At 53.8% G+C, this 52,223-nt stretch overlaps 2 protein-coding genes and 1 pseudogene across 2 annotated transcripts; 1 reads left to right on the top strand and 2 right to left on the bottom strand.

Moving 5' to 3' along the window:
- The first annotated feature begins 3,426 nt into the window (after window positions 1–3,426).
- CSNK1G2 (casein kinase 1 gamma 2) lies at window positions 3,427–26,556 on the top strand. Its single transcript, XM_008150672.3, has 12 exons — window positions 3,427–3,681; window positions 18,279–18,713; window positions 24,240–24,280; window positions 24,395–24,464; window positions 24,557–24,705; window positions 24,838–25,072; window positions 25,158–25,243; window positions 25,316–25,400; window positions 25,532–25,680; window positions 25,954–26,037; window positions 26,126–26,232; window positions 26,357–26,556. The coding sequence occupies exons 2-12, from the start codon at window positions 18,530–18,532 to the stop codon at window positions 26,409–26,411; spliced, it is 1,245 nt and encodes a 414-aa protein (XP_008148894.1). The 5' UTR covers window positions 3,427–3,681; window positions 18,279–18,529; the 3' UTR covers window positions 26,412–26,556.
- Window positions 26,557–31,873: 5,317 nt separating this feature from the next.
- On the bottom strand, window positions 31,874–32,701 carry LOC114234827 (uracil phosphoribosyltransferase homolog; annotated as a pseudogene).
- Window positions 32,702–34,246: 1,545 nt separating this feature from the next.
- Window positions 34,247–52,007, bottom strand: BTBD2 (BTB domain containing 2). Its single transcript, XM_054717540.1, has 9 exons — window positions 51,617–52,007; window positions 42,246–42,365; window positions 40,962–41,118; window positions 39,920–40,025; window positions 39,437–39,634; window positions 37,228–37,420; window positions 36,892–36,979; window positions 36,319–36,465; window positions 34,247–35,290 (listed from the first exon to the last, which is right to left on the bottom strand). Exons 1-9 carry the CDS (start codon window positions 51,988–51,990, stop codon window positions 35,129–35,131), a joined length of 1,545 nt encoding a protein of 514 aa, XP_054573515.1. The 5' UTR covers window positions 51,991–52,007; the 3' UTR covers window positions 34,247–35,128.
- Between the last annotated feature and the right edge of the window lie 216 nt (window positions 52,008–52,223).

The following is a 52,223-nucleotide window of genomic DNA, read 5'->3' as shown; positions in this document are numbered from 1 at the left end:
ACATTCAGGTGACTCAGCCATTCTGGTTTGCCAAGACTTTTGGGTTTAGTACTGACAGTCCCAGGAGACCCAGACACACTGGGGTGCTTGGTTACCCTACACTGTATGACAATAGGGTAAGCAAATGCCCAAGAAGCCACCTGTGGCCAAAGGCCACTATCTGGTCCCACTTCACAAGTCAGTTCCCTCCTCTTGCTCAGGAGTACCAGAGGAGGTTCGGATTGGTTTACTCTGGGTCAAAGACGGCTGGGCTGTCATGTGGTACACACCAGGTTGCTAGGGGCTGTTTTCAAGAGGATGGGGAGACCCTGGAGGTGGATAGTTCATGCCAGGAGCTTCTGTACCCTCCAGACCTCAGTTTCTTTTTTTAATCCTCACCCGAGGATATTTTTCCATTAGTTTTTAGAGAGAGTAGAAGAGATAGGGAAAGACAGAGAGAAATATCGATGTGAGAGAAACATTGATTGGTTGCACCCTGACCAGGGCCCAGGCCGGGGAGGATCCTGCAACTGAGGTACGTGCCTTTGACCAGAATCGAACCCGGGATCCTTCAGTCCACAGGCCGACACTCTATCCACTGAGCCAAACAGGCTAGTGCCAGATCTGTTTCTTTAAGGCTGCTCCTCACTGCCTCTCCCATATGTCTTCTGGCCCAGTTTCCCCTCCATTGCTCACAACTTCCAGAAAGAGAACTTTGACTTCTCTAAATCAGTCGTGTGCATATGGCACCATGCCCCACTTTTGGTTTAACACCCTTTTTGGCTGCAGGCCCTGGGACTGGGGTGGGGGGTCCTAGGTGCCCCCTCAGAACAGTGGGAGCTGGCACTACCCAATGGTGGAAGGCAGCAGCATTGGTGTTTTAAAGCTGGGAAGGTCAGTGGACAAGTTTCTTCCTCTCTCTAAACCTGTTTTCACATCTTGAAAAGGGCAATGCGCACGTCCAAGTGTGTCTGCACTATGTGGGGAGAGCCCTGCCTGCAGGGGACACTAATTCAATTCAACAAAAGTGAACCAGAGCACCTGCTGTGCCTGAGCTGGTGCTGGACACCAGGACGCAGCCCTGAGCCTGTCCTGGGGTCTCTCCAAGAAGTGGGACACAGATGAACCTGCCTCTTGTAAGGGTAAAAGATAGAACAGGGCGCTTCCTGCTGGCTTCTCTGTGAAAACCACAGCAGTTTAGGATTTACTGGCCAAGGTATTGTTTGATTTTCTGAGGGGTGATGGGGAGACCAGCTCATCCTCGGTACAATATTTTATCGAGAACCCCAAAGGGGCTGTTTCACACCCCAGCTTCCCCAGTGGTGTCCCCATGATGAAAGCCAAAAGGACACAGGAACATGTGGATCATATTTGAAGTGGGTTAAAAATAAGGAAGCTGGAAAGGCGGTTTGCTTTTTCAAAGATCCCAAGTGATTAGAGAGACATTTGTTCAAATAAGTGATTAGAGAGAAATATGTTCATTAAGGCCTTATGCTGGCTGTTCTTTATTAATTCATGGATTCCTATACCCAAGGAATCGTTAGTCCTAACATGCAGATGAAGATGAAGAGGACCAGAAAGGGTCACTGACCTACCCATAGTCACACAGACTCTGGCTGGCAAAATCCCTAAATTGGCCTCACTTTCTGCATTCTTTCAGCTGCCCAAACCACCCTGCCTTTTACAGGGGCAAGGCTGGAGCTCTGGTTTAAGGCTGAAATACCTTTGGAGAGGAATACCATGGTGCCACCTGTCCCCCGTGGGAGTTGAGCACCTAAAAGCAGATTTTCCTGAATGTCAAGAGTAGGAGAGAAGAGATGGAACAGGAAGTCTGAGGAAATAAAACCCCAAGTTCTCCAGAATCTGGGAGGACTATGGAGTTTCCTTTGTTCCCCATATAAAGAGTGCCTAGTGTATGTACAGGCACAGCAGTGAACAAAGCAGCCCCAGTCTTTGCCTTGGAGGAGGGTAATTTTATTTACCTACTTATTTATTTATCTAAATACTCACCAAAGGATACACTTTTCATTGATTCTAGAGAGAGAGAGTAAGAGGGAGAGAGAGAAACACTAATAGGTCACTTCATGTACATGCCCCAACTGGATATCAAACCCACAACCCGGGGCACATGCCCTGACTGGAAATCGTACCTGGACCACTCACTGCACAGGATGACGCTCCAACCACCAACCCACACACAAACCAGGGCGAGGAGATTGACTTTAGACAAACACACTCCTTTATGATAAGACTCAGATTGGAGAGGGTCAGGATGCAGTGAGAAAGAACCGTGGGGGGAGGTGGCTTGGGCTTCCTGGAGATGGTAACATTAAATGTGGAACTATAGGAAGAGGATTGGGGCAGAATAAGCCTTAAAGCCTGCCTCTGCAAGGACCTGACTTGGCCCCAAACCACTGCCATTCTACCATCCCATCCCAGTTTAATTCTCCTCCTCCACTTTTTCTTTGCAACCTATCTAACTAGTCACTGCCCAACGCCACCTTATAACACATCCTCTAAAAAACTATCGTGTCCATCTATGTACTGTCCTGTCCCCTCTTCTCCCCAGGACTGAGGTCTCCCCAGCAAGCAACGCTGAGAGTCCAGCTCACCATTCTATTCCCAGAGCCGATGGAAGGCACTTAATAAATATTGGAATTAATGTGTCTCCTCAAACTTTAAAATGCCCCCAGGAGGCACGCGGGGCATACAGGTGGGCAGGCATCGGTTCTCCAGGCCCTTACCGCAGGGCCTTACCGCAGATACTTGGCCAGTCACCCCCTCCCCAGGCCTCCTCTCGGTCGGGCGGTGGGCATTATAGAGTGCCAGCTGTGTGCAAGGCCTGTGCTCGGCAGGGCGGCCCAGTAGCACCTCAGGCCGGCTGCCTCGGGTGACCCACGGCGGACACGGTCCGTGCTGAGCTCTCCTTTTCTCCTCGCTGACGTCACCACTTATTATGACACTGGGAAGCCGACCGCACCGCTTGCCCAAAGTCCTGGAGTCCTTTAGCCTGCCTGGCCCCACCCAGGCCGTCTCCCGCTGCCTACCCCAGAAGTCAGCCAGAACCAGCGCTGACCACACCCCCGGCGCCGCCCGGCCGTGACATCAGGTGGCGAGACCGTGACGTTACGGAAGCGCGGCGGGGCAGCCAGCCACGCCTTGCCATGGCAACGGCGGGGTGAGCCGGGGCGGGCGGCGAGAGAACCGTCCCCCAAAGGTGGACGCGGCACGGCTCCCTCCCAGCTCGCGCGGGTCTCTGCAGCCGTGCGCCTTCGTTAATCCGCGGGCAGCGGCCTACCAACTCCGGAGCGGCCGCAAAGCGCGGCGGCCGTAGTTCGGCGCTACCTGCTGCCGCAAAACGGCGGGCGCGTCGCTCGTCCCCACCCCGCGCTGTGACGTCGACGCGCGCCCAGCAGTGGCGGCGGCTGCGCAGTGGGCGCCGCGCCCTGCCCGCGACGCTGGTGGCGTAAGTGAGGTCCGCGGCGACGCTGCGAGCCGGGCGAGCCGGGCGCCCGCGCGGCGGGGACGGCCCGCGCCCAACATGCGGAGGCCAGCAGTGTGGGAGCGGTGGCTCGAGCGGGCGCCGGAGCCGGAACGAGAGCGGGGCCCGTAGCGGGGGACCGCGTCGCGTTGCCGAGGGAGTCCGGGCCACCCAGCTCGGCCGGTCGGCCACTGGGCCACGGCCACGGCGGAGGCCGAGAGGTAACGACGCGCGCGCCCTCGCCGGCTGCCGCGGCCACGCGCCCGGCCTTGCGGCCCCACCCCCGCGGTCCTGGACCCGCCGCCCCTACACTCAGCGGACCCCTGCACCCCGTCCACCCCCGCACCTCAGAGCTCGCTATCCCTACAATCCACCCTCTGGACCCCCGCACCCCAGATTCTTGTGCCCGCACAATCCGCGAACCCCACACTCTGAACCCTGTAACCCCATACCGCCACAGATCCCACAACCCGGACCCCGTGCTCCAACATTTCCCTGACCCCCCCCACTGACTCCACTGCACCTACAGCCCTCTGACTCTCATACTTACCCCTTTCTGCATTCCAGACCGTGTCCCCACCCCCAGTGACCCCCAGACTTAGGCCCTGTCACCTTTACACTTACTGATCCCCAGATTCCAGGCCCATCTCACAGTGATCCCTTACTCCACACCCCCACTGTCCACCTAGCGTCCCCCACACCCCCCCCTCACTCTCCCCCCTCCGTGCTCAAGCTCACTGCCTACCCCCCTTGACACCCACTCCTCCAGCTCTCTCCCCTGGAGTCCCGCTTCTCTCATCATCCCTCCCTACAGTGGCATACATATTTCCATTCCCCTTTGTGGTCCTGAAGGTCTTAGGGGGACAGCCGGGAGGGCGGCTTTGAATAGGGAATGGGTGTGCAGCAAAGAGGGGCCTCATCTGGGGTGACCTGTTGCGGGGTGCTGCTCAGGTACTCCTGGTTTTCAGCCTGGCTTCGTCCTCCGCCTTTTGCCCTTACCACTGGCTTTGTTTTCTGGAAACACTTCAGATCCCAGAGGGGTGGTGGGAGGTCTGTGTGCCTAGCCTTCTCCACAGGCCACACTGATCCCACCCCTGATCCCTTCCCTGCCTGGGACAGCCCTTCCCCTGCCCCAGCTTACTTTCGGGGGTTAGGGGCTGGGGGCCCAAGAGAAAGCCTTGCGGTGGTGTCCTGGGCAGGGATTGTTTGCAGAAAATGGCCCTGGAGAGTTTCCCGCGAGTAGGTGGAATCCGGCATTTTTTCCCCAGTCCCTTCCACAGGGGCACCCGGGTTGGCTGCACATTCATCCAGTGGTACTCCATCTGGTGGGGCTCCAGCTCTCTGTCTCTGCCAAGAGGGGGGTTGGTGTAGGGAACTTCACGGACAGGCTCCGTTGGCATTTGCAGGCCCGGGGTTCACGGGTGTGAGATGAGTGGGGAAGCACAAAGGCTCCCATCCAGGGGTAAACCACCTGCCAGGAGCTGCTCTGATCAGGGAAGGGGTGGCCGCTGCAGGGGATGGATCACCTCTGTGAAGAACAGATTGTGAGTGAGCCAAACCCACAGGTTTGAAAAGGGGAAGTTTGTTGTGGTTGCCAGTAGTTAGTTTCTGTTTTTTACTGTGTCTCCACCAAATTGTGCTCTGAGATGGGAACTGCTCTGGACTCTTTAGGCTGATGGGCAGGGGCTGGGTGCAGTGTCCCCAGGTACTCACACAGGCCTCCCTGGAGTCTCCAGGACCCCATTGTTTGTCCCCCACCCCCCACGCCTCTACCCTGTGGATTCTGTGGCCTTGTCTCTCAGGAGTGGAATGGGAGGGCTGCTTGGGTCACAGGGGATGGGCCCAATCCCAAGTTAGAGAGCCAGTTGTGTCTGCTGCATGTGGAGGTGTTAGTGTGTGCAGGAGTGGGGAGGCTAGAATGTGCAGAGTGGGGAGGCATACATATTTCCATTCCTCTTTGTGGTCCTGAAGGTCTTAGGGGGACAGCCGGGAGGGGGGCTTTGAATAGGGAATGGGTGTGCAGCAAGGAGGGGCCTCCTCTCTCGGGACTGGGAGATGACTGGGTTCTCCACCACAGCAGCAGGCGACAGCAGGCACAGGGCTGGTTTTTCCGTGCTCCATTGGCAGTCAGCCCTTCACTTGTAAAGTGGCTTCTTGTCTGGTTCCAGTCCCTCTAATTTCTCTGAAGCAGATGGTGACGGGCATCTCATTACCTGGCTCTGGGCGTCCCTGCGCTGTGACAACAACCCTGTGCAGACTGACTTCTTTGAACTGCTGGTCTGGTTCCATCTGACTCTCCTTCTGATTATACAGTAATTACCACAGGGTGGCAAGAGGAAGCAGGTGAGGTTTTTAAAAACTGAAAAACCTTCCTCTGTGCTCATCCCAGCTTGGGGAGCTAGCATGCCAGCCAGTAATTTGGGAAGCAAGGCATCTGAGAGGAGTCCCAGACAGCTGTGGAGTCCGTTGTATTGTGGGGACTTACTAGTGGGTTTGAGCAAGGTCCCTGCGAGGCTGAACTTAGGGACCGTGGCATCTCCCTGGGATACCACTTGCCCCATGGTTAATTTTGCCATCATTTCTGGGCCCCCACAAGCTGCCCTAGGCCACCTTAGGAGCTGCAGGGTTCCTCGTTGTCTTGGTTGTGGTGGGGTTGGGTCCCTGTCTTGGCATATCTTTTCTGGGCCCTGAAAACCCAGAGGTGAGTAGGCAGGACAAGGAGCTGGGCTAGGTAGGGGCAGGAGAGATGGGGCTGCCACCCTTTATGCCTCGGTGACATTCGGTCGGTTGGCCACCTTTGTTTTAACCCTGAAGGGGAAGGCAGGTCCTTGTGAAGGAGCCCAGCATGTGGTTCTGGTTCTGGTGATGAAGCAGTAACGGGGGCTTCATCCTCTGTCTGTGGCCACTGTCATGCCCAGTGGAGGCCTTGCAGTCATGAGCTCTGACTGCCTGGTGGGGACTGTCCCTGTGGTGTCTCTCCATGCTGGCACAGCTCTGGATGCCTGAGCTGAGACCTGATTGGTCTAGAAGACCCCTACTTTGGGCAGCTCCGCATCTGTCCCCTCCCATTTCGAGAGCTTTGTGGAGTCTTGCTGGGCCACTTCCTGAGTCCCCACTGCACTCAATGGGGACAATGAGGAAGTCGAGGCCTGAGTAGCCTGCTGGAGTCAGGAGGACCTGGCTTTGATGAGGCTCCTTGGTAAATAGGGTGCTACAGTTCTGGGACCCGGCCCAAGTTGGGCCTTCTCCCTGTCTCCTCTCACCCAGCCTCTCTCTAGATCTTGTCTTGGGTCCTCTCCCTTAGAACGCCTTAGGGCAGTGTGAGGTCCCTCTTAGCCTCCCCCCATTCAAGACAGCCTACTTGGGATGGGTCCTTTCTTACCCAGGAGTTTAGTGGCATCCACAGTTGGAGGCCATGTCATGGTAAAAGCAGTCGTATTTGCTGTCAGTTCTTGTCAGCCTGTGTCCAAAGACAAATGGAGTAGCGCACCAGACACGGGATGCAGTCTGCTTCTAGGTTATATCTCAAACTCCACAGAAGCATGTTGACATGGAGGAGGGAGGACTGAGGCTGGCAGATCTCGTGCAGGCTTGAGAAGGCTCCCATTAAGGGCAGGGCAAGCACTGCTCACTTGGGGTACAGCCACCCCAGTTGACAAGGACCAGAGGATGCAGGGCTCACTGTGCTTGGCCCTGCAGGGCAGGGAAGGGACTTCCGTCCTTTTGTCAGCTCCACCTCTGGAAGCAAGAGTCTGGCATAATGTTTTCAGAAGATTGGAAGAGCTGTCCGAGGACTTGCTATTGCAGGGCAGCATGGCTGTAGGGCCCCAGCCTCCACAGGGACCTTGTGTTGGAGGTAATTCTGAGATGGCGAGTGTGACTTGTTTCTCTGCTTGCTGTGGTCCCGCCAAGGGCAAGCTGGCAGGCACATGATGAGGCTCTGCTGGGCTAGACAGTGGGCATCCAGTGGCTGCCCTGAGGAGTAGGCCTTACCTCCTGGCAGAGAGAGAGGCCTGTGGGTGTGGTCCTAGACCTCATTCCTCAGGTCAGCCAGTATCTCTCAAGTTTTCCCAAGTTCACCTGGGCACCTTGGGGACTAGGAATCCCACACAGAAGATTATGGGCTGGGGGCTCACAGAGAGACTAGCAAAGACCCCTGGGGTTGATGGCTTCTAGAAAGGTTCCTGGACAGGTTTTTACAGAGCCTTTTCCCTGTGGTGTACGAGGGCACCCTGGGTCTCAGGGACCTCCTAGGGACAGGGCTTTTCTCAAAGCAGCCCCAGTTGTGACAACCATAGCTGTCCCAAGATCTCAGGCCCTGGGCCCAGAAAAGACATCCCGCTGTTGGGCCCAGGAATTGGAAGTCTAAGGAAGGAGGTGGAGAGGGGACTGAGGGAGGCAGAGCATCCGGCTGCCCTCAGGAGTAAGCCTTACCTCCAGGCAGAGAGAGAGGCCTCTGGGCTCCTCTGCACCCTCCTGGTCTTGTCCCCACCTCCAGGCTGTCCAGGGTGAAGTTATACCCGCCCTGCTTTCTCTGGCTTCTTATACAGGCTGGGCACTGCATCCCACGTCCCATACGACATCTGCTAGATGGGAGACAACTGGGGAGCTGATTAGAGGGCGGCCCTCCCTAGTCTAGGAGAGCAAAGAGCACAATGGACAGGGCAGCTGCTCTGCTGTCCATCTCCAAAGCTGGGAGTCCAGCCCCACTGGCCCTAAATGTACTTTGTGGCTTGTGCCCCTTGCTTGGCAGGCTGCAGGGGGACTCCAGGTGTCTCCCAGCCTTGGGCCTCAGCTTCCCCATCTCATATGGTCACGATGGTACCTGGCTCGTGGGCAGTGACAGTTGCTTGGGAGGGACAGGTTACTCAAGACCTTCAGCAATGCTGGTAGCTTGGGGTGTGAACTGTGTGTATAGTTGTATGCCACTAGCCTCGTTAAAAAGCAAAAACCAATGGGTGAAACTTATTTTAATTAACCCAATCAATTTATTCATTTTTGATAATCCTCATCTGAGGATATATATTTTTTAATATATTTTTATTGATTTCAGATGGGAAGGGAGAGGGAGAGAGAGAGAAACATCAATGGTGAGAAAGAATCATTGATCGGCTGCCTCCTGCACACCCCATATTGGGGATGGAGCCTGAAACCAGGCATGTGCCCTTGACTGAATTGAACCCGGAACCCTTCAGTCCACAGGCCAACGCTCTATCCACTGAGCCTAACCAGCTAGCGCCTGAGGATATTTTTCCCACTGATTTTTAGAGAGAGTGGAAGGGAGAGGGGCAGGAGGAGAGAGTGAGAAACATCAAAGTGAGAGAGACACATCGATTGGTTGCTTTCTGCACAAACCCTGACCAGGTCCAGGGATCCAGTCTTCAACCCAGGTATTTGCCCTTGACCGGAGTCAAACTCGCCACCCTTTTGTGTTCCAGGAGTTGCTCTAACCACTTAGCAACGCAGGCCAGGGCTTACTTCAGTATATTTAAACATGTAATGGGTGAGAGACAGCTTATTCTTTCTTCTTTGATTATGTATTTTACACTGAGGTTTATCACTATTTGGACAGTAAATATTCATTGGAATGCTTGGTTTTAAGAAATACACAGATTTGGCCCTGGCCATTGTTAATATAAAAAGCATTCAGACCTGTAAAGAATTTTGTGAGTTTATTTGAGCCAAACTGTTGACGGATGCCGGGAAGCAGAACCTCAACGAATTGAGATAATGCTCCGGAGAATGGGGAGTTCATACCTTGTTTTTATAAACTTACCATCAAAAGGAAAATACATAAGTAGGTTACATGAAATTCATTTGTGATAGATTAGGGAGGTGGGAGAAGGCAAAGTGAAATGATGGACATATGCTTTTTTTACATAGATGGATACAGGATAGTTTAACATAATTAACAGTTGATGATTAACTTGATAACAATAACAATGAGGGAATGTCCTGGTGCCATTTGTTGTGCCCTGAGGGGTCCAGGAAAAAAAGAGAAGTTACAAGTTACCCAGACATCTCACAGATATGTTATCTTAGAGGCAAAAAGACAAATGGGCTCAGGAAAGATCTAAGTTGATCTTTGTCAGGGAAAATATCGGCCTAGGACATGACTACCCACTATAACCTGTTTGTAGTTAAATGTTTAATTTTCAGACCATCTTTTATGGTTATTTTAGGTCTTTGAGTTTGCACAACAGCCATGCAGGCCTTCCCTGAACTAGTCAGGTTAGCATGTGGCCCCTTTCGTCCACACCATGGTGGCTCAGTTGGTTGGAGCATTGTCCCATACATGAAAAGGTAGCAGGTTTGATTTCTGGTCAGGGCACATACCCAGGTTGCAGGTTCCATCCCCGGTTGGGGTGCATGTGGGAGACATCTGATCAATGTTTCTCTCTCCCTCTCTCTATTCCTTTCTCTAAAAAATCGACAGTTTAAAAAACAAACAAACAGATTTGAGTAGAAAATGGCACCTGCCGGGAAGTCTGTCAGCCCTGCCATGGGTTCTACACTCCCCGCATAAGCTTGAGCCCGAGGATGCTGGGAGCAAAACAGCTTTGTAGAGGTGTGGCCACATGCAGTAGTGTAGGTGCCCAGCCAAATTTAGTTTCAGACAAACAACCCAAAATTGCTTGGTATAAGTATATTTCAAATACTGCATGGGATACACTTACATTAAAAGCTATTCGTTGCTTATTAGGCTTTAGTGGTAACAGGGAGCCTGCATGTTTATGTCTGGGTGGCTGTGCTGGGTGTGCTGGGCCCGGGTTTTGATTTGGTGTGGGAGGCTGGCCAGCCAGGTGGGAGGTAAAACCCTTATGACTGAATGGTGACTCCTAGCCCAACTGCTGGGTGTTCGCTGGGTATAGGTCCTCAGGCCCCATCTGGCTCCTGCCACTAGCATCTTGAGGGGGAACTAGAAATCTGGGTTTTTAAGTAGCACCTCAGGTGACTCTGATGCAGCCTTCTTGGTATTGGTGGCTGTTCCACCCCCGGGCTGATCTTGGGGAACCAAAGTCAAGGTGCTGCCTGTTCAACAGTGTGAGAAAGCTGCATCCTTGCATCTGTGGCCAGAGACAGGACTAGGCAGCTCTGGGGTCTCCAGGTTTTTTTCTGGTCACTAGTGTGACTGGGCCATCAATGTGAGGAGGGTGTGTCCTAGGGGGTTGGCTTTCTGAGCCTCCAGGTGAGCAGGAGCCTCGTGTGTTTACAGATGTGTGTAAGCCCCAGGTGAGTAGGAGCTGTGTAGTATTTTGACCAGGTTTAAAGCACTTGGGTATACTGTGTGAGCTCATGCCCCCTGGACCTGGGGGCCAAACCTGTCCTGGGTGGTTATGGGAACTCTCTGCATACCCTCAGACCTCACCCAGGGCCTCTGGGAAGGCTGAGGCTGGCAGGTTGGTGTCAAGTACCCACGCAATCACGGCTCAGCCCCCCTTCTCTCCACACAATCACGACTCAGTCCTCCTCTCTTGCCAGTTTCTATGCTTGTTACTTTCTATGGGTACACACCTCTGATTCCTTTGTGACAGAAACTTGTTCAACATGGACCTAAGGGCAGGAGGTGTGGCTCTGGCAGTCACCCTGCGTGCCCACTGAACTTTGATCTATATAGGGACAGGCCCTATTCTTCAGGCTGCCAGCCAGAGTCACATTCACTATGACTTATTATTATTTTTTAATTGATTTCAGAGAGAGAGAGAGAGAGAGAGAGAGAGAAAGAGAAAGAGAAACATCAGTGTGAAACATCGATTGGTTGCCTCCCACACTCGCCGGAACCTGGGATCAAACCTACAATCTGGGTATGTGCCCTAACTGGGAATCGAACCCACTACCTTTTGGTGCACAGGACAATGCTCCAACTAACTGAGTCACACCGGCCCGGGCTCACTATGACTTTTAAACAGCTTTATTGAGATACCATTTACTCCCCTTTTTTATTTGAGATACAATTCACAGACCATGATTCACTGACATGGACACCTCAGTGGTTTTTAGTACAATGTTGTACCATCAGTACTTCTGTTTAATTCCAGAATTCCATCACCCCAAAAGACACCCTGTCCCCCGTTAGTACTCACCATCCCATCCCCCAGCCCTTTGGCAACCATGAATCCACTTTGTGTCTCTGGATTTGCTTGTCCTGGACAGTTCACATAAATGCAATCACATGCTGTGTGGCCTTTTTAAAAAATACATTTTCGTTGATTTCAGAGAGAAAGGGAAAGGGAGAGAAAGATAGAAACATCAATGAGAGAGAATCATTGATCGCCGCTTCCAACACGCCCCCTACTGGGGATCGAGCCCACAACCCAGGCATGTGCCCTTGACTGGAATTGAACGTGGGACTTTTCAGTCCACAGGCCGACACTCTTATTAACTGAGCCAAACTGGCTAGGGCCGTGTGGCCTTTTGTATCTGGCATCTCTCACTGAGTATCATGTGTTCAAGGTCCATTCAAATCATAGCAAGTGTCAGTGCTTCACTTCCTTTCATGGCTGAATATATTCCAGTGGATGAAGCACACTGTTTATCTGTTCATCAGGTGATGGATGTTCGAGCTGTATCTTTTGACCTTTGTGAATCATGCTGTGTGGACATTATGCACAGATTTGTGTAGATGTGTCTTCAGTTCTCTTTGGTGTGCACTGAATAGCTGGGTTTCTGGGTCATAGTTGTCTCCATGTTGAACTGTTTGAGGAACTGCAGACTATTTCTCACAGTGGCTGCACCATTTTACGCCCCGCCCACCATGGATGAGGGTCCACTTCTCCATATCCCTCAAACACCTCCCCTCCCCACCTCACACCTCCCCTCCCCACCTCATATTTCTCACAGTGGCTTCTCTTCAGCCATTTCTGTCCTGGACTCTGACCCTTTAGCATGGCATCTCTGCCTTCTCAAAGTCTGGGAACGCTGACCAGTTTCCAGAACCCTGCCTGTCCTCTGCCCTGCACTTTCCAGAAAACCAGAAGTTAAGAGCAGGTGCCAGTGCCCCAGTCACTGTGGTGGCGCTGGCTAGGTCCTGCACTTTGAGACTTTCACAGACAGATAAACAGACAGCATGCCAGCCTTTGGCCTTTGGTCATAGTGAGTTTTGCAGTTGGGCACCCTTGATCACTCTCCCAAGGAGGTGTGTCTTTAAGTGACCCAAAGGTGTCTGGTTTGAAGGGTGTCTTACCCCAAGAGAGCTGGCTGGCCCTGTCTCCCTCCTGCATGGTCAGGTCCCTTGAGCGGGACTGGCCCTGGAGGTGATGCTGAGCCCACTCCAATAAAATCAGGGAGCTCTGGGCAGTGTCACTTTCCATGTGTTCTGACCAGTTTGCAGGTGTCTTGGGGGGCACCTTTATTTCCTCCAGCATAGGTCCCACCAGAACTTCTGGCAATGAGGATCTCCAACCCTGCATGTTCCTAAGCTTTGCACCTGCTAGGTGGGAGGCGAGAGCATCCTCCCCATCCACTTGTTCCTACCAAGGCTGATTTTAGGAAATGCAAAAGCCTTGTTTTCATTGTGCTCACTGGGAGGGAGTTAAGTAGAACTTGGGGAAGGCAGTGAGGTGGGTCCTGCCCTGGAGCCCCAGCCCCAGGAACCATCTCCTGGATGGTGCACTGTTTGCCACTTTTCTTTCTGTGCAGGGATTGTTTCCTATCCTGCAGAGGGTGGGGACAGGGCTACACCTACATGGCTGTCACTAGTGCTGCTTTGGCCGTTCCTCTGGGTTATGTGACCTGGATAGAGAACCTCATTTACCTAAATGTCAGTGTTTTCTTTTAAGTCAGAGTCCCCATTTCCCATGGTGTCCCCACTACTGAATGTTCCTTTTCTAACCACAACAGGCTGAGAAGTGAGAGCCTTTCTGTTAATCTGCATGTCGTACTAGAAAGACAGAGCGATGTGAGGCCATCTATACCTCCTCTGCAGCTTTGTCTACTTTCTCTTGGATCTTTTGGTCTATTTTATATCATTTGTTCACCAGTCTCTGAGTTCCTGCATACTGCCCACACAAAAGGCTGCTGTGTCCTGGAGGAGCTTATGGTTTGGGGGCAAGTACACAGTGACTGCGTAAGTGCTGCCCCATGGCAGAGGGGTTCAGCGGTGGGGTGGCTTCAGTGGTGACATTTGCGTAGGGACAATGAGTGGGCACCACACTTGAGCTTGAGGGAGGGACAGGAAGAAGCTGCTGGAGAAGATGGAAGTTTGAAATTTTTGTTGTTGTTAATCCTCACCCTAGCATATGTTTTTATTGATTTTTAGAGAGAAAAAAACATGTGAGAAATATCAATTGGTTGCCTCCCATAGGCACCCTGACTAAGTATTAAACCCGAAACCTAGTATGTGCCCTGACTGGGAATGGAACCTGTTACCTTTTGGTGTATGGGACGACGCTCCAATAAATGGAGCCCCCGGCCAGGGCCAAGGTTTGGGTTTTTAAAAATAAACTTTATTTTAGAACAATTTTAGATTTACAGAATTACTGTGAAACTGATGCCGATTGCTGAGTCCCCCCATCTTCTGTCAGTGTGGTACCTTCGTCACAGGTGATGAGCCAGGACTGAGATGTCATTAATAACTAAAGTCCATATTTACTCAGATTTCCTCAGTTTCCCCGATGGCCTCTCTGCCCCAGGACTTCATCAGGATCCCACAGGACAATCAGTTGTCACATCCCTTAGGCCCCTCTAATTGAGATGGTTTCCCTCTTCCACTGTGGATGCCCTGGACCGTCGTGTCCTGCAGGACATCCCCAGTCTGGGTTTTCTGGTGTATTTTTTTTTTTTTTTTTCATTGCACTGAAGGGTGTGCCCTGCTTATCTGTCACCTTAGGGTCTCTGCTGTCCCCATGGCTCCCCACTGCTGATGCTGACTCTTATCTCCCTGCCAGGGTGCTGGTCAGGTGTCTTCACTGAGAAGTTCTTTGAGGCCAGAAGTCCGAAATCAAGATGTCGCAGGGCTGCGCTCCCTCCTAAGGCTGTGGGGGAGGGGTGTCCTTCTGCCTCTCCCAGCTTCCAGTGGCTGCCAGAGTTTCTTGGCTTGTGGCGCATCTCTGCCTCCATTGTCACGTAGCCTTCCTTTCCTGAGTGTCTCTGTCTCCTTTTCAGAAGGACACCAGTCACGGGTTAGGACCCACCCTAATTTGTAAGTAAGGTCACATGCCCAGATACCCGGGGTTAGGACCTATTTTGTTGGGGACACATCTCAGCTCACATCAAGAACTGATACAGTGCTGGAACCATAGTTACCCTGGGTAGCAGAAGTGCCCAGGATGGGCCTGGCCTGACCAGGACGAGGGGCCCACAGGTACCGTCAAATGAGATGGGACACCCCTCTCCCCTTGACGGACAGTTAGCTTAGAATGAGGTGTGAATGAGGGCTTAATCACGTGTCTGTGGGGAGAGGCCAGTGCTGTGAGAAGCGCACACTGAGATGATGGAATGTGCCACACATGCTCTGTCCAGGCCCATGTGTACCAGCCCCAGGCAGCAACACCAGTGTCTGTCTTCAAGCCTCATATCCCTTGTTGCTTCCAAGGCTACACTCACAACAGGGTCCACTGTGCACTGTGCCAGGTGGCCTGTGAGGGGCCACCCCCCAGCTTCCTTCCTCTCCCCCAGCCCTCATTTTCCTTTCAGCTTTTTAGGTGGAAATTTTCAGATGTACCCAAATGTGGAGAGGGTACAGTACTACCCCCGCACCCTCCCCAAGACCCCTGACCCAATCCAAGTACCAACATTTGCCCAACAAACTCAGTCCCCTTCCGTGTTCTCTGCAGCACCCTAGCAGGTTCTCTGGAGCCAGTACCTGCAGTCAGTACTAGTTCCAGAGCTGCCACACACCAAGGCCACTCTGTCTGGAAGGCGTGTTTTTATGACCCAGACTGTTGCTTGACTTTGGTTGCTGTGGTCTGAGTTTGGAGTTTGTAGCAGCAACCTTGCCTTTTTGTAATCTTAATTTTGAAAACGTTTCAAGTCTGTTGAAAGCATGCAAGAAAAGTACCCGATACCCTCTGCTCCTCATGGGCTCACTGCCACCTGTGGATGTGTGAGAGCATCCTGCCACCTCGTGACCATCCCCTGTGCTCTCTGGCCCTCTCCCAAGAGCATCGATGTGTCTAGTCCACCTCTCCATGATGGGTGCCGTGATAGCTGTCCCTTCTCACAGGGGGACAGCTCCTTCCTCCATCGGGTCCTGGTCAGGACCTCAGGCAGGAACCCTGCACGCCCTCTGGGGCAGCACTGACTGTGCTCATCCCCCAGATCACTGATCAGGCCACCTGCTTGGCACACTCAGTCCCGTGTCCATCTGCTTGCTGATGGCACTTCTCCCAGGTTCAGCTGTCTCTTCTCCCTTCGTCTGTATCTTGGTGCTTTAAGACCCATTTCTGCTGAATCTTTTTTGACACTGGCCTTATCTCCAGGCGCTGTGTGGTTGGTTCCTGTGCAATCATTGTGGGGCACTTCCTTCCTCTCTGCCATGACACGATGTTGCAGGTGCCCTGGGACTTCTCAGCTACAGCCTCAGGTTGGGCAGGTCTCCCAGGTCCCTCTGGAGTTTTGATGCTTAGATGCCAGGACATGGCTCCTGGGGTGCCGTGTTCCTGGGCCCAGGTGAGTCCTGGGGAGGAGGCCCTGCCTCTACATGTCACTGAGTCCCCGGGTAGAGGTAGGTTCCTGATGTGGGGGAACACGGGGACATACGTGTCCAGAGTTGCCGAGAAGGGGCTGTAGCCAGGATCATCTGAGTCTTGGTGCTTCCAAGGCTACACTCACAACAGGGTCCACTGGCACTGTGGGAGGGAGTCTGCCTGTACCTCCCTTAGACTTGCTCTGGCTCTGGTCTGGGGCTGTGCCAATGATGTCAGCCAGGGACTGTGACATCACTAACTAGAGATGGTCAGAGAAGAGGCCCCTGCAGGGGACCCAGCCCCTGGCCCTGACAAGATGGAGGACCCCAAAAAGAACAGGGCAGGTAACTCACGTGAGGTGCGCATTGGTGGAGAAGCAGGGCCCTGATGTGGAGCATGAATCTATGAGACACACTCAGTGTGAACACAGGCGGGACAGCAGCTTCCAGGAGCTGCCTGGGGATTATGTCAGCGTGGAATTGAATTTGGTCATGCGGGTCCACACGGAGCTCACACCCCTGGAGGGCCTGCCCTCTGTTGGGGAAGCTGAGGGTTGAAATTGGGGGCCATTCTAGTGTGGTTGAAGATGAAGGAGGAATGAGAGGTCCCTTCCTCCAGGATAATTGCTTTTAACTCCTGGGTCTGGACTGAGGTCAGACACTCCATTCTCCTGAGGCTTTAGGTCACCTGCTTTGTCCAGGTGTGTGCTGGGCTGGGCATTCAGCTCTGGTCCTAGCCCTGACTCAGACTTTATTCCCTCAGGCAGGTGCTTGACTCACTTTGCTATCACCCTGCAGGTCCCATCTGGCTCAGAGCATCCGGGAGAGGACCCAGAATGCCCCCATGTGGCTGGTGGGTGGTGGGGCGGCAGCTCTTGTTTGTGGGATGAACAGGGGCTGGTGTCCTTGGGGAAGGGTCAGGCCCCTCACCTGCCTTCCTGTGCCCATTGTCCCCTGCAGGTAGTGTCTGTGTATCTTCCCTGTGTAAGAGGGCTGCGTGGGGCCCAGACACACTGCAGTAGGGGTCACTGGGGTAATGTTGGGGGCTCAGGGAGGGCAGCATGTGCACTGTACTCTGTAGTCCTGACTGGCTGCTGTCTCCCCATAGCTGGCTGGGGCCAGGTGGGTTTGGTACATACACAGAGCCTCCATGCTTGTGGGGCTGTGACCCTTCTCCATGTTGGTTGTGCCCAGGTCCAAGGGTCACATGCAGGCTAGGCACCTCCTTGTGCCTGGTTATGTGTGTGGTCCCTCTTGAGAGGACTGCTAAGCATGGGAGGGCGTGGACACGTGTGAGATATGCACATGTGTGAGCATGGGGAGGGGTGTGCATGCATATGGGTATGTAAGCACAGGAGGGAATGTGCACACGTGTGTGAGAGCACGGGAAGGTGTGTGTGTTCACTGCACCTCTTGAGTCCCTGCTGTCTTGTAGTCCCACCTCTCTGAACACGTGGCTGGGATTCCTCTCTATGAGGTGCCTACTCCTTCTGGCTCTGAGGCTTGGGCCAGCTGTTCCCAGAACCAAAGCCAAGGGCCGACAGAGGGCTCTGTCCTTGGCCTGGTTCTCAGGGGCCCCCACTCTTGTTCCCTTTCATCATCGCCAGGGCCCTGTTCTGGCCTCAGGGTGAGGGAGCCCCGGGTCATGGGTTGAGATCCCCTGGGGTCCTTGCCCCCAAGGCCTCATGGTATCACCATGTCCAAGACACTACTACTCGCATCAGTAGCTGGCCAGATCCTCAGTCAGTGGCGAGGAGGCGGCTCTGCGGTCTCTCCTCTTCCTTCTTCAGAGGAACGACTCCTTGGCTTGGGAGGAAGGGCTGTGGGCACAGTGGCCCTTGCTCCTTTCTTCATCCAAGTTGGGGCTCCCTGCCTGGTTCTGGGGCCTCTGTCACTTGATTAGACTTCACCCTTCCCAGTGCAATTGTCTTTGAGCTGTGTTGTGGGCCAGCACTCAACAATGCGCATCTTATACTACCTTGATACATGGAAATCACAGTGGCCTCTGCCCCTCAGAAAGTCACAGGTCCCGCTTGTGCCTTCAGAGGTCTTTCCAGAATGCCATCCTCCTATGCCAGCCCTGTTAGTTAATGCCACCGTGCCAGGCTGTGCTCTGGACCCTGGGCTGTATTTGTGGGGCAGGGGGGTAGGTGTGTCTCAATCTTTTAACCTGTGTCTCTGTTTTTCCCCCAGCTGGGAGCCACAGGATTTGAGGTGGCGGGACCTGTCAGCAGAATGTGTCCTCCCCCTGCGTGCAACTTTGAGGCCACCGAGATGAGTTCCACGGCCTGGCCCTTGCGAGTACCCACATCTCATTAGCCAGGAGTCCGCCAGGTGCCATGGTGTGCTAGCCCCAAAGAGCCGCCCGTGACCTCAGGTCTCCATAGACCCGGGATTTGTACAGCAGCAGAGTCACCGTGGAGAGGCCAGGGTACCACAAACTTATGGATTTTGACAAGAAAGGAGGGAAAGGGGAGTCAGAGGAGGGCCGGAGAATGTCCAAGTCCGGTGGCCGGACCAGCCACAGCGTCCGGAACACGGGGACCAGTTCGGGGGTCCTGATGGTGGGCCCCAACTTCCGGGTCGGGAAGAAGATAGGCTGTGGCAACTTCGGGGAGCTCCGGCTAGGTGAGCCCCGCTCATTTGCATTCAGGGTATAGGGTGGGGGGAAGGCTGCCCAATGAGGTCGCAGTCACTTGCAGATGGCCTTCCTGATTATTGTGATCAGGACACAGGTAAGTGTGTATGTTGTTCTGTTCCCCGAGGAGGAGGTTGGGAAGAGGGGTAGACTCCCGACCTCTCCCCTTTGTGTCTGAGGAACAGCTCTGTTGGGGGATCCAAGTCCACATATGGGAGAGCTGCCATAGAAGCCTCCAGTGTCTAAGCTGGTGCACTGTTTAGCATTTGGTTGTCAGGAGCTGTGGGCAGCCCCAGGTTTAGGGTTTCTGAGTCCATGTACTATTAGGGGCTGGTGCCCACCTCTGTCTCTGGTGGGAGGGGCATGCAGGACGGCACTGGGTTGTCACATCAGTAACTAAGACGGTGGTGGGTGAGGGAGAGACAAACACCTTCCCAGAGCAGGGGGCCCCACATGCTCAGCCCAGCCTGCACAGAGGGACCTGAGCAGCATGGTGGCCAACTCTTCAGCTTCCCCTGACGGAGCTGCCCTGCTGCCCTATTAGGGTGTACATGGGTGTGTGCACATACATGTCCGTGGGCTCAATCTTGATCTGAAGCCTGTGGGGCTGGGGAGGGCTATACAGCTTTGTGGACTCAGACACCATCATGGGTCCTGTTCATTGGTGTTTGGAGCAGCAGCCTAAACAGTCCAGGTCTGCACAGAAAGATGAGTGGGCATATTTAGGGGTCCAGGGGGTGTAGCAGCTTTTGGCTTGAAACTTTTTTTAAATTGAATATATGTTCTTTTCTGCCTGGCTTCTTTTGCTCAGTGCGTTTTTGAGAATATCCATGTTGTCATGTGTGTCTGTAGCTAGTCGCTCTTTGTTATTCTGTCCATTTGTATGATTGTTCCCCATTGTGTTCATCCATTCTCCTGCTCAGGGATATTTGGCTGTGCCCAGATTTTGGCTATTATGAATAAAACTGTCCTGAGCATTCTTCTCCAAATCTTGTGTATGAGTGTTTTTGTTAAAGCACTGGGTCATGGGGGTCGTATGTCTTAAGAGAAACTGCCAGATCGATTTCCACAGTGGTTGTATATCTCCTTCAGGTAGCATATGGGAGTCTGGTTATCTCACATCCTCACCAGCACTTGGGGTTGTCAGGCTTTTTTCCTTGTTAGTGGGTGTGAAGTGCTGTCTCTGGGATTTATTTGCATTTTCTTGATAACTAACGTTGAGCATTGTTCTCAGATATAATGTGTCTTTTCTCTGTTTTGAAGATATTCTTTGGTTTCAGATTTTGATTATGCATCGTTTAGGTGTGGTTTTCTTTGTGTTTATCCTGCTTGGGATTCATTGGGCTTTTTGGATATGTATATTGACACTTTTAAATTACATTCGGAAAAATTTAGGCCATTATTTCTTTGTGTTTTTGCTGCCTCAGTTTACTGTCTTCTTCTCAGACTCCAATGTCATGTTAAGCGTGTTTGATGCTGTCCCATAGTTCCTTAAGTTCTTTTCCATGTTCTTCCCATCATTTTTTCTCTTTGCTTCAGTCTAGATAGTTTTTATTGCCCTGCTGTAAGTTCACCCTTCTTTTTCTCTGCAGTGTCCAATCTATTATTGGGGCCATCTAGTGAATATTTTATTTCATACACAGTATTTTTCACTTCCATTTGACTCCCCTCCTGTTCTCTTGAGATTTCCCATCTGCTTGTTTATTTTGCCCATTTTTTCTTTAAATCCTTAAACATACTTGTAACTGTTATAAATGCCTACGTATGTGGTGCATTTCACTTTGTTTTTCCTTTTTACAGTCCTGTTTTTCTCGTGTCTGGTAATTTTTTCTTGTATGTTGGATATTGTGGATGCCACGTGTCACAGACTTAAGTCTGGATTGAGGTTCGTCTTAAGACTTATCTTGACTCCATCAGAGACTGATTTTGGTTTTGTTAGGATGGGCTGAGAGAGCAGACATTACTCAAGGGCTGGAGTTGCCCCTCTCCCCACATGTGGGCTTTCTTAGCCTAAGGTCGGGGAAGTTCAGGGAGGCGTCTCTGGCATCTTCCCATCTTGTGTGGCCTCTGGAATCTTCTTTCTGTTCATAGCCCCGCCCCGTTGGAGTTGTTCTCTGCTAGGCCTTGCAGACTCTCGCCTTCTGCATGCATCGGTAAAACTGATAACATGAGCATTGGTGAGCACTCTCAGAGCCCAGAGCACCTGAACTCCCCCAGAAGTCTATAAATCCACAGACTTCAGATGCCGATGTGTGTGCACAAACACATGTGCGTGCTCACTTTAAGCTCAGGCTGGACTCCAAGGACTTTGGCTCTCCTAGAACTCATATGCAGTCAAAACATGAAGTTTCAACCGGACAGAATAAAATGACCTTTTACCATAAAGGATTGGTTAGACTTCGTGAATGTTTAAAATGTCTTTCACAAAATGTTGTTATGAGCTGGAACAGACAAACCACAGACTGGGAAGAAATATTTTCAGAGCACCATTTGACAAAGCGCTGATGGTGTTCAGGATACGTGAAAGGACGACAACTTGATAATAAAAGGACAGACATTCCAATTAAAAATGGGCAAGAGACTTGAACAGACACTTTGCATAAGCAGACAAATGGCTGGGAAGCACAGAAGGCACCCACATGTGCAGTACAAGCCAGCAAACCTACTAGAGAAGTGACTAGCCTGCCCACAGAAAGGCCCACAGGCAACGTTCACTACAGCTCTGCTTATAACAGAAAACTGGAAACAACCCAGGTGTCCCCCATGCTGACTGGGTGGGTCCCCTTGATGGGGTAAGGCTTCATTCAGCTGTCACCAGGAACCACGGATATGCCTCAGCACAGGAATTGAGCACATCATGCCATGTGAAAGGAACCGGGGGGAGAGAACACACCAGATGATTCTGTCTTGGTGCAGGTGGGGGTGGACCAAGAAGGGGTGTGAGTGGTGGGTCATTCTGTGCTTTGATAAGGGTAGGGGTTGCAGAGGGGCACGCATTGATCAGAGCTCATCAGATGGTACCCTTCAGATGTGTGCATTTCTTGGTAAATGTCACCTCCCACAGGGTAAACAAGAACTCTATGGACACACTAGAGGCCCAATGCACGGAATTCGTACAAGGGGCGGCGGCTGCCTCTGTCTCAGCCCTGCCTCAGCCCCACTGCTTCAGGTCTGGAAGGTCATCTGGTCTAATTAGCATATTATGCTTTTATTATTATAGATAGAGCTTGAGCTGCAGGCTGGAGTAGCTACAAATCAGAGAGATTCATGACTGATAGATATGCAACAGAACAGATAGCAAATAGTTCATTGTGTAATATAGGCAGTCAGGATGTAGCTGTTCACTGAACAGTTCCTTCTGTTTTTCTGTGTTTAAAACTTGCATAAAAAAATGGTGGGGTCGCCCTTGCTGGTTTGGCTCAGTGGATAGAGTGTCAACCTGCAAACCGAAGGGTCCCGGGTTCAGTTCCAGTTAGGGGCACATGCCTGGGTTGCAGGCTCAGTCCAATGTGCAGGAGGCAGCCAATCGATGGTTCCCTCTCATCACTGATATTTCTATCTCTTCCTCTCCCTTCCTCTCTGAAATCAATAAAAATATATTTTAAAAAATGGTGGGGTGAAAACACAGGAGGGACACTTATTTTTTATCAAAACCCAAGAACCAGGACTAAAAAGAGGCTCGCTTTTCCTTCTAATGGGTGTCTATGAAAAAAAAAAAAAAAAATGCCAATCATATGAATGATAAAATTCTTCAAGTGTTCCTGGACTAAATCTAACAGGGATTGGGCAAGCTCTCTCAGAGCAACAAAGCATCGCTGGGAGTTCATTCCCAGGAGTGGATGGGACAGTTCAGTATGAGATGTTACCTCCTTTGGTTCGGCTGCAGACTCCAGGACACCCTTCAGGGCTTTGAGAAAGTCAATAAGCTGACTGAATCACCATGGAAACCAAGGACCTAGAATAGCCACAACAGAGCAGAAGACACATACCCACGGCTGGGTGCCACAGTGGTGTGGACACCTCGGCACACAGAAGGCAGTGACTGACCAGTGGAGCAGACTAACACTGTGGAGAACCCTGGCATCAACCTCTGAGGTGGAACACATTGGTGTCTGCCTCCACGTGGGTGGGGCAGGAATAGCTAGAGTAAAGATGTCACCCTGACTGTCCAGCTGCAGCAGGCAGAGTAAGGTGAGGCCTTGAGGTGCGGACACACAGTGTGTGGCCATGTTTGTGGTGTTCAGGACTCGGTGATGGTAGTCTCAGGACAAAGGACAGGACGACACTGGGAGGGGCCATTGGACCAGAGATGGTGGTACAGGTGTACACAGCACCGTGCACAGTAACTCTCAAATGCACACGAGGGGCCGGATTGTGGTGGCCCCTTGTCTATATGGCAGGTCACCCAGCAGTAGTGGCTGGACTGTCTGGGTCTCTGCTGGCGTTAGAGACTAACAGGTGAAAAAATAGTTCTGTGAGGTTGGGTGTTAGCTCTTCCTCTGTGGGCACCTGCAGGTCCTGGTGGGTGGGCTCAGTAAGGCCTGCCCCAGGTGATCTTTCTAACCTGAGAGGGGTGCAGGTCTCCTGCCCTGGCCTGCTGGACTCTGTTCCCTGGGGAAGCCAGCCTGGGCTCTTTTGCCTGCTGGCACCATGGGCAGGGTCTAATCTGACATAGCCAGCCTGGAAGTGGGGGGGTAGTGCTGGAGGAGGACACAGGGCACCTGGGTAAGTCCTCTGCATGTCATGACAAACCTCTTTGGGTAAGGTGGGATTCTGGCCAGTGGTCCTTTACTCCACTGTCATGGGGAGAGGGGTGGGGAGGAAGGTGCTGGGATGAACCATGGTTGGGGGGCAGGGAGGGGAGGCAGAGTGTGGTCCACTGGTGGGAGGGACCTGATGGATGGGCACTGGAGGGACACATGGGCTGGTCCCAGACTATTTGCCACCTCCTGTCTGCAAGACCCATGTAGAGGCGTTGAGGAGACTGCACCCCTGGGGGTCCTGGGGATGGAGTGATGGGAGGTGGGAGATGCTTAGGGGATATGGATGTCTTTGGTTCCCATTGCAGCAGTGGGTGTTGAGAAGGGCCATGTTCCATTTTTTTATGGGAAAATTGGGGCACATTGGTGTGCCTGTAGGGATAGCTGCTTGAATGGTGGAGGCGGGGGTAGGGGGACTGCTTGGGTAAGCTAGCTGGGGCTGGTGGGGGCTGGGATCTGGAGTACATAGATGGTGGTGGGCAGAGGCTATAGAGGAGAGAGTAGCAGTAAGATAGGGTGGGAGCCCAAGATGTGAGGGTTCAGGGTAGATGGGGATACCTAAAGGGGTGCAGATATCTTGCAGGTATCCTTTTCACTCCCAGTACCTGGGAGGACAGGGCCAAGCTCAAGGGGGCTACTGGGGAACAGAAAGTGCCCCTTGGAGGGGGTAGGTCATGCAAGGTCTCCTTCCTGCTTGGGTGGGGGAGGAATGGGGGCTGAGTGTCCTTGCTGTGCTGACTTCTCTCTCCTCCACAGGAAAGAATCTCTATACAAATGAATACGTAGCTATCAAATTGGTGAGTCCAAGTTCTTCACACAACAGCAGAAACTATCCCCATGTGGGGTCTGGGGCAGGAGGAGGGGCAGTGCTACACCCCAGGTAACCCTCCACCTCCTCCCCATCCCTCCAGGAGCCCATCAAGTCGCGGGCACCGCAGCTGCACCTGGAATACCGCTTCTACAAGCAGCTCAGCTCCACAGGTACCGCCGCGCAGGGGCAGTGCAGGGCGGGCGCGGGGGCAGTGGGGGCCTGCTGCAGGCCCCCTAGGCATCTGTGCATGCTCCGCCCGCAGAGGGTGTCCCTCAGGTCTACTACTTTGGCCCGTGCGGGAAGTACAACGCCATGGTGCTGGAGCTGCTCGGGCCCAGCCTGGAGGACCTATTCGATCTGTGTGACCGCACATTCACGCTCAAGACTGTGCTCATGATCGCCATCCAGCTGGTGCGGGCTCTGGGACCCCTGGCTGCAGGGCGGGATGTGGCAGGGAGAGGAGTGGGGCGGAGCCTGGGGAAGGGAGCTGCGGGAGGGACCATGCAGGACCCAGGCAGATGGAGACACTTGCCCACTGCCCAGATCACGCGCATGGAGTATGTGCACACCAAGAGCCTCATCTACCGCGACGTGAAGCCCGAGAACTTTCTGGTGGGGCGGCCGGGCAGCAAGCGGCAGCATGCCATCCACATCATCGACTTTGGCCTGGCCAAGGAGTACATCGACCCCGAGACCAAGAAGCACATCCCCTACCGCGAGCACAAAAGCCTGACGGGCACAGCACGCTACATGAGCATCAATACACACCTGGGCAAGGGTAAGTGGCACAGGGGCAGGGCTTGGGGAGGTGGGGGGAATGCACTGACCTGCTGTTCCCCTGCTGAACTGCTGTTTCCCCTCAGAGCAGAGCCGCCGTGACGATCTGGAGGCGCTAGGCCACATGTTCATGTACTTTCTGCGTGGCAGTCTGCCTTGGCAGGGGCTCAAGGTGAGCCAGGGCATGTGGGGGTGAGGGGTTGGCCATGGCTCCCAGTGATGTTGCTGACCACTCTGCCTGCAGGCGGACACGCTCAAGGAGCGCTACCAGAAGATCGGGGACACCAAGCGGGCCACGCCCATTGAGGTGCTCTGCGAGAGCCACCCAGGTAAGGGCTTTCCCCAGCCAGTGCTGTGTTCCCTGCCTCGCTGTCCCTGTTGCCCCGGCCGTCCTCCCCCACCCCCCACGTATCCCCGCCCCTTGCCCACATCCACCCCCAGCCCTGCTGGCTCTTCTCAGAGGAGATGGCCACATACCTGCGTTACGTGCGGCGCCTGGACTTCTTCGAGAAGCCTGACTACGACTACCTGCGCAAGCTCTTCACAGACCTCTTCGACCGCAGCGGCTTTGTGTTTGACTACGAGTACGACTGGGCGGGGAAGCCCCTGGTATGTGGGAGCAGGGCCTGGGTGTGGGACGGCGCCCTGGACATGGGGGGCTTTACCCTCGATGTGGAAGATTTTGGACTCGGAGGGCTTTACCTTGGATATGGGGGTCCCTGGGCATTGGGGATGTCGGGCCCCACATGTTGGGGGTGAGACCCTGAATGTGGAGGGTGGGATCCAAGTACCTGTAGCCTTGGTGCAGATTCAGGTAGGACCCTGGTTCATAGGGGTGGAATGGTGCCCAGCCTCAGCACCCTGTCCTGCCCCCCCTTGCAGCCTACGCCCATTGGCACAGTTCACACCGACCTGCCTGGGCAAACTCAGCCTAGGGAGAAAGCCCAGCTATACAGCAAAAACCAGGTGAGGTGCCAGGCCCAGGACCCCAACAACCCTGGGGGGGCGGTGGAGATCACAGCCCACGTGACTCCTCTGCTACCCACTCACCCAGGCACTGAATTCCACCAATGGGGAGCTGAATGCTGACGATCCCACTGCCGGTCACTCCAATGCCCCCATCACAGCGCCTGCAGAGGTAGAGGTGGCGGATGACACCAAGTAAGACCCCGGGCAGTGTCGGGGGGCGGAGATGCCTTGGGCCCAGCTGATACCTCCTTTCTACTCTGCACCCAACTTGCCCCTCCCCACCAGTGTCCACTTCCCGCTCTCTCCCTCCTCCCAGGTGCTGCTGTTTCTTCAAGAGGAGAAAGAGGAAATCACTGCAGAGGCACAAGTGACCCTGGCGGTGGTTCCCCACACCCTCGCTGCAGCTCCTGGAGGAGCTCGTCTGGATGGCCCACAGCCAAGACACAGACTGTGGCCCGGAGCTGCTCACCCCACGTGGGTTATTTCCTTCACATAAGACTTTGGCCGAAATTTCTACACCTGTGTCTAGTCCTCCCTTCCAAGAGCATTAACTATTTAAAACAAGGAAAAGAAAACACAACGGCCGTCTGCCCTGCGCCCCTCGCCATGTCTGCTGAAGTGAGTAGTGTGACCTGGAGGCCCTGGCCACCGCGCCGTCCGGCTTGCCCGCCCCGTTAGTGTCATAAAGTCTAGCTCGTCTCCCTCTATCCAAAGGCCATTTTCTCGAGGGGGCGCTGTGGGGCATTGCTGCCAGGGGCGAGCCCACCCTGGGCCTCCCCAAACCGAAGGGGAAGGCGCGATGGGAGCCGCACCCCAACCAAAAGGCTGCACCGAAGCTTGAGCGGCGTGCCCCGCAGGTGTTCCTGCTGCACCGGCTCCTGGAGCCTGGGGCAGCCAGCTGTGTAGCCACTTAGGCCAGGGCTGTGCCCGGTGTGAGGGCTTCTTGTGTCTGTGTTCAGTGCCACTGAGCCGCAGGAAACAAGCGCCTTAAAGCCCCGTCTCAGCCCACAGGTGCGGCAGAGGCCAGGCCGTCACAGCCGGCGGGCAGAGCGCCGGGGCACTGGCGGCGGCGTGTGCATCCGGGTGTTGCTTTACAAAGTGTACAGAAATGGCACTTCTGTTTCTCTGATGCTTCCTGGAAGCCATAGAACTTAGGGGCTTTTTTAAAAAAAATAAAGGAAAATGAAACCAGTTCTGAGTATAGTGTTGGTCTTTCTGAGAGGCTTTGCTGAGACGAGCAGCAGTTCAAATGCCCGAATCCCCAGGAAGGGACAGCCTAGGAGGTGGTGTCAAAAGAGGATTTGGGTAGCCAGGGGAAGAATGGATGGTCAGAAACAAAGGAACAGAACTGAAGTGAGTGTAGGAGCTGGATTTGGTTGTGTTCGTGGTGGGTAGGCAAAAAACCCCTCCGCTACTGAATGACACGAAAGGGAGAGATCACAAAGTGCAGAACAGCAGGTGACCTCGCCAATTATGCACACACAGAATAAAGCATTGAATGGCTTGTTTTCCAGGAGAAACAAGGTACTTGTTATATCAGGATGGTAAGTTGTTTGTTTTTTTAATTTATTTTTATTGATTTCAGAGAGGAAGGGAGAGGGAGAGATAGAAACATCAGTGATGAGAGAGAATCATTGATTGGCTGCCTCCTGCACACCCTCCACTGAGGATGAGCCCGCAACCCCTGCATGTGTCCTGGTGGGAGATCAAACTGTGAATTCCTGGTTCATAGGTCGAAGCTCAGCCACTGAGCCACGCCGGTCAGGCAGAATGATAAGTCTTGAGTGCATCTAAGCACTGAGCGAGCGGAGAGAGGCTGAGTGCAGATAGGACAACTGGATGGCTGTGGACTGAAGGTGTCTTCCCACATTCATAGGTTGGCACCCAGTGCTCCAGCGGGATAGCGTTACGAGGTGGGGCCTTTGGGAGGTGATGAGGGTCAGATGAGGTCCAAGGGTGGGACCTCCACAGCAGGATTGGTATCCTTGTCAGGAGGGGAAGAGGCCAGGGCTCGCGCTCCACCATGTGAGGCGGCAGCGGGAAGGCAGCAGGAGGAGGACCCTCCCCAGGAACAGCCCTGCTGTCACCTCGATCTCAGGCTTGCAGCCTCTCCCACTGTGAGGAACGTCTGTGGATTGAGCTGCTCAGGCCACCCTAGCAGACTCAGATAGTAGCCAACAAAGCAATGATGAAAGTCCACATTCTTGAACAAGTTTAATGGCATTTCCAGGTTTTGAAGACAATGGCAGACTCTTAACTGACCGGCCCAGCATTTTCTCCTCAAATAACAGAACCACCAGAAGATAGACCAAGTGTGCTCAACACCCTGTTCCCACTTCCCCTGTGGGATCTTGGCCTCCTGCCCACTCCTGCCCCTCTACAGGTCTTGTGGGGGATACAGGCAGGAGGGCTGGTCAGAGGCAAAGGGGGGATTTAGGGAATCCAGCATGTGGTCCTCCCACCTGCAGATGGGAAACCCGCCTCCCAAGGTGGGAACCGCAAAGCCCAGGAGAACAGCCAGACTTGCCCCCAATAGCACTTGACGGTGTGAAAAACATCTTGGATTAGAAATTCATAAACTAATGGCAGAAATGGGCAAGAAAGCCGAAACCGGTTTGGCTCAGTGGATAGAGCGTCGGCCTGTGGACTGAAAGGTCCCAGGTTCGATTCCGGTCAAGGGCATGTACATTGGTTGCAGGCACATCCCCAGTAGGAGGTGTGCAAGAGGCAACTGATCGATGTTTCTCTATCATCGATGTTTCTAACTCTCTATCCCTCTCTCTTCCTCTCTGTGAAAAATCAATAAAATATATTTAAAAAAAAAAAAAAAGAAATGGGGCAAGAAAAAACGGAAAACAGTGGCTTGAACTCAGAAAGGAAATCTGAGAAATTATTTAGAAACAAAGAATAAAACGCAAGGTGCCAAGACTCTGAGGAAGGTCTGAGGAAGGGCTTTGGAGGAAGAACGAGCCTGAAGGGAGGTCCACGAAGGGTGAGCATCAGGAAGGTGGCGGTGATGGCAAACAAGGCAGGATAGGTCATGCTAGTCTTCGAAGGAAATCAGAAACATTCCATGTACCAGTAGGCAGAGAAAAGGCCTGCATCTCCGAGGTGAAGGCACACCTGGGGACATTAGAAAACCATCATGTACATGACATAGCCTAGTAAAATGATTCTGTTTTAAAGATGATAATCCTCGGGACCTACAGGTAAGAAGACAAAACAATTTACCAAGTCAAGAGAATTTGTCATCAGACTTTTCAAAACACACATGAAGCAAGGTGACTGGACTTTGAAGACATTCCTGAGGAGAGCCGAGGTGTCAGCATTGTTCCCTTCAAAGTGAGGTGTCCTTTGGTCTGGCTGCTTTTAAGAATTTGTTCTTTATGTTTGTTATTTGATGATGGTGTGTGGTTTTCTTTGTATATATCCTGCTGTACATTGCTCGGCTTCTTAGATCTTTCAGTTAATATCTTTCATCAGTTTTGGAAACTTTCCTGCTTTTTATGTCTTCCAGGTTTTTTGTTTGTTTGTTTTTTGGCCCATTTTCTCTTTCCCCCCAGTACTTCAGATACCTATATGTAGGACTATTTTACATGATCCCACAGGTTTCTGATATTCTGTTCTGTTTTTTTTATTTTTTGGATTATTTTACTATCTTTGGCTATACAGAGAGTCACTAAGTTAACAATGGGTGGATTTATGATTTTTCAGCTTTATGATGGTGCAAAAGTGATACTCATGCAGTACTTTGAATTTTTATCTTTTTCTGGGCTAGCGATATGTGGTATGGTCCTCTCCAAGTGCAGGTTATATGTGTTCTGAGCATGTTTTTGGTGAGCCAGGTTAAGATGTGATGTTTGGAATGCATTTTGACTTAAAATATTTTCAACTTATGATGGGTTTATTGGGCTACAGTCCCATCATAATAAGTCAAAGAGCATCTGTTATTTCTCTTTTGTGTGTTTTATCTGCTCTTCATCTATCCATTAAATTCTTTTTAGATATTTTTAGTATTAGTTTCCATTTCTCCCTTTGTAGTTTCTACTTCTTGGTTGAAATCCATCTTTTCACCTTTCTGCCCCGTTTTCCTCTAACAGATTTATAGCAGTAACTTTATTGTCCTTGCCATCTCATTATAACAGTCAGGTCTTCTGTGTGTCCATTTCTGTTGGCAATTTCCCCCTCTTGTTTATGGGTAATGTTTCCTTTGTGTGTGTGGTGAGGCCACTTAGTGGCTGTCAAGACACACACAGTATTACTAACTTTGGTCACCACACTGTGCATTAGATCCCCATGACTTCCTCTTGTAACTGGAAGTGTGCCCTTTGACCAACATCTCCCTAGTCCCTCACCCTCAGGGACCACCATTCTACTCTCTGGTTTTATGATTTCAACTTTGGGTTTTTTAATTTATTTTTTAAATATTTATTTTTATTTTAGAGACAGAGGAAGGTTGAGGGATAGAGAGAGAGAAACATCAATCTGCTGCCTTTTGTACGCCCCCTACCAGGAATTGAGCCCACAACCCTGGCATGTGTCCTTTACCGGAATCGAACCAGCAACCTCCTGGTGTACAGGACACCCAACCAACTGATCCACTCCAGCCAGGGCTCAATTTTGTATTTTTTGAGGACCTTACACAGTTTTCCATAGTGGTTGTCTATATATGATTTCTGTAGTGAATGTGTCCTTTTTCTAGTGTTTATTTTATTGTAATTATTATTTTTAATCCTCACCCGAAGATATTTTTTTGTGTGTGTGTTTTTTTTAATTTTAGAGAGAGAGAGGAAGGGGGAGAGAGAAACATCAAACTCGCCTCTCCCTCCCCCTCTCCCTCCTCCTTCCTTCCCTCTCCCTTTTTCTTTCTAAATATATCTTTGGGTGAAGATTTTAAAAAATTCACTCTGGCCAGTTTGCACAGTGGTTAGAGCATCGGCCTGCAGATCCAAAGGTCGAGGGTTTGATTCCTGGGCAAGAGCACATACCTTAGTTGCAGGTTTGATTCCCAGTCCCAGTCAGGGCACATGTGGGAGGCAACCAGTCGATGTAGCTCACATCAATGTTTCTCGCTCTCTCTCTCTTCCTCCCCCATCCCTCCCTTTCACTCTCTCTAAAAATCAATGGGGGGGAAAATCTTTTGGTGAGGATTAAAAAAGAAATTAAGCATTTTAATTTACTTATTGGTTATAAAACCCAGCAAAAAAAACACAATACTGTCCTTTCCTCCCTGACCTCAGAAAAACCACCACCAATTTCTTTCTAGGGCACTGACGGCCTTAGCCCTCCCTTGTCAGCATCCAGATATCCCTGTTCGATCTATGTAAGTTAATGTTACAGTTCCAGTTGCAGGAAATGCCCCACCATTTTTTTCACTACATTACACTTGGCAAAGCAACTACCAGCACTACACAAGGTAGGAAATGAGTCAGGAAGAACATAATGGCTCAACTGGAAAGCTAACTAACTATATATCCTGGGTCTGCCAATTGAGTGAGTATATTAAGGAAATGTAAAATTCAAGGAGGAATTCTTTTTTCATCTCTAAGTTACCAGCATGTTTATACTGGAAATAAATAATAGAGGAAGGTGAAAATAGCCACATAAATGAAAACTCCCTAGAACTAAAAGCAACTAAACAAAAGGCAAGCTATAGTGGGCCAAATCACTTACTCCATTTGTTTTTTGTGTGGCTGTAAGCAATCTCCAAACTGAGAAGTTCATAAATTAGGGAACAGTTTCAATGTACTAAGGAGCAATTTGCATAAGAATAGTATTTTAAAAATATTTTCTAAGAGTTGTGTGTGCTTTGTTGTTAGAATTTGGTGCCAACAATCAAGAAATAACCAAACAAATAAGCCACAAATATTTTCTTTTTACTATACCCACGTCCAGAAATTACAAAATTTCTTTAGCACAGTTTTCTCTGCCAGTTCTCATGTGAATCAGTAAAACAGGGTAAAATATAATTGTAATATTACACACACAAGATAATTCATTTTCTTTAAATAACATAATCTGTTCCCAAGTATTTCTGTCCAAAATGTGTAGGTGCAAGAGGATGAACTTCAGCAGTTAAAATTGTGATCTCTGGGAACTCTTGAATGATTGATTTGGTGCCATGAGGAGTAGAGAACAGACCAAGTAGGATGATAATACTGGGTAGAACTCCGTGTTCAATAAGAACCTTTACAGCTTCAGTTGCAGTATTTCTAGTGCCTCTTCTCATTATGCTAGACCCCACAATTTCCCTTCTCAAATCTAACTCCTTCCTACTTGTACCCTGTTGGAGTGGTCACCCCGTGTTCTTATATGGCAGCTGATTCAGTCCCCCTTCCACCACAAGGCTGATCAAAAGATCCCAGAAAACATGAAGTCCCTTCTGCCGGCTGCTTGTCCTAGATCTGCAGCTCCAAGATCTGCTCATTCATGGGAGCAGCTTAAGCTGAACGATAGGTTGGCCGTCCCTTAGGAGGGAGTTGCTGGCTGTTGAGTCATAGTTGCCACTGCCACTGCTGCTCTGAGGGTTGAGGCTGGCGCAGCCCCAGGCCTGAGAGCCCCCCTCCACTGGTAAGCTAGAATGGGTGTGACTGGTGAGGAGAGTCAGCTTGGTCTTGGGGGTGCTAGCTTCCCCGCACCCCCCCCCCCCCCCCCCCCGCATGATCCAGGTCGCCAGGTCATGTAGAGGTAGAATTTACTTGTTGGTTGTGACAAGGCATGGAGTCCAGAACTGTAATTCCGTGGCCATATACCGGACCCCAGGCTGTCCCTGTAACTATCAATTGGGTTGAAGTCTTGATTGATTTTGGAACATTCTTTGCTGTCATATCTCGTACAGCCTGTGTGGTGTTCTCCCACCCCCATCTGGGACTCCACTGACAGGTGCTAGGCCCTTGTGTGCCACATCTATGCTTTGCTCTGTTTTTCATTCTTACTTTTTGTTGTTTCACCTTGGATATTTTTCTTTTTTATTAATCCTCACCTGAGGATGTTTTTCCATTGATTTTTAGAGAGAGTGGAAGGGAGGGCGAGAGAAACATCGATATGAGAGAGACACATCGATTGGTTGTCTTCTGCATGTGCCCCAACCACAGCCGGGGATTGAGCCTGCAACCAAGGTAGGTGCCCTTGACCAAAATCAAACCTGGGACCCTTCAGTCCCCGGGCAGACGCTCTATCCACTGTGCGCACTCCAGTCAGGGCTAACCCTGTCTTCTGTCGCTCCCAGCCACTGGGTTCTTCATCACAGATACTGCGTTTTTCAGTTCTAAAATGTCAAACAGATCTTCTAACTGTTCACATTCTCCATTATTGCATCTATTTTGTTCACGTCCTCCAGTCTTGAATGTATACGTTCTCTGATAACTCCAATTTCTTAAATACGTGAGTCTGTTTCTGTTTCCTATTTTTTCTCTTGCTTTGTAGTTCTCATCATGCTCTGTAATTTTTTTTATTTTTTAATATATTTTTTATTGATTTCAGAGAGGAAGGGAGAGGGAAAGGGAGAGAGAGATAGAAACATCAATGATGAGAGAGAATCATTGATCGGTTGCCTCCTGCACGCCCCCGACTGGGGAGTGAGCCTGAAACCCAGGCATGTGCCCTTGACCGGAATCGAACCCAGTACCCTTCAACTTGCAGGCTGATGCTCTATCCACTGAGCCAAACCAGCTAGGGCCATGCTCTGTAATTTTTATTTGGATGCTGAACATTGTTGTAACAGCTAGGAGACAGGCGGAGGCTGCCAGGTCAGGTTACCTGACCCTGCACAGGTGTGGCCTGGGGACAAAGCTGAGTACTTCCGGTGCCTGCCACACGCCGGGTCTGGAGGGAAGAGCCCGTATGATCCCTGCACAGCTCACTGAAGCTGGGTCCCTGCTGACATTGGGAAAGTGCCAGGAGGCCCCAAGGTGCCCACCTGGGCTCAGTTGCTCACCCACCTCGGGGTCCCCCCATGCTGTACAGCAGCAGCAGCGTGAGGCCCCAGAGGTTTCATGAAGAGGACAGAATTCACAGGGAAGCTCCCCAACCTACCCAGTCCCCCATGTGCTATGGATGCCTCCAGATGGGGGAGGCAGCGATTTCAGGTGTAGGTGGGGTCTCAGGCTCCCTCTTACAGTGGGGGAAACAGCCACAGAGAGGACATGCCAGGGCTCAGAGCTCCCGGGGTCCTGCCAGCTCCGAGAGGAAGAAACAACAGGTCAAAGCAGGTGTTTCTTTTCCTTTATTTAAAAAAATCATTTGGGGGGGGGGGTGTGAGGAGGGCACACCTTTCATGGCTTCGGGAGAAGTTTCCAGAAGGAATCACAGGCAGAAGGAAATACATGGGGAGAACCTAGGAGCAAAGGGAGGGGCCGCGCCCTCCAGCACCTCTGGGCAGAGCGCTTGCTTGGGGGCTGGACGGGGTGGGGAGACAGTATGTACAGGTGCCCCCTGGGCCCCATCGCCAATGGGGGGCGTGACCACGTGGCTGGCCCACATCATTGCCCCTCCCAAGCAGACCTGCTGAGGCCTGTGCCCTCGGCTGCAGGGCTGGGAGGAGCCTGGCAGGAAAGCTAACCTGCAGGACCTTGAGGGGTACAAAACCCTCAGGAGTCCTATCCCCTGGGGCTCAGGCCTGCATCCTGAGGCCCGAGCTCAGGGTGGCCTGAGCACCCCCAGTGAACAGACCAGAATGAAAGGAACAGAAGATCCCAATCAAACGCACCAGGGCACTCCCACACATTACTCCTACCAGGTAAATCAAGGGGATCAAGATGCATTGCCATGTGCAGTTACACAAACAAAATGACGGCCTACATGGTCCTACCGCCAGGCAGCCCAGAGCTGCAGGGGTGGTGAGTGGGACGCCACACCCAGGGGCTCCCCTCATCCCCAGTCCTGAGGGATGTCTCACAGCCCTGCCTGCCTGGCCACCTCCTGGCTCCTCTGAACAGGCAGCCATGCTCACCACCACAGAGACGCCCAGAAACATGGCCAGGGGTAGACACGGTGTGGGGAGTCTGCGGGGCTGGTGTGGGACGGGGTGGTCCACTTGTCTCGGGTGGCTTCGAGCTGTTGGCCTCACGACCACGTGGGGGTCAGGCCACTAGGTGTAGAAGATCACCTCGGGGATCTGGCCGTCCTCCACGGATGTGCCATTGTTGTTCCCGGCCGCGTAGCAGAAGGTGAAGCATGTCTTGGCCCCCGTTGTTGGCGACTCGTGGGTCACCTTGCGCAGGCCTTTGGTGCCGTAGTGGGAGTCCGGGCCCTGTGGGGTTGGGGCCATATTGCGATCAGGACACGCCCTCCCCACCACTGGGGCAGCAACTGAGCAGAGGGCAGGAGAGCCCCACAGAGGTGTCTGTGCTGTGGGACCTCAGGGTGGCAGATCCTCCAACCTACAACAGATGGCCACCCCTCTGAGCCCCACACCATCGGAGATGAATGGTGCATTGTGGGTCAGGGTTCAAAGTCAGGGTCCTGGAGAGGGGTCAGGGATCAGAGTTGGGGTCAGGGTCCTGGATAAGATTCAGGTTTCAAGGTTGAGGTTAGTGTAGAACAGTGATGGCGAACCTATGACACGCGTGTCAGCACTGACACGTGTAGCCATTTCTGATGACGCGGCCGCTGAGGCGGCCGCATACTGAGGATGAAACATTTGCGAAAGAATGTTTTTTCCTCAAAGTGACACACTACCCGAGTTATGCTGTTTTTTGGCGAAATTTGACACTCCAAGCTCAAAAGGTTGCCCATCACTGGTGTAGAAGGTCCTGGTGGGATCCAGGGTAGGGTTTAGGGGTGAAAATTAAGGTCAATGTGGGGCAGAATTGTGGTCCTGGGTAGTTTGGGGATCAGAGTAAGGGTCAGATGTTGAGGTCAGGGTCTTGGATAGGGTTCAGGGATCAGATTGGGGGGTCAATATCAGGTTCAGGGTCCTGGATAGGACAAAATGGGGCAGTGAGATTTCATTATGCTACTCAAAATGGCACACCACAATTTAGAATGAATGAATTATTTCTGGAATTTTCCACTTAATACTTTTGGACCATGGACAACTAAAACCACAGATAAGGTGGGACTATTGTACTACCAAACTAGAGTTCTATACCTTTCAAAAATTAAACACAAAAGACAGATGAAGTAAAAAGAAAATGAAGAGTGTTCAGGGATCAGATGTTTGGCGAGGTCCTGGGTAGAGTGTAGGGATCAGAGTTGGGTTTCTATGTAGTGTCCAGCCATTAGCGTTTACTTCAGGGTCAGGGTTGGGGTCAGGGTCAGGGTCAGGGTCAGGCGCACCTTGAGCGTGGCACAGGCTGTGTAGTTGACGTTGGGCAGCACCTCCACCGGCTCCTTGAACATGACTCGGAAAGTGCTGGCGGAGCCATCGCAGCTGAAGCCCGTGTCATTCTGGCCCAGCACCGTGTTGCTGTCTGTGTGGATGATCTGCAAGGGCAGAAGCCAGGTACTGCTCACCCTGGGCCTCCATCCCTCTGCCTCCACCCATGGGACCCCACAGAGGTGGAAGGGAGGGCTAGACACCACCCCAGGCCTGGCAGCACAGGTCCATCAGCCTGTGACCCATAGGAGGCCCATGGGGTTGGGGGCATAGTCCCCTCCGAGGGAGTGACTCCAGGACATTCCCTCCATATGGGGTGTGACATGGCACCGACCCTAGCAGGGGAGAGATGGGGATCTGAAGGGGGGGTCCTGAGAAGGGTGGGGCACAATGGGAAAGATGGGGCTGGGGGTGGGACAAGGGGCAGGGGCAGGGCCTGGTCTGGGGTGGGATCAGGTGGGACCTGATCTAGGGTGGGGCCTGACCTGGGGATGGGGCCTAGATCTGGAGGTGGGGTTAGGGCGAGTGGGTACCTGGATGTTCACTTGATAATCTGTGGGCCCGTGGATGGAGCCATATAGTCCAAAGCCAACCACAAAGATGCGCTTGTTGACCGAGAACCTGAGGGACAGGAACAGATGCTAAACCAGGATGCCCCTGCACCCAGCCAGAGCACACAGGCTTCCTCCTCGGGTGCTGGGGTCCGAAGACCTCCCATGGTGGGGCTGACTCCTCGGCAGGAAACCCCCCAGGACCCCCAGCAGCTATGCTCTGCCTGCACCTCACCCCTGGCAGCCCAGCTCCCTCACCCCATCCCCAGCAACCCTACCCAACATCCTGTCCCCGTGCCGACCCATCCCCACACCCACCTGATGCGGTCACTTGTGCCACTGTAGCCCCAGCGGCTCTCCACCTGCTGGAAGCGGTTGATGCTACACTCCTTCCCACGGAGGCAGCAGCGTGGCCGGTCGATGAAGTCCACACGGGGCTTGGGGTTAACGGTGAAGTGCAGGAAGAGGCTGACCACCTCGCGGTCCACAAGGATGCCTGACTGTGCAGGCCCTGCAGGCACAGGGGCAGGTGGGTCGGGCTGGGGTGGGTCTGGCTTGAGGTTGAGGAAGGACAAGGTGCGGAAGGCTGGGGTGAAACCCCAGCACACAGACACCTGGAATGCATGGGCATCTCAAGCCCACAGCTCCTCTCAGAAGTGACATTGGATTTTCTGCAAAATGTTAGGGGTCCAGGCAGCCCTGAGATAGGACTGTTCTTCTGCTCTGGCACTTGGAGAGGGGTCGATGCAGACCTGGGGTTGATGCTTTGATTAGCTGGCTTATTGGGCATAATGGCCCCAGGTCTCCCTGCCTGCACCAGGGCCACCCCTCGGGTCCACCCCTACTTGACAGAACAGGTGGCACCCTGCCTGTCCACATGCAGAGCCATCAGTAGCTAAAAGTGGTCTGGGGCAGCGGTCACCAACCTTTCGGACCTCACGGACCAACAGTGGTTGGTGGACCATGATTGGCGACCGCTGGTCTGGGGGATCCTGGCCAGGCAGTGCTGACACCGACAGGGAGGTAACGGGACCTGCCTAAGACAGGCTGGGAGCCGGAGAGGGGAGAATCCAGACAGCAGCTATGGAAGCCACATGCATAATAAGGACAGGCAGGGCTGGGGCAGAAACCAGGGCCTGGGACCCTTACACATGCCCTGATCATCGCTATTCCACCTCCACCTCAGAAGGCAGGGCTGAGGCCTCAAGCTCTACAAGAGTGACTTATTTTCTAACTCGGAATCCATTTCTGCAGAAGGTTGGCCACAGCATCACTCACAGCTCCCACAGCCCAACACATCAACAGAGACCACAACGGGCACGGCACACCTATGGGTCCGTGAATAAGGACGATACAAGACTGAATGCAGAATGGTGACCACTGGTTTTTTAATCTCTGTAGAGAAAATGCAGAAAGAAAGATACATCCGACCTCAGCCTCCATCCATGCAGCTAGGGGGATTCAAACGTCTACTTTCTTGTATTTTCCAGTGGAACATAAGCCGGGAATTCTCTAAAACACAGAGTGACAAAGGGCCGAAGCCCTGTGGGGCCCAGAGGCCCAACTCAAACACAGGACACAGTCATTCCCAGCGCTTTCTCGCTGGGGCAGGGGGCGAGGGGATGACACTTCCGGAAGGTGAGCCCTGTCACAGGGCCTGAGACCCAGGGGCTCTGGCAGCCAGGTGGGTGGGGGATCTTGAGGAGAGTGGCTTTAGGGGTGAAAGCCAGTCTGTAGAGGGAGGGCCCAGCAAGGGCCCCATGGGTGTCTTGGTACAGGACAGTCCAATGCTGCACCAGGGGTCTCTCAGGGGACACCAGGCGAGGTATGAAGACATCTGTGGTTATGACTGGGGGTGCTCCTGGCTTCCAGTGGATGGGGGCCAATATGCACTGGCCACAGGCCTGCATCACAGAGCCCCATCCAGAACCTTCTAGGCCTGTTGGCTCCAAGGCTAAGGCTGGCACCAGCTAGGAGACTGACATTACAGGGAGGCCCAGTCCTGGGGGATGGGGTTCCAAGTCAGCTGCTCAAATGGCCCCAAGATGTGGGCATCCACATGGGGTAGGAGGCACAGTCAGGGCCACCCCCACATCAGCCCAGACCCCAGGCCCTGCAGCAGGATCACCACAACCCTGGCCATTTCCCACCCCTTCACAGACTTGTCAAGGACACTGAAGCTGGAGCCCCGCCCCCAGGATGTGAGCCCAAGACAGGGACCCTCAGGGGCTGGTACACCCATACACGTGTGTGGACACAGGAGACACGGAGGGAAGGAAACATCGAGATGTGGGGTGGCTGGATGACATCTGTGGGTCGTGCTGTGTTTATACACCTGTGAACAGTCCAAGCTTCCCATCAACATGAAGAGAGTCATCAGCACAGAGGGGCACACTGTGTTCCTGGCGGGGTTCTGGGGCCAACATGTGGCTGGCGCCAGACCCGGTGGGGCATGCGACTGAGTCACATTCAGGGTCCTGGGAGGTCACGCTCCTCTGGAGCAGCTCCCGCTCCCCCTGAGCGTTACCTGCGGCAAACTCCTCGATGGTCATCAGTGGGAAGCGGATGAGGGCCAGTGCCTTGCCCAGGACCTTCCGCTTATTCTCAGGTGTCACCTGCAGCTGCTGACGCTGGCACTCGGCCTCGGACCAGCGGACAACAGCGCTGAACAGGCGCACCTCACGGATGCCCAGCGTGTCCCGCTCCAGGACGGCCACCAGGGTGTCTGCGGGGGACAGGAGGGGCCACATCAACGTGGATGCCGTGGTCTCAGCCAGGGAGGGCTGTTGGCACACCGTGCAGCCTCTGCTTGTGCTGGTGACTGGGCGTTCACCGGCGTGTGGCCACGCCCACCACCATCCGGTCACTGACAGCAGCAGAGTGGGGTGGACCAGGAAGAAGCCCTCTGGCCCGCGCCACCTGGGCCTCTGCAGGAGGAGTGTGCCCGCCCTGCCTCCGGAGGGTGGGGCCCAGGAGATAAGGTGACCCTCCCAGGTGCCCAAGGCCTTACCCAGGTCAATATCCGTGAAGCCCTCTGCGGTGATGGCGTCAGCCGTGTTCTTGTCGATGTTCTCCAGGCACAGGCTGGCAAGCTGCGGTTCGTCGAACAGCCGGGCCTACGAGGGACAGCACTTCAACATCCAGCCCCACACAGGATCCAAGACAGACTTCCTGGTTCAAAACTTGTCACAAATTCCAAGTCTTAGGGCCTGGGTGCCCGCACAATGTCAACCCCAGAGGCCGGGAGGTTTTTTCCAAGTTTACAGACTTCTGTGACCACTGCCTGGGTGGAGGGTCCAGTGAAAGAAGGACCCTGCTGGACCTGTAGTGGTTCAGGGCTGGGGGCAGAGGCAGCAGACAGGGCGGACCCCAAGGGAGGTAGGCCCCTGGGGAGAGGACCACACAGAAGCGCTGTGCCCCTGCCCGTCTGAGATTGTTCCACCAGGAACGGTACAGGGCAGGGAGCCAGGCAGGTGAGAAGATTCTGAAAACTTCTGCCCAGGAAGCTAACCCCTAACCGACCGGTTCTCTGCCGGGGCCTGGTGAAGACACTCCACATGGCCACACACAGCAGATGCCTGGGAGTGGCCCCACACCACAGTTCTGACCCTGGCAGTTCAGAGCGACTCACTGAGTAGCTGGTCAGGGCCCGGGCCCAGGTGCCACCTCAGCAAGGGATTTGCAAATCTAATTTGTCTGTGTCTCACCACAGAGAGGGCACCCCTGCCCCACGCTCTCCTGTGCCCAGGCCTCCTGGTCCCCTACAGCCCCATCAGCCCCACCAGAGCCAGCTGACCACACAGAGCCCGAAAGGGACCTTCTCGAAAAGACATGAACGCCTTCCTCCCTCTCCGAGCCCCTGAAGAAAGGGCAAAGCCAGTGGGAGACCTGCAGCTGAATGAACGTGGGAGCCCTGCCTGCCGAGGCCACCTAGAAACTCACCTCGAAATCTCAGGAGGCCCTAAGGCAAAGGGATGGGGCCTCTCCCAGGGCATCAGAAACTCGGAAATCCCACCCACCCACCCACCTGTGCCCTAGCCAGGCTCCTGCACCTGCGTCAGCAGCATGAAGGCGTTGTCCGCCCGAAGGTTCTTCTTCAGGAACTCCACGCAGTGGGCCTCCAGGGCAGGCACTGCGTACTTCTTGGCGGTGTACAGTGTGGTCATGACCGTCTCGGGCCCAATCTGAACCTCATCCGAGTAGAGGAACCTGGGGTGGGATGTGGGTGGCCGTAAGGCAGGGCCCTAGGGACCCTGGTGCCGTCAGCCCCCCTGCAAGAGCCTCCACCAGCCTCCAGCCCGCCGGGCTAGCCCCGAGGGACCTTCCAGAACCAGCATCTGTCGCCCTCCAACCTGGAGACGTGACCCAGCAAAGGCCATTACCAGTGAAAAGCTAAACCATCCACACGCCAACACGGGAACACATGTGTACCGCATCCTGCTCCTTTCCCATACGGGGGCACCGGGGCTGAAGGCCAGCACGGGTTTGGCGGGGACACAGGGACATCTCCACGTCACCCAACCTGCACGGCTGGCCTGACAGCAAAGCTCAAGGAGGTCTGGGCAAATCACAGACTCTCGTGGACACTAGGACCACCCGCCACTGGCCCAACTAAATGTAGGTCAGAAGTTAGTGTCGACAAAAATAAAATGGTGAGGCCATGGAGACATCAGAGTCCTGTACATGGCAGGTGTGGGTGCAAAATGGAGTCCAAACACAGCCTAGCAGCTGGGGTCCAGGGGGTAGAGAGACCTGCACCCCAGGAGGCAGGGAGGCTCTCAGTACCCCATGGCACCCAGGATGGCCTCCCTCAGAGTGGCCCCGCCCCAATGTCAGCAGTGTAGAGGGACAGACCCAAGGACAAGTGAGCCCCTCACCCACCCACAGTGATAGTGTCGATCCTCAGGAGGCCACTGAGCAGTATTTATCCAAACCCAGGGACAGAGACAGGTGGAGAGACGGGACAGTTAACCTCAGGCAGGGTTGGCAAACTGCAACCTGTCACTGTTTTTGGTTTTTATTTTTTATGGATATCTCTCTTTATTTTTATAAATATACTTTTACTGATTTCAGAGAGGAAGGGAGAGGGAGGGAGGGAGAGAGGAAGAGAAAGAGAGAGAGAGAGAGACATCAGGGATGAGAGAATCATTAATCGGCTACCATCCTGCATGACACCTACTGGGGATCGAGCCCTGACTGGAAATCGAACCCGTGACCTCTTGTTTCCTGGGTCGATGCTCAACAGCTGAACCACACCAGCCAGGCTGTTTTCTGACATTTTAAACCATCAGGCTGTCCATTCCGCCCCTCAGTTGAGAAGCATCGGAAAGTCTTACTTGAGTAGCGCCAGGAAGGCAGCCGGCTCCACGTCGGGCAGTTCAATCTCGGTGGACGTAGTAGCCATGCCCCCATTGAACATGGCATCAAAGACAGCGCTGCCCACGGCCAGCACGAACCTAGAGTGAAGAGCAGACCCGGTTACCCTCCGTGTGGCCCCACCTAACCCTGTCACCCAAGCCTGGGGCTGTGGAAAGGAGGGGTGGGGATGTGTAAGGTAAGTGTCCCCTACCCAGGAGGTGCCGTCTCCAGGTCTGCAAGGCTCCTGTGTCAGACCCCTTCCCAGGATCTCCACTGTGACAAATGCTGGCTCTGAGCAGCCACCCCACTCAGAAGCCTCCAAATCAGCAGACATCACAGAGCCAGCCCCACAGCGCACCTCCCGGCCTCTGCCAAACCCGGCCTTAGGCTAAACGGGGGTGGGATGCTGGACCAGAGGCTGACCCCACACCAACGGACACCATGCCCAGAGCATCCTGGTGGCAGATGCTTCCAGAAGAAAGGCATTGCAGAGCAAGAGGGGCATTCGATGGACCAATAGCGACAGGAGGTGAAATCATGCCCCCATGGCCGATGGCTTAATGCCCTCTGCCAGCCCCTCCTCCATGCATCCATTCACTCGGTCGCCCACTCATTCAGTTATGCACGCACTCACTCTCTCGCTTGCTTGCTTGCTTGCTTTACACACACCTCCCCTGTGCTCGGGCTTTGGGCACCAGGGCCCCGCCTTCTTGGAAGAAGGCAGACACAGGTCAAGGGCGCAGACAGCCTGATAGTGAACTAGAAAGGGGAAGGACGCAGGGCTGCGAGGGGAGTGAGGGTCAGGAAAGGCCTGGCAGGGACATCTGAGCTCACTGAGTTGGTGGGCAGGGCGTCAAGGTCGAGGTCAAGGGAATGGCAGGAGCACACGGAGGCGGTGGCTGTGAGGAGACCTGTAAGTTCTGCTGAGAGGGACTCACCCACTCCCTCTACCGGCCTAGGTCTTCTTCAGCTGTGGGGACCCAGCCTTCCCTCCACCCAGCTGTGAACCCTCCTACTGACCCACCCATGGGGGCAGAGGGTAAGGGTGTGTGACCAACTGAGGACAGTGCCACCCACTCTGTGCTGCCCATCCTCCGTCCCCAGGTCGCGGCCCATGACAGCCTCTCCCCAGGAAGCAGAGACCGCTCTGGAGCCATAGCTGGCGGCCTGCTCACTGCAGAGCACCTGTCTCCAGCTCTGCAAGGCTCCTGTGTCAGACCCCTTCCCAGGATCTCCACTGCGGCCAATGCTGACTCTGAGCAGCCACCCCCGTCAGAAGCGTCCAAAGTCAGCAGATATCACAGAGCCAGTCCCACAGCGCACCTCCCGGCCTCTGCTCGGTGCTGGGTCGCCCTTCCCATGGCACCCGGCCAAACCCTGCCTTAGACCAAACTGGGGTGGGATGCTGGGCCAGAGGCTGTTCTCTTCCCCTCTGTCTCTGTCTCAAGCTCACGTCACTTGAGATGGGACAAACAGACGGCAGGAGCCTCCTGATATGATACACCGAGGACACGCATCACGGCTTAACATCCAAAGACACAAAGGGGATGAAACAGAAAGATGGAAAAGACGTGTCCTGTGAACCGAAACCGTGAGAGCTGGTGGGGCTGCCTTAACATCAGATAAAAAGGACATGAAGACGAGGAACACTTCATGTGAACGGGGCAGCCCACCAGAACAGGTAACAATGATAAACGTACACACCAAGGAACAGAGTCCCAAACACACAGAGCAGAGACAGTGCTCAAAGGAGAGAGACACCCGGCCGGCCTGGCTCAGTGGCTGAGTGTCAATCCATGAACCAGGAGGTCACTGGTTCGATTCCCAGTCAGGGCACATGCCCGGGGTGCGGGCTTGATCCCCAGGGGAGCGGGGGGGGGGGGGGGAGAGGGAGGGACGGGCAGGAGGCAGCCAATCAATAATTCTCTCTCCCTCTCCCTTCTTCTCTGAAATCAATAAAAATATTTTTTAAATAGTTTTTAAAAGAAGGAATCAATAAAAAAAAATGTGGGAGCAGGAATTAAGGAAATTAAGAATGGAAAAATGAAGAAAACCAAAATTGCTGTTCTTTGAAGAGAAATCAATTACTAAAACTTGAGCTACACTGGCCAAGAAAGAAAAGTGACACAAGTTACCAAAATCAGAAAGGAAAGAGGGATCATCATTGCAGACCCAGAAGAAAAGAATTTTAAAACAACTTCATGGCAACAAATTAAGACAACTATTTCCTGGAAAGACACAACTGCAGACTGACTCATGAAGAAAGGTAAAATGTTCCATCAAAGAGACGCCCATGCCCTGGCTGGTCTGGCTCCGTGGATAGAGCATCGGCCTGCGGACTAAAAGGGTTCGATTCCAGTCAAGGGCACATGCCTGGGTTGCGGGCTCGATCCCCAGTGGGGGGCATGCAGAAGGCAGCCGATCAATCATTCTCTCTCATCATTGATGTTTCTATCTCTCTCTCCCTTCCTCTCTGAAATCAATAAAAATATATTTAAAAACCAACCAAACAAACAAAACACAACAAAGAGAAGCCCAGCTCAGATGGCCCCACGGGTTCTAGCAAGGATTTTGGAAATACCACCACCCCACGCACACGCTGCTCTGGAAACTCATCCACAGGCACCACAGAGCCCTCGGCACGGCGGGAGCTGGCGATGGTGTGGCTACTTGGAAAGGCGGTTTCTTACAAGGTCAAAGGTAAGAGTTGGCCTGTGATGCGTCCTGTCCACCCCTGGGCATTTGCCTAAGAGAAAAGGAACTGTATCTCCACACAGATCTGGGCACGCGTGTTCACGGCAGCGTTGTTCCGGACAAATGATGGTCCGACCACACCGTGGCGTTCAGCAGGAGAAAGTAATTCTGCTTCAGCAAGAAAAAGAAATGAATTACTGAGACACACAATGGCCCGGACGAATCTCAACAACATTACGCTAACAGAGCAAAACGAGAGAAACAGAAAGCAGAGGGATCGCAGCTGCCTGGGGTTTGGGATGGGAGCGGGGACTTTTGGGGTGACAGGTGCTCTAAAGCTGGGCTGTGACAGTTGACAATCATATAAACTTTCTACACAGTCATCTGATCAAATGAGCCCAAACCAGCTAAGCACCTGGTAGCACCCCACACCCACAATCCTGAAAACTGAGTAAACGAAGAATGGAAAGGAGGCTCCGGGCCTTGTTAATGAGAATTTGTGGGAAACCCATCTTGAGGCTCTCTCCCATGTAACTGAAAATCACCGAGACTGCTTGCTGTCACCCCTGGGATGGAGCAACACCCTGGGGGTCAGAAGTGCAGTAAGAACCGAAAAATATGAGGCAGAAATATGAAAGAGTGAGAAACGATTTGCCCATAAAAATGACTCTTTAATTTAAAACTCTAAGCCTGCACTGCCATATGGTTTCCACTGGCCACACAAGGCTATTTAAGGCTAAATTAAAATTAAAGTAAATAAAAGGTCCATTCATGGATTGCGACAGCCACATTTCAAGCGCTCAGGAGCCACCTGTGACTAGCCCTGGAGAGCACAGATCTAGAATATTCCCATTGGCACGGAAAAATCTACTGCACAGGGCCAGACCGCAGTTCGCCAAACAATTAAGAACACTAAGAGAGTTTGGAAAGAAATCATTCAAATCACATAAAAATAAATATGCCCTAAAATCTATAGCGTTCCCAGCAATAATCAGGTAGAAAAATATAATAGAGAAAAAGTTATTCATAACAGAGAAATAAAAACAAAACACCTAAGCAAAAACTCAGCAATTTAAATGTGCAAGAGCTATATAATGATGAAAACGACAAAAAAAAATTTTTAAATATAGTACTTTTTAAAAAATATGCTTTTATTGATTTCAGAGAGGGAGAATCATTGATTGACTGCCTCCTGCAGGTCCCCCACTGAGGATGGAGCCTGCCACCTGGGCATGTGCCCTTGACCGGAATCAAACCCGGGACCCTTCAGTCCACAGGCTGACGCTCTATCCACTGAGCCAAACCAGACAGCGCACGACAAAATTTTTGTAAGGACCCCTGAATAAATAAAGATATCATAGCCCCAGATACACTCCATAGTTTAACTCTTAGTTCTCCCCAACCCAGACCAGTTCCCCAGTAAAGCGCTTTAGCACTTGACGATTCTCAAGACCATTAAGGAACAACGAGACCCAAGGCCAGCACACTCAGCCCTCCACGTGCTTTTGTAAATAGTTTTATTGGAACACAGCCATGTTCATTCATGTGTTACTCTGGTTGTGTCGTGAAGGCAGAATTAAGCAACTGGGATGGAGACCATGCATCCCACCAAAAATATCCGCTATCTGGCTCCTTACATGTTTGCTGCTGCTGTGCCAGGTGCACTCACAGGGAAGAGACGTTTTTCTGTTAGCATCATGCTCAATGGCGGCTGGCTGAAGGGATGAACAGGTGGGTGACCGATTCTGGAGGAGCCCATACATAAGACTAGCTGGAAAAGTCTCGACACAAAATAAAATTGGGAAGAACTTCCTCAGCAAGTCTCAAAACACACCTGGAGCCACTGTCATAAAAACGGTGTCCCTGGACTAACAACCCAGATCCATGCCACGAAAGAAACCCCAGACACATGCTAAACTCCTTGGCGTGGCCCTCGCCAGCTTGGCTCAGTGGATAGAGTGTCAGACTGCGGACTGAAGGGTCCCGGGTTTGATTCCGGTCAAGGGCACATGCCCAGGTTGCAGGCTCTGTCCCCAATTGGGGGGGGGGGGGGAGTGCAGGAGGCAGCCGATCAATAATTTCCTCTTATCATTGATGTTTCCATCTCTCTCTTCCTCTCTGAAATAAATAAAAACATATTATAAATAAATAAATAAACTCCTTGGCGTGGCTACATTTGCCATCCGGTTAATTTTGTGGAACCGCCAGATTAGTATGTCCACGAATGTGCTACCCTGAAGGCATTCACTATTTCCTCAGAGCGAGTCCTGAGAGAGAATGACACATTTTACTCTGGCAGGTAGGGCCTACATGTATTTATTGAGCACCTACTGTATGCCAAGCATTCTCCTAGGCACTTGGGATGCAGAACAGGAGGAGACAGGCAAAGCCTTGCTCACAGAAAGCCAAGGACAACATAATATAGACTTCAAGCTTTGGGAAGTTAGAAGGAAAAAGAGCTGAGAAAAAAAAGCACAACATGGGTGAGGGCTACAAAGCTGAGCAGAGCAGGAGACGGGACATGAGCTATCCAGGGCCAGGCCAGCCCCTTCTGCTATGACAAATGCCAACCACCGTACCAGGACCCCAGGCCCCACTGCACCCTGCACCCAGAGTTCAGGGGCCAATCTGAGCCCCAGCCACGACCACCCCAAGCTGGGACCTGGGAGCTGGTGGGCCAGACCACACCTTAAAATTAGTCCCTCCCTTACTGCTTTTTATTTTTTTATTATTTGAAACATACTTTTTTTTTTTAATAATATATTTTATTGATTTTTTACAGAGAGGAAGGGAGAGGGATAAAGAGCTAGAAACATCAATGAGAGAGAAACATCGACCAGCTGCCTCCTGCACACCCCCTACCGGGGATGTGCCCGCAACCAATGTACATGCCCTTGACCGGAATCGAACCCGGGACCCCTCAGTCCGCAGACCGACGCTCTATCCACTGAGCCACTGAGCCAAACCGGTTTTGGCTTATTTGAAACATACTTTTATTGATTTCAGAGAGGAAGACAGAGAGAAAAATATCAATGATGAGAGACTATAGATCAATTGGCTGCCTCCTGCATATCTCACACTGGGTATCGAGCCCACAACCTGGGCATGTGCCCTGACTGGGAATCGAATCGTGACCTCCTGGTTCATAAGTCGACACTCAGCCACTGAGCCACACAGGCCCTTACTGCTTCTTCAAGTTCACCTCAGCTTTGTCCCTACGTCGCCAGTTCTAGCACCAATGTTCTCCTTCTGCCCCAGAACCCCATCCGGGATCCCGTGTGGCATGGCTGCCCCGGGGGCTGCCCAGGCTGACCGTTTCTCTGCCCCTCCCTGGCACTCGAGCCTGGGCAGCCTGGAGCCCCGCTGTGTCCCACAGATCTCCCCAGCTGGTTTGTTGTGTTTTCTCCTAATTAGACCGAACAGGCTGTTTCCTGGGGCTGCTACCCGAGGTGCTGCGAACTGGAGTTCATTCTCTCCAGTGCTGGAGGCCAGACTTCCAGACTCAGGCGTCACAGGGCCAGGTTCCCTCCGGAGGCCCAAGGAGGGCCCCTCCTGCCCCTCCAGCTTCTGGGGGCTCCAGGGTCCCTGGGCCTATGGCCACGTCACCCGTCCCTGCCTCTGTCATCACATGGCCGTCTGCTGCCTCTCCTCGCGAGTCTCTCCTAAGGGCGTCGTCATTGAGGTTAGGGCCCACCGGGGTCATGAGCTCATCCTGAGACCCTAACTCCATCTCATGTGCAAAGTTCCTTTTTCTAAATAAGGTCCTAATTACTGGTTCTGGGAATTAGGACGTGAACATATCTTTTGGAGGGTCCACCACTAAGCCCACCATATCAGGGTTATAGTTTTGGGGGGAAGCACACCCAGGTGAGGTACCCTTCTCATCATATCCCATCGGGGTCCCTGACACACATACAACAAGCACCGCCCTGAGATTGACTCGTGACCACCTGACTGAGGAAGGGTCCACTTTCCACTCAATTTGGGTTTTTTTTTTAAAGATTTTTTTAGAAAGGGAGAGGAAAAGAGAGAGAAACATCCATCAGCTGCCTCCTGCACGCTCCCTACCAGGGATCGAACCTGCAACCTGGGCAAGTGCCTTGACGGGGAATTGAACCGGCAATGTTCTGGTGTACGGGATGATGCCAAACTGAGGCCCACCAGCCAGGGCTCCACTAGATTCTTCACATCAGGTTCCCAACTCCAGCCGCCTCAGGAGGGTGGGAACGAGGTCCCGCTGGGGGACGTGCCCCACAGGACCAGGAACTCTCCAGACCACTCCCCTCCTGGACAGAGGCATCGGAGTGGTCGGTCCCGGTTCACAGGCAGGGAAACTGAGGCACAGCAAACCCAGGGTCCCTCACTGGGCAGTCATCCACCTGACGCTGCAGGTAAAATTCTAACAAGTCGTATGAAATAATAAACCAAAGACTGAAAAGAAAAAGAACTAGAACCTTCTATTGGGGGATCCATAGAGCAGGGCATGAATGCCGGGCAATAGGACAAGAAAAGTCCCATCCAGACTGTACACAGGATCAGGGAGCATTCAGGTCCCGGGGGCTGGCGATGTGCTGCAGGGAAGCCAGGCAGAGCCTGGGCAGCCTGGGACTCGGCAGGCTCCTGGCATAAGAAAGTGACAAATCCAGGGGGTAGGCCAGTCTGGTGGTGAACGTCGGGATGCAGGCATGCACCCCACATGCTGACCCACCCACTCCCATCAGTATGGACCCCTGCACATCACAGACCCCCACGGCACAGCCCTAGTCACACAGCCCCTGGCCATCTCTCCGGGGCGTCGCAGTCCCTCCAACACAGCGTGCCCCTCCATGCCTGTCCTCCCCTGGGACAGGATGCTCAAGCCAGGAGTCCAGGGAACCCCGCCACGGCCCCCCACTCTCCCTCAACTGCCAAGTCACCTCCTCAGCACATCACGGGCCTGTGCCTCCCCAAAGAGAAGATGAACCCTTCGCATCCCCCTTCTGCTGTCCCCACCAAGCCTGTCCCCCGTGGTGCACGCGGCCCGTTCTACCCTCCCAAGCAGACGCCGTCCCTGCAGCCCGCAGCCCCCTCGCTCCCCCTGCTGAGGCCTCGCTGGGCCTCCCTCTTGCCCAGCTCCTCTGGTCTCCAGGCCTCAGATCCCTGAGTCAGGAGCCTGCACTGCCCTCCCGGCCCCTGCCCTGCTCAGCACCACTTGCTCAGGGGGGTCTGCCCTGAAGCAGGTCAGCCCCGTCAGCACCTCCAAGGCCCTGTGCCTGCCCCCTGCTCCCAGAAATTCTCATGAAGTGTCACACCTGTCCTTCAGTTATCGTCCATCTCCCACCAGAGCCCAGGGCCGGGGCCACCAGCCACCTGGCAGGGCCAGGCCCCTCTCCTGCTTCTCTCCAGGGTTCCTCATGCCCAATTTTTTGGTCCCCATTTTGCCACCAGCCAATGGACCTTCAAGCACAGCTAAGTGCCTGTCCCAAGGTCAGCCAGCACCCAGGGTAGGGACCCCCCCCCCCCGCCCCCTCAAGCAAAACCCTGAGGTTCCCTCACAGGGTAGGGCTTCCAGCTGCACTGAGCAGCCCATCCAGGGCTGCAGTCAGGGGTCGGGTGGGCTGGACTGAGGAGTATTTAGGAGCAAGAGGCGCGTGAGGAAGGCCAGGGGGCTGCAGGGGGCTGCCCACATGGACGACAGGGAGAGGGCTACACACACACAAGGGAGGGCGGAGCCATAGGAGGTCCTGGGGACCCAACCACGGGCCTGGAACCTTCCGAGGACAGGAATCGGGCCCAATGATACGTGAATAACCACGAAGAAGCCAGAAAGACTCTCAAGGGCACAGGTTACATGTCACACGTCCCAGAGGTGCAAGGACCCTCACAGCAGGTTGGGTGACACTGCCAGAGGAGAGGCAAGAAAGCCCCCCCGCCCCCCCCCCTGGGGGAGACCCCCCACAGCCTTCCCCACTGAGGTCCCTGGGGTGCAATGGGGAGCAGTATCAGAGGGACCAGGAGTGGTCAGGACGGGGTCTAACCCAGCCCACCCAGCCCAGGAGTCTGGGGGCTGCACCCGGAAACTAGCAGAAGGATGGGGCCTGGACCAACAACTCCCCCTTTTCCCGAGAGGAGGCCTGGGGTTCGGGGGGCTGGGGTCAGAGGGCTGGAAGGGGTCAGGGACTAGGGGGGCTCCAGAGGCTGAGGGGTCACAGCCCGGGCCCCGGGCGGGGCTACGTGGTTGAGGAGTCTGGGGGAGTTCTGGGGGTCCCAGATGGAGAGGGCGCTGGGCGGAGGCGTCACTGGGGCAGGATGGCAGGGCCGCAGGGTGGGGGGTCCTGGGTGGACATGGAGGGACGCGGAGGCTGGGGCCGAGGAATGGCTGCTGCCGGGAGCCGCGGGTGGACGGGCCTGGCAGGATCGCAGGGCCCAGGGGAAGGTTGGGGGCCGGGGTCCTGAGGGGGGGGGGGGTCCTCGGTCCCGGTGGTGGGACTCGGGGGTCCCGGGGACGGCGGACGGTGGGATGGCAGGGGCCCCGCGGTCCCGGGGATGGCGCTGGCGGATGCGGGGTGGTGGGGGCCCGGGGGTGGCGGGTCCGGGATGGCGGTGCTGGGAGGGGGGCCCGGGGCCGGGCGCGGGGCGCGGGGTGCGGGTGCGGGCCCGGGGCGGCGCGGCCCACCTGTGCGCCGGGATGCGCTGCGCGCCGAGCCCCTTGCCCACCAGGAAGTGCACGTCGCACAGCACCTCGTTGTTGAAGAGGAAGGCGAAGCGCTCCTGCACCGTGGGCTTGGTGGCCTGCCAGTTGTACACGGGCTCGCGCAGCAGCGCCGCCGCCGCCGGCTCCTCGGCCGCCCGCTCCCCGCCCGCCGCGGCCTGCGCGCCCGGCCCCGCGCCCGGAGGGGGCGCCCCGGGGGCGGCGGGGGCCGAGGCGGCGGCGGCCGCGTTGCCGGGGGCGGGGGCGGCGTTGGCGCTGGGACCCGGGCTGCCCCCCGCGCCCGCGCCGACACCCCCCGGCGGGCACGACGCGCGGCCGCCGCTCCCACCCGCCGCCATCTTGTCGGTGCGGCGCCGCGGGGCGGGCGGGGCGGGCCTGTCTGGCGGGGCGGGCGGGGCGGGCGGACGAGGGGAGGAGGGAGGGGGCGGAGGAGGGGGAGGGGGAGGGAGGGACAGTGCGGGGCGGTCTACCACCGGCCCTTCGGACCCTGGACCCAAGATGCCAACCTCAGACCCGGGACCCCACTTGCTGGATGTCCTACTTCAGACCCCCAGCCCGGGTTCTAGACCTT

This window comes from Eptesicus fuscus, chromosome 6, assembly GCF_027574615.1.
Source record: "Eptesicus fuscus isolate TK198812 chromosome 6, DD_ASM_mEF_20220401, whole genome shotgun sequence".
NCBI classification, from domain to species: domain Eukaryota; kingdom Metazoa; phylum Chordata; class Mammalia; order Chiroptera; family Vespertilionidae; genus Eptesicus; species Eptesicus fuscus.
The sequence above is the reverse complement of the archived record's forward strand: the minus strand, read 5'-3'. Positions and strand labels throughout refer to the sequence as shown.

What these genes read in the sequence shown, in the direction of transcription:
- BTBD2 (XM_054717540.1), bottom strand. Translation starts at nt 51,990, where the DNA reads ATGGCGGCGGGTGGGAGCGGCGGCCGCGCGTCGTGCCCGCCGGGGGGT. An exon ending in CAGCGCATCCCGGCGCACAG is followed by an intron (nt 42,366 to 51,616) that starts GTGGGCCGCGCC and finishes TCTTCACTCTAG; the next exon opens with GTTCGTGCTGGCCGTGGGCA. An exon ending in GCCTTCCTGGCGCTACTCAA is followed by an intron (nt 41,119 to 42,245) that starts GTAAGACTTTCC and finishes ATCCCACCCCAG; the next exon opens with GTTCCTCTACTCGGATGAGG.
- CSNK1G2 (XM_008150672.3), top strand. Translation starts at nt 18,530, where the DNA reads ATGGATTTTGACAAGAAAGGAGGGAAAGGGGAGTCAGAGGAGGGCCGG. An exon ending in CAATACACACCTGGGCAAGG is followed by an intron (nt 25,073 to 25,157) that starts GTAAGTGGCACA and finishes GTTTCCCCTCAG; the next exon opens with AGCAGAGCCGCCGTGACGAT. An exon ending in ACTGGGCGGGGAAGCCCCTG is followed by an intron (nt 25,681 to 25,953) that starts GTATGTGGGAGC and finishes CCCCCCTTGCAG; the next exon opens with CCTACGCCCATTGGCACAGT.